This window comes from Equus quagga, chromosome 2, assembly GCF_021613505.1.
Source record: "Equus quagga isolate Etosha38 chromosome 2, UCLA_HA_Equagga_1.0, whole genome shotgun sequence".
Classification (NCBI taxonomy): domain Eukaryota; kingdom Metazoa; phylum Chordata; class Mammalia; order Perissodactyla; family Equidae; genus Equus; species Equus quagga.
The window spans coordinates 30,239,082-30,311,170 of NC_060268.1; the positions used below are offsets into that span (position 1 = coordinate 30,239,082).

Sequence of the window (72,089 nt, forward strand, 5' to 3'; positions counted from 1 at the left end):
TGAGAACAAGAATGGTTGTTGCATAGTTGCCTATTCGTCGGAGTGAAAATGTCTTTAAAATAAACAGTAGAAGGGACTTTAATTCTGTCATTGTCATTTAACTATATTTTTAAAATGACAGTGCAGGTAAAGTCAGAATAAAGCACAAAAATTATTCTTGTGAGCTAAAGAATCTCTGCCAACTAGGAAGATCACAGAAGGTATAGAATAACATTTACTACCTTTAGTCAAGAGCAGATTGGTTATACTAGGATAAATTTTGATGTTATTCTAACAGAGAGAAAACAAAATTCTAGTCTTGCTTCAATACAGTATTTGGTGGTAAAGCATTCCTAAATTTTCAAAAGTAAATCCATCAACGTTGAGTTGTACAAACATTGCTAAAATATTAACATATATCATTGCTTCTTTTCAGGGTCATTATTTGATGGTATGTATACAACTAGCACTGGGGCAAATAAAATTCATTTCTTGAAACTTCTGCGGTTTTCTATCTACATCGAGTTTTGTCTTTTGCTATCCTCTTTCAGCTGCTGGAATAACTAGACATTTTATCTTAGGATAAATCTATCCTTTTTTCCCCATTGTTAAAAAAATCCTAATACCTTGCATAGTCAATCATTTTTTTTACTATAATTGATCAGATATTTTATGACTTTAAGAAAGTAACTAGCTTTTATTTTATAGGCAGTACTCTGTTAAAAGAAAAAAGTCTGACAGCAGTTTAAGTGGTAGAAACTGATTTTAATAAGGAACTATTGAAATAGCAGAAAAGAAACCTCAGTATAGAAGGCAGCTCAATTCCCAATATAATTAGAACAAGTGGGAATTTATAGCCAAAGAGCAGATGGTGGGGAGGAGTCAGTGGATGAAAATTACGAAGGGAGACACCTAGGGTAGGGAGAATTCTTCCAAACTGACCTAACAGGATTCTGTCTGAAGACGGGCCATGGTGATCAGATATCAAGAATAGGGACTGAGTTAGGAATTTTATCAGATTTCAAAGGTGAGGGTTTCTCTCTAAACTGACTGGGCAGGGCTGTTGGTAAAACTGGACGATGCAAGCCCCGCAAGGCTGGGCCCAAGGTTGACCTCTAGTGGAGAAGAGGCCTCAGAGGAGGCTGACTAGCATCTGGTCAAGGAGAGTCTTTGTCAACATAATGGTGGGTAACTGAAAATTGTTTGTCGTATAATTACTTTAGTAGACTGACAAAGCTCAGGAATACTCAAAACATAACCCCCTATTGGCACAAACATCATAATCATATTTACACCTTCTTAAAGGTAGTGAATGTTATTCTTAAAGTAGCAAAGTTGAACATATTTGCTAACAAGATCCAAAGATATGGACACTCTATAAAGGGATAAGTAAAGTGATACCCACACACACACACCATGACTAATGTTTCAGTACTCAGTCTTATTTAAAAATTATCTAATGAATATCCACGAATTACTTTATTAACACTAACCAAATCCTCAAAACAACTAAGGATCTTAGAAGTTATATTTCAGTAGACTCACTATAAAACTATCAGAATTATAGTTCCATTTGATTGAAAACATCATTTTACATTTCCATAATTTTAAATGCTTGCTGCAGACTCCATTCTGATAAGATCAGGGAGAAGACTTAGAGCTATTTTATTTAAAAAAAAGTTATCAAACATGTCTCTTGTCCAAGAATTTATTTTGAGTATTTGAATTTGGAATCTTATATAAAAATGCTCTGATGGGTCAGGGCCCATGGATGAGTGGTTTGAGTTTTACGGGCTCTGCTGTGGTCAACTGGGTTTGCGGTTTCAGATATCAGGCATGGACCTACTCCACTCACCAGCCATGCTGTGGCAGAGTCCCACATACAAAGTAGAGAGAGATTGGCACAGATGCTAGCTCAGGGCTAATCTTCCTCAAGGAAAAAAAAGAAAGAAAGAAAGAACAGAAAAGTTACTCTGAGTTGTAATTTCTGTGAGAATTTTCTTTTGAAAAAGACGTAATCTATAAGACAGTAGAAATTCAGTTTTCTTTAGTTTTTAGGAATTTGAGGAATATTGGATTCTAGTCAGCCTTTACTAATCTCCATAAAGAAATCCTAACAGAACTCCTTTAAGAATCTTTAGATTTTATTTAATATATCCTTGAAGTAGGAAAATATTTCACACTCATACAGTGAGAAGAAAAGGCTCCTTAATTACAGAAACATAGTCACATATAAAACTAGTAGGTTCAGTTATAGAATTTCAGTCACAGATCAAGACCTATATTTACCAAGAAATTAAAAGTATAGACTGTACACAAAATCTCACACTGGCTCTCTAATGCAATTTTTATTATACTTTCAATTATAACAAGACAAATTCTATTTCCAATGGAAATTAGACAAGCAGATTGAAAAAAATGGAGAAAAGACGGTTGAAAAAAAGCCAATTATCAAATAAAATTCTCTATCATCTCTCATCTGACAGAGAATAGGTCCCCACCATCCCAAGAGAGATCACTAAATGATAAGATCCTGAAACCATGGCTACAATCTCCATTGCCACCAATGAGGAAGAACCTATCATCACTGTGCAAACCAGGATTGGAACCAAACTTCGCCGAGAACCAGAAACAAACAACTAAACATACAAAACCACCAAAGCAGAAAAACAAAACAAAACAAAGATCAGAGTGTCAGTGAAGATAAATGCTTGGGATTCCAAGAATAGTCCATATTCCAAGAATATGGGAACCAAGAATAGCCATGCCTGGGCTTAAACATCCCATGAGGTGCTTTCCTTGGGGAATACAGTTTATTGGCTCCAGGAAGTGAGTCCGCTTGGATATCTTGATGAGACCTTCAGATAATTTTCAAAAATTTAGAAACTTAACTCATATAATATGATCATGTGTCAATTATTTATTTAACACACTAATCAGGGAACCAACAGGTGGGTAACCTGGTTCCAATCAATCACTGATGATACCAGTTTCTAAAACAGACTGGATACTCCTGTAAATGTTCTGCAGGACCTCTCGATTTCATCAATTCCATATTTCTGACTTGGCCCAGTGTTTTATAAATGTGCTGAGGCACAGTGACCCCTTCAGATCTTTTCAGACAAAACCCAAGGAAAAACTACAGTCAGATTACATTTTATTTATAAAAATGCACTATACCTTCATAAATTAGATTTTCCCCATTTACTTCATTTTAACAGGGTATTTTCTCCTGGTAGGACCCTAACTGATAAAAGTATTTGATATATAAGACATAGAGGCAGTCTGTATTTTAAGACACTTAAGAAGTTTAAAATAAAAAATGAGTATGAATAAAGCTGAACTTCACTATTAATCAGGGAAATTCAGATTAAATAAATTATTTGGGTTGAAAGCCCATATGCTGTGTGAGACATTATATGTATTTTACAAGATCTAGGCTAGAAAGTTCCTTGGCTTTGTGGGATGGGGAGAGATTCCAGTCTTGGAACCCCAAACAAAGTCCAAATGACGTGGCATTTAAAGTGTAGGTTTATTGACTAAGATGTTGATGAGGTATTCCTGGGTTCATATGGGATACATGCCCTAGAATGATGACACCCAGTGCTCCTCCCATCTGATAATTACACTCCTTGCTACTCATAGATCCACTAACCCAGAAGAAAGGATGGCACCAATAAGTTATTTCCATTTGGTAATGCAATTTATCCTTCACTCTAATTGGTAAGTATCTCCTAAGACTAGATATCTGAAGATATTCTTTCTGTTTACCAATTAAATGATTGTGGTCATGAACTCCCATGTCATCAAGGGACTATTTAATGGTATATATTAAAAATGAAACTGTGCATACAGTATTGCCCAGAAACACCACTTCTCATTATACACCCTTGGAAGGACTTACACAGGTGTATAAGAAGACATGTAAAAAATATTTATTATTTCCCTTTAAAGGCAAATATTTGGAAAAACCCAAATGTCCACTAATGGGAGAGAGTTAACTGTTTTGATGGCTATTCTCCACTTGCCTTTCCTTATCTAATTTTCATCATGTCCACTCTGCTCTGTGCCCTGTAAAACGGAACATTACAGACTGAATCAACCAGTGGCTCTTTCCCTCTGGCTTCTCCTTGGGCATAGCTAATGGATGCTATTCAGGGATTTGAAGGTCAGGAAGAAATTGAAATCAGGATATTTATTCCCTCAGCTTCCTCCATTTGAGCTTTGTGTTGATGATTAAAACACACAGTTCCTCCACCAAAGCCCTCAGCTCTTGTTGGTGGTCTTTTTCTACTGCTACAGCTCTTTGTGTTGGTTTATGGCCATATTCCCTCCAATTGTACTTCAGCTTTAAAGATAGTAATGGCTCCTTGTTGTTGCTAGTCCTGGATACCTTACTATTCCTTGTTGGTTTCCTCTAATACTGCCAACAGCTTTTTACATTAGATTTCACTCATTTACTTCATTTGAATTTCACACTTTTTCTTGGTGGAACTCTAACATAAGTATTTGTATAAAGAGATGTCTCAAGAAACAGCCCCTCAAAATGGGACTCTGGGAACAGTCAGTTCACATTTTGAGGAATACTTGTATATCTTCCTTACTTGGAAGATATTGGACTTTGATCATATGTGGCACACAGTTATACTATGGTTACTCAGATCAGCACTTGGGTTACACAGAATGAAGTTCAAGTGAAAGACAAGGCCCTATAATCTACCTACAACTAAAGGTCAATTACTTGATCTTCTAACACTTTATAGTTTTGCTGGAGGAGGAGCACCTCCATTCAAGTTTGGATGAACCAGCCTTTCCTTGCATAAAAACATATTCTTGGTTTTACCTGAGTGGATGTCTCTAGGATCATAACAATAGTTAGGCCCAACATAATCTGAACAAAGAAGTACAAGGACTGATCTGATAATATGTGGTTTTGCACTAAATGGATTTTAGGATCTGGCTAATATTGATTAGAGGCTGGAGAACATGTATGTGCATGGATTATAAGATTATTAGTCTGAAAAAGACAAAATATGAGACTAAATTGGGCAGAATTTATTGGCATGCATGTACTCACCTGAGATTCAGGTATTAATGTATTGACATGAGTACTTAGAGTGATGTTAATATCCTGCTAGATTGGTTAATTAAATGAAATTCAGGGCCATCTAAAGGCATCCATTTTAGAGAATGCTGTTAATTATCAGGTGGTTTGGATACTTAAATGAAATTCAGGGCCATCTGAAGGCATTCATTTTAGAGACTGGTGTTAATTGTCAGGTGGTTTGGATACCCATCCAGGGGATTTCAATCAGCCTCTTCACCTAACAACTCCTTGCTCAATGGGCTCATGTTCCAAGTGGCCATGGTAGCAGGGATGGAAGCTACGCAAGGACTCAATAACGTAGACTTACTTTAAAGAACACTGATCCCTCTACCATTGCTGCATCCCAAACTGCCAATGGCTGAAACCATTGTGGCACCATTCCTTGGGGGGATTAGCAAACTACCTGGTGGCATGTTGATTACATTGGACCTCTTTTATCATGGAAGAGGCAATGATTTATCCTACCAGGGATAGGTACATATTTCACAATGGATTTACCTTACTAATCTGCTGTCATGGCTTCACATATTGTCAACTTAGCTATACCGGAACTATGTTTTCAGAATTTCCTTCCACGTATATTTCTATGTTAAGGTTCACCACAAGAAAAGTTTGTGTGAGATTTGGAAGATGGAAGTGAAGTAGTAGCCATTTTTGGTCTGGAGGCCAGTGTAGGGCAAATAGTGTTACAGCTCATAGATGTTGCTGGCTCACTTTGTTGGTTTGAGACAATAATTTGGTCCTGCAGCTCCTCCAACTCCTACTCTATCTTCATTTTCAGTTCCTCCAAGTCCAGGACCAGGTGAAGGGCATCAGCTTATTCAGCCGGTAAACTGCATAACCAAAACTGGAAGCAGTGAGAAAGAGACACAGTTCTAGTTTGTCCTTGGTCTCCTCCACTTTCTGTCTATTTTCCTTTCCAGATGGCTGGTTCTTCAGGCTTCAGGCCCGGCAGGAGTTTCAGTCGTAACAGTTGTACATGGACTACTTAATGGTTTCCACCATTGCATAAAGTCTAATCTCTATAAGAAATCCCTTATTCTAAATCATTCGTGGGGATTCTACTTGTCTGACCAAACTCTGAGTGACACACCTTCAACATGTTTGCCAGCCTTGTCATTTTCAGATTTATATAATGCCTTATCAATCACCATGATGTCTAAACAACACTGCATCTGATCCAGGGACACCTTTTACAGCAAATGAAGTATAATAGTGAGCTTAACACACAAATGGAACTCATTAGTCTACCCACATTATCCATCACTTGCAAGTGACTGACTTGATAGATTAGTGGGATTGCCTGCTAGGGTGCAGTTACAATGCTTGTTGGGGCATCACACCTTGGGATGACAACCTGCTATACTATAGGATGCATTATAAGCTGGTGATAAGCTGCAGAAGTAGGCTGTGTTATTTCCCTGTGCACAGCTCCCATTGGGCCACCCTCTTCCGCAACTACCCCCTTTACTTGTGGTCCTAAAAACCATTCCTTTGCCAGCTCTCTGTAGCCTCAGGGATGATAAGAGCTTACTGATCTTGCCAGTCTTAGGTCCCTTTAGTCCTTTGTTGGTTCTCATAGCTCTGATGAATCTCTTGTATATACTTCTTTCTACAAACTCTCTTCAATCACTTATTTGAATGTGACATGTCTTCCTGCCTGGACTTTGATTAGTATGTGAAATATCTGTAAAAACATGAAAAGATTTAAACTAGAGCCATATACATTTACATAGGCAAATAGATACAAATGTATACTACAAAAAAGGTCTGAAAAAATACATCCAACATGACAAATATCCCTAGAAAAGAGGGTAGGGGCCCTGGGTTAAGAGTCATCATGAAAGAGTCTTTGGCTTTATTTGTGATGTTCTAATTTTTAAAATGAGAATAGATTCAGGTGCTTTCTGTGCAATTATAATTTATTTTTTAATTTTTTTAAAATTTTTTTTATTGCTTTTTCTCCCCAAATCCCCCCAGTACATAGTAGTGTATTTGAGTTGTGGGTTCTAGTTGTGGCATGTGGGACGCTACCTCAACGTGGCCTGGCAAGCGGTGCCATGTCGGAGCCCAGGATCCGAACCAGCGAAATCCTGGGGCCTGGCACTGGAGTGAGGGAACTTAGCCACTCGGCCACAAGCCCAGCCCCAATTATAATTTTTTTTTAAGAATCAAAAATATCAGTTGATGATTTTTGCTCCTATCAAGTCATTCTGTGAGATTTTGATTTTTCAAAGTATCACTTGTTCATATTAAAAATTAAGATTTTATTGACTCTAATATATTGTACATTTATTTCATATAAAAAGAAACAGATGATTACACTGTTTGAGATTTCTCTGTTTCAGACCACTCTGGGGGTGAAGTATAATGTACCCCTGAGCTGACTGATTATAGGTCTTTTTCATAACGCATATATTTTATCTTCATAGGTACTTGAAAGAGAGTTTGTGGGTCATGGACATAAATGACCTTTGGTATGACACTGGGAGAGGTCAATATTTTAGCTTTGATCTAATTTTGTCCTTCATATTTCAGTTTTCTCAGTTCAATGGAAATTTATAGAGACTACTTTGTGCCAGAAAATTTACAAGGCACTGGAGATATGGAGAAAAATAAGAGAACATCCCTGCCATTGGGGAGCTTCTACTCTGTAAGACATGGAGAAACAGTTTCAATATCGTGAGGTAAGTGTAGTGATAAAGTTATGATAGATGCTGTGGGAGTACAAAGAAGAGCAGAGAGTAGAACAGAGGTTTTCAAAAGTAGCTGTACATCAGAATTACCTGAGGTGCCTTCAAAAAATACTGAGACTTTTGGCTCAGCTATCAGAGATTTTAACTCATTTGGTCTGGAGTGAGTACAGTATTTTTGAAACCCCTCCATCTCTTCTCCTACAACTCTTTACACTGCACTTAAACTTCCATTAGTACTAAATGACCACAGTTTCTTAAACATGCCAAACATGCCATGTTGCTTGCTGTTAATTCTTCCTGAAATTTCTTCCCAGGCACCCTCACCCCCAACTCTCAAACTCTTAAGTCTCTACTCAAATGCTACTTCTCCTGGAAAGTCTGTCCAGATATTTCCAGGTAGATTTAGGGGTTCTTTCTTCTATGTTCCTACCCACTTGCATTGAATATGTATTAGTACAGCTATTATCTAGATTCTACCAAAATGCTTTGTTTGCATGCACATGCCTCCTCACTGGAGCTCCAAGCTCCTTGTCTAATGACTGGCACCTGGGTAATGGTAAAAAATGGGTTGAATGAATAAACTCCATGTCTCAATCCTAGCTTCCAAGGGATGTATAATCCAATGGGCATTTTTTTCAAGTGGTTTTAAGTCTCATTTTGGAGATTGTACATTATGTGTCATTTTTTGGTTGAATGTCATCATTTTATTAGACATGTTCCTTCCTTCTTCCTGCAACACTTTATTTTGGGAGCATTTCAAGCAGACTGCAAATTTTAAAGAATTTTATAGAGAATATGTGCATATCTACCACTTAGCTTATACCATTAAGTCACTGGAGAGATTCTGCCATTCTGAAGATAGACTCTTCAATAAATTGTCCCAGGAAAATTGGATATTCACATGTAAAAGAATGAAACTAGGACCCTATCTTACACCACTCACAGAAATTAACTTGAAATAGATTAAAGACTAAAATGTATGATCTGAAACTATATCTTCTTGAAGAAAACACCGAGAAAAAGCTTTTTGACATGGGTTTTGGAAATGATGTTTTGGATATGACACCTAAAGCACAAGCAACAAAAGCAAAAACAAACGAGTAGAACTACATCAAACTACATCAAATAGAAGCATCAAAATGCTTCTGAACAGCAAAGAAAACCATCAACAAAATTAAATGGCAACCAACAGAATGAGAGAAAATATTTGCAAACCACATATCTGATAAGGAGTTAGTATCCAAAATATATAAGGAATTCATACAATTCAATAGCAAAAAAATAAATAGTCCAATTGAACAATGGGCAAAGGACCTGAATAAACATTTTTCCAAAAAAGATATTCAAATTGCAAAAAGGTACATGAAAATGTGCTCAACATCACGAAGCACCAGGGAAATGCAAATCAAAACCTCAATGAGATAACATTTCATACCTGTTTGGATGGCTGTTATCAAAAAGACAAGACAACACCTTCTTGTGCACTGTTAGTGGGAATGTAAATTAGTATAGCCACTATGAAAACTGGTATGAAGTTTCCTCAAAAATGCCATATGATCTAGCAATTCCCCTTTGGGTATATATCTGAAGGAAATGAAGTCACTATCTCAAAGAGATAGTGTTCATTGCAGCATTATTTACAATAGCCAAGACAGGGAAACAATCTAGGAGTGCACTGACAGATGAATGGAGGAAGAAGATGTGATATATATAAACGATGGACATATTGAGCCATAAGAATGAAGGGAATCCAGCCATTTGCGACAATATAAGTGAAAACTGAGGGTCTTAGTCTAAGTGAAATAAGTCAGAGAAAGGGCAAATAGTGTATTATCTCACTTATATGTGGAATCTAGAAACACCTCTAAACTCATAGAAACAGAGAACAGCTTGGTAGTTATCAGAAGTGGGGGGGTAGGAGGTGGGTGAAATGGATGAAGGTGGTAAAAAAGAACAAATTTCCAGTTATAAGATAAATAAGTTCTGGAAATTTAATACACAGGCATGGTTACTGTATATAACAATACTGTGTTGTATATTTGAAAGTTACAAGAGAGTAGATCTTTAAGATTCTCATCGCAAGAAAAAAAATTGCATGTGAAGTGATGGCTGTTAATTAAACTCCTGTGGTAATCATTTTGCAATATATACATATATCAACTCATTTTGTTGTATCTTAAACTTATACAATGTTATGTCAATTAGCACTCCATACAACTGGGAAAAGAAAATTTACTATACTCTCTTTATCACACATATAACCATCTAGCTATGCGTCAACAGGCTTTTGATGAATTTCAAAGTTAATTGTGGACATCTGTTTCATGCATTTTACTAAATATAATCATCCATTCTTATCAAACATTTATTGCGGGTCAACTCTGTGCTAGACATTATTTCATGTGTATGGAAGGAATTCCTTTTGAAAAGAGAATATTCAATAGAATCATTCTTTTAAAAAATAAATCTTCCATTGATTTTATTTTTATGCACATTTTCTTGCTGAATTTGCTTGGGCAGAGTTCCTGAAAGTGCTAAAAAGGTATGGAATAATCAATATGCACTGGGGGGCAATCCTTAGAGGCTTCTGAAAAAGGACAGATTTATGTAGGTTTTGAAGGGTAAAAGAGGTGTGGCTCTCTCCTGCCTCCAGACTTTATCTCCATGACCCTCTGTACCACGTGCCGGCTCCTTCTAAGCCTTCAGGTCTCAGCTACCTTGACCACGCAACATGAACAACAGCCCACCCTATTAATCTCTCCCATGCCATTTTTTATAACGTGAAAGAGGTTCAAGCAATTTCTCCTGCCTATTCAGCATTATGTGTGCTGAAATATCTTTACACCACGCAGGTATTCTGCCTAATTTAAAACTAACAGCAAGCGAGTCAGAATTGGCTGGTGAAATTCCCAAAGGCAATGCTCTTGAAACATCCGTTCAGTTTTGTTTCCTCTCCGGGGAGTCATTACAAGATTTTCATTTGGTTGTTCTTACCAAACCAATTGGTTTCCAGGGACAATTTTCCTAACCCCACGAAGTAAATTAGCGATCCAGGCCTCTGCAATAGCATCTGATCACTATTTTCCAGTGCTGTTAATTAATTATGTTTTTTAATTCTTTCAGCGTTTTATATAATAGTAGTGACACAAGAGGAGCTCAATCACCAAGGAATTCTACTTCCCTGACCATGCTGTTGTCTGGGATCAGATAGGGGAACGATGGAAAGTCAAGCAACAGTAGGAAAAAAAAAAAATAGACTTCATCTATTAAGTTCATTTTCAGAAAAATAATCTTACTAGTAGAATCTCCTTTTGTAAGTATCAAAGAAAATTGTGTTTAGGTAGGTTATAATGTAGGGAAGAAGGAAAAGATCACATTAGGGAGTACATAAGGGGCTATAGATTGTGGAGAAAGGCATACAACAGACCTTGACTTATACTGGTGCTAAACATGCGTCTTAGGTTTCCAGGGTGAAACTAAAGCTATGGCAAAAAGTCAGGGTTAGCACCATGCAATGTCTTCAGCAGAGGCAAGGGATTTGGGGATTCAATTGATGACATAGATAATAATTGATTTACTTTTTATCTTATTAACCTTTTTGATGGAAGGGAACGGAAATTAATAACCGAAAGCAGTTAGAAGTCAAGACCATTTACTCTGTTTTATTTCTGTATTTACAGAAAAGTTAAAAAAGGAAGAAATTCACTAGAGAATAGTTTTCCATGGTATTATGTGAGTCTAAAATAAAATAACGCACACAGAATTCAGAGAAGGGTTGACTAGTAAACTGCCTTTCTGAGAATGCACCTGACTTCACCTGCATGTCTAATTACACACCTGCCATTATTTTCGACTGTGATGTAGAAAAACTGCTGTAATGGCATTAAAGGGGAATTGATCCTTTTACTATGATCTATATTTGTTGGGAATTTAGTTGTTATTCTCTTCTCCCTCTCTAATTTTCACCACTACAATGTCAAATTACGGTCGATAAGGTTCAGAGAAAATAACAATTTAGGAATCCAGGGATATGGAAATTGATCTTAAGAGGAAAGGTGAAAGGAAGGGACAACTTAATTTGGTTTCTTAATTCAACTGCAGTAAGAATGTATGCATTAATATTATCTTTATTTTATTTTTTTTTGCAGAAGATTAGCCCTGAGCTAACATCTACTGCCAATCCTCCTCTTTTTGCTGAGGAAGACTGGCCCGGTTCTAACATACATGCCCATCTTCCTCTACTTTATATGTGGGACGCCTACCACAGCATGGCTTGCCAAGCGGTGCCATGTCCGCAGCTGGGATCCAAACCATTGAACCCCAGGTCAACGAAGCGGAATGTGTGAACTTAACTGCTGCCCCACTGGGCCGGCCCCCAGTAAGAATGTATTTTTAAAAGTTCTCCATAACATCTTTGTTTCACTTTCACAGAGCAACAGACAAGCAGATACAGGCTTAAAATAAAGAACTAGAAAGTTCAATTGGAAGCACGGAAGAAGTTTTGGACTATCGAATTGATAAAACACAGGAATGGCTGAACAATAGACATTCTGAATTCTCAAACAGTATGTCTTAGGTGATTTAGATACGCCACCAAGGTATTGCGTGTGCTGGACCAGAAATTCACTTTGCATACTCACTGGCTTATTTCCATGTGTTTATTAGTAGGACACTCATTCTATTTTCTTCCACTATAAGCTTTAAAATGGATGAGAATCTCTTCTGAGAGACTAACCAAATCCGGATAAATCTACAAAACAAATGATGGTGTTCAGAGAGCAAATGTTCAAGGGTCATTGTAAGTTTAACAGCCTTTAACTAGGAAAGTATGGCGGTAGATGAAAGACCTGGAGAACAAAAGATACAAAGTATTACCTGGAGAACAAAAGATACAAAGTATTCTTTTAGAGCAAGCTCAGTTTACTCAGAGAAAAAACGGCTCAGAATCACTCTTTCAGGGGCAGTTGAAGGCCTCTCTCTGGTTCGTGTACTCAACCAGGAGCAGTCCTTGTCTTTGAAAGTCTGAAGATACAAACCAGATATATGTTAGTGTCTTATACAGTTATTGCTTTGCTTCCTTTTCCTTTTTAGATTATCAGAACCCTATCCAGACTCCCTATTCTTCCTGTTTCCTAGTCCAATTCTCTCTTCTAATGTATCTCATTTAGTCTCGTTATACTTGGCCAGTACCAGATACTACAATTTTATTTGGCTTTTTACACTATCAAAGCTCATAGTTCTTAAATACCTACATTTTAGTTAGCTGAAGCTCCCTAAAAGTGACCAGAAAAAATAATTTACATAAGGATGTGAAAGACTTGTCATTTCTTATTGTCTAACCCTGGGGGACATTAGTGTACTATTTCCCAGATTTATTGCTTGTATGCCTAGGAAAATTCTGTCTACCAAATTAGGGAATGCATATACGGCCAAGTTTTTTGTGTACAGAAAATGAATTCTTTCATGAAGTTTACATTTTTACGGAGTGTGGTCATTATTGGCTCCTAGTGTTTCTAAAAATGGCTAGTTAGCAGTTGTTTGGAGATCTTTTCTTCCTTTGCCCCTCTTGCATCCATCTATTTCTCTGTCCATTTATTCATCATTCTTCCCTCCTTCCATCTGTCCATCCAGTAATCCACTTACTCATTCACCCCTTTAACAAACACTAATTTGAAGTACTCCATGTGATGGGAATGCTGCTGGAGGACCTGGGGGAATAGAATAGTATAGAAGACTCTGACTTTTCCCTGGAGAAACTTATAGTTTAGGAAAGGGATTCTCAACTTTGGCACTGTTGACATTTGGGGCTGGGTAATTCTTTATTGTCAGGGGCTCTACTGCTATCCTGTGCATTGTGGGATGTTTAATGACATCCCTGGTCTGTATTCACTGGATGCCAGTAACAACTCTGCTTTCCCTCCCCCCACCCCCAGCTATAACAATGAAAAATGTTTCCAGATATAGCCAAATATCCCCTGTGGTGAAGTAAAGGCATCCTCAGCAAGAACACTGGTTTAACTAAAGAGACTTAAAAGGGCATAATTTCCCTGCAGTTTATAAGTCCTACAAAATAATATAATATGGCAGATGTAGTGTATTTGATCTGTGTGCTTCCTGATGATAACTGATTGTCCAGTGTATGACAGGAGTCTTACAACAGTTATGGATAGATGGTAAATAAATATTATAAACTTCCCTTGACTTTGGAGGTTTGGAGGCCAAGAGAATTGGGTCTCTGAAGAAAGAAAAAGATTCTACTTTCATCACAAGTTAGTGGAATGGAGACAAAGAATGAAATGAGTTGAAGTCTTGCTTTATGTGGATTTAGCAAGAGTGGGGGAAAGGGCAAATTGGCCTTATGCTTGTTGATCAATCTATATGGTGTTAATTGATTAAATTATTATGTTCAAAATCAGAGATATAGCCAAGGGGAAGAACTCACTAATGAGGAGAATTCACAGAAGAAATTCCTTGGATCTGCATGTGGCCTACACACTTATATTTTCATCTCTTAGTAGTCATTTAATTAAAATGACTATTTACAACCTGGAAGCTAGTTTCTGACTTATGACATTTATTATTCTTATGCTTTAAGCTAGTACAAGCTAACATTTTTAGAGCCGTATCTCATCCATTCTGATCAAGGATTTGCAAATTTCTTTCTTAATTGTCTCCACACAAAGAAATATTTAAAGGAGCATATTACATTAAAAAGCACTGCAATTACTTATCTTATAAGGAGAGAGACTCTGAACCAAACAGGCTCAAATGTTTCTGAAAGTTTGACTAATTTTGAAGAATTTTGAGAATTATGTTTGTCTTTTTTGCTACCCCGGAATATTGGAGATGCTATGGATAATGGAGTTTTGGTGTAAATGAGAATGCCCCATTGCAGGAACTGATAGTATAAAGCCCTTACAAAGATTCTTGCTCCTGTAATACTTCTCCCAAATAGGACTTTGGAAGAGTTCAAAGAAGCCATTATAGAATTGTCAAATTAGTTTCCATCATCAAAAAGATAATATTGAAAGTGCTATGGATGGAAATTACATGAAGATAATCTCTGGTATTTCCAGGGTACCAGTCTTGTAGCTTCAGATGATCTCAAGTAGAATTTTGTTATGGTTCTATGTGAGTTCATCCACCACAGTAAGAAAAAAGTGGCCATCATTCTAAATCAATACTGCCAGGAAAATTTTAGAAAAATCATTTAGAATACCACCAAAGTGCAGTTATGGTAGACTGAGAACTAGAACAACAATCTCTATCAATTGTGTAACTACAACCAAGGGCTGTCTTGGCATTCACATAACACTTCCTTCTTCCCCCCAAACCTAGTCTGGCCTACATGACCTCTTGCCTTAAGACATCAATCAGGCCAAAATTTACCTGGTTTCTGACAGCCTGCTCTAAAAATCTGTGAGGTGAACCCATAAGCCATAAAATCCAGGTTCTCTTGGGGCTGGCTCAGTGGCGCAGCAGTTAAGTGTGCACGTTCTGCTTCGGCAACCCGGGGTTTGCCGATTCGGATCCCAGCTGCAGACATGGCATGGCTTGGCATGCCATGCTGTGGCAGGCATCCCACATATAAAGTAGAGGAAGATGGGCGTGGATGTTAGCTCAGAGCCAGTCTTCCTCAGAAAAAAGAAGAGGATTGGCAGCAGTTAGCTCAGGGCTAATGTTCCTTAATAAATGAATAAATAAATAAAATCCAGGTTCTCTCTTCCCCTAATTAAATACTTTTTTGGAATTGTTTGTGTTCACCTTTGCTGCAGTAAGTCAATAATATCATAGACTAATAGAATTTTTTTTTCAGCTTGATTGAGATATTATTGCTATATAACATAGGTAAGTTTAAGGTGTACAATATGATGATTTGATGCCTGTATGAAAATCAGTAAGTGTGATGCATCACATTAATGGGATAAAAGAAGAGAATCACATGATCATCTCAATAGATACAGAAAAAACATTTTACACAGCTCTACATTTTTTCATGATAAAAATTTTCACCAAATTGGGTATAGAAGGAATGTACCTGAACATAATAAAGGCCATATATGGCAAACACACAGCAAACATCACAGTCAATGTTGAAAGGTTGACAGCTTTCCTAGTAAGATCAGCAACAAGACAAGGATTCCCACTCTTACCACTCCAACTCAACATAGTACTGGAAGTCCTAGCCAGAGCAATTAGACAAGAAAAATCTCCAAAGACCCCCCCCCACACACACACAAAATGTTAGAAATTAATAAGCAAATTCAGTAAAGTTGCAGGATACAAAATCAGCATACAAAAATTGCTTGTATTTTTATACACAAGCAACAAACTATCTGAAAAGAAAGAAATAATACAATCTCATTTACCATAACATCAAAAAGAATAAAATACTTAGGAACAAACAATAACCATGGAGGTGAAAGATTTGTACATCGAAAATTACAGGATATTGATGAAAGAAATTGAAGAAGATGCAAATAAGTGAAAAGATATCAGGTGTTCATGTAATGGAAGAATTAATATTTGAAAATGTCCATACTACCCAAAACCATCTATAGACTCAAGGCAATCCCTATCAAAGTTCCAATGGCATTTTTTGCAGAAATAAAAAAAAATCCTAAAATTCATGTGGAACCACAAAATACTCCAAATAGCCAATGCAATCCTGAGAAAGATGAGCAAAGCTGGAGACATCACACTTCCTTTTTTCAAACTTTATTACAAAGCTATAAGAATCAAAATAGAGTGGCACTGACATAAAAACAGACCCACAGACCAATAGAACAGATTCAAGAGCCCAGACATAAATCCTTAAATATACAGTCACTTAATACTTGACAAGGGAGCCAACAATACTTTATAGGGAAAGAAGAGTCTCTTCAATAAATGATGTTGGGAAAACTGGATATTCACATGCAAAAGGATGAAATTGGACCCCTATCTTACACCATCACAAAAATTAACTTGAAATAGCTTAAAACTTAAATGTAAGACCAAAAACTGTAAAACTACTAGAAGAAAATATAAGGGAAAAAACTGCTTGATATTAGCCTTAGCAAAAATATTTTGTATATGATGCCAAAGTGCAAGCAACCTAAGCAAAAATAAGTAGTAAGACTACACCAAAGTAAAAAGCTTTTTCACAGCAAAAGAAATAATCAACAAGATTAAAACACAACCTAACAGAGTGAAAGAAAATATTTGCAAACCCTCTATCTGATAAAGGGTTAATATCCAAAATATAAAGAACTCATACAACTCAATAGTAAAACAAACCATCCAATCAAAAAGTGGGAAAACAACTTGAATAGACATTTCCTCAAAGAAGATATACAAATGGCCAACCAGTACATGTAAAGATTCTCAACATCACTAATAATCATGGAAATACATATCAAAACCACAATAAGATATCAACTCATATGTATTAGAATGACTACTATCAAAAAGACAGGAGGTAACAAGTGTTGGTGTGGATGTGGAGAAAAGAGAACCCTTTGTTTGGTGGGAATGTAAATTTGTGATGCCACTAAGGAAAACAACATGGAGAATCCTCTAAATATTAAAAATAGAACAACCATATGACCCAGAAATTCCACTTCTGGGTATTTATCCAAAGAAACACTAATTTGACAAGATACACACACTCTTATATTCATTGCAGCATTATCAAGACATGGAAACAGCAGAAGTTTCCGTTGATGGATTAATGGATAAAGAAGATGTGGGATACACACACACACACACACACAAACACACACACACACACACACACACACTCCACAATGGAATACTACTCAGCCATAAAAAAGACAAAATTGTCCTACTTGCAACAACATGGATGGACCTTGGTGACATTATACTTAGCAAAATAAGTCAGATGGAGAAAGACAAGTATCATATGATTTCACCCATATGTGGAAGATAAAAAAATCACACACAGTGATAGAGAACAGATTGATGGTTGCCAGAGATGAAGTGCGGTGAGGAGAGGGCATAAAGGGTAAAAGGGCACAGTTATATGGAGATGGATGGCAACTAGACTTTTGGTGGTGAACACAATGTAGTCTATACGAAAGCAAAATATAATAATGCACACTTGATATTTGTATATGTTATAAACCAATACTACCTCAATAAAAAAGATGAATAAGTTCTGGAGATGTAGTGTACAGCATGGTGACAATGTTAACAATACTGTACTATATATTTGAAATTTATTAAGGGAGTAGATGTTAAAAGTTATCACCACACATGCAAAAATAGTAATTATTCAAGTGATGGAGGTGTTAACTAACTTTATTGTAGTAATCATTTCACAATATATAATCAAATCATAGCATTGTACAGTTTAAGCTTACACTGTATTCTATGGCAATTACATATCACAAAAACTGGAAAAAAAGAGTTATAGTGTTTATAGGCAATTTTGCAAAGAAATTTCAGCAGAATTGCTGAATTAGCTATTAAAGTGGTTAATGTTGAACAGGCCGTCAATATCTAGGTTATTTATTTCACTGAAGAGAAATTATGCACATCTGTACTGGGAAAAAATATATGAGTTAAAAAGAAAACTTCAGAGGCTGACCCAGTGTTGCAGTCGTTAAGTTCGCACATTCTGCTTTGGCAGCCCGGGGTTTGCCAGTTCAGATCCCAGGTGTGGACCTACGCACTGCTTGTCCAGCCATGCTGTGGTAGAGAGCTCACATATAAAGTAGAGGAAGATGGGCACAGATGTTAGCTCAGGGCCAGTCTTCCTCAGCAAAAAGAGGAGCATTGGCAGCAGATGTTAGCTCAGGGCTTATCTTCCTCAAAAAAAGAGAGAAAACTTCAGTATATTATTTAATCAATGCTTAACAGTGAGATGAATTAAGTACATTCTCCTAGATAATCCTTGGGTGGCCTTTGTACTTACATAATGCTGAAAGGATGTACCCAAAACTTTTGCCTCCAAGTTTTCTACTTTTTGTATATTTATTTCTCCTCCTTTATGAATTGTCAATTAATTCTAATTTTTACTTTCTTCTGGTTCTACTATATTTGAATTGCTAGAGTAGAAGAAGGTGTATGTCAGTAATTATTAAATTATACTCTTATTTAAAATGTATTTTATTTTAATGTTTTTCATCTTTAGTATATTTGAAATCCAAAGGCCTTATTTTAAATTAAATAATCTTATTGTACTTCGCCTGTGTCCTTGTGTTAACAGTTTTACAGTGAGTTATATTTTTTTAAATTTCCTGCACCCTAACAATTCTTTCGGTTGGTTTCCTATGTTTCTCCAGGAAGTAAAGGGTTTGTGCACACATCTCTCCATCTCTGTCTGTGTTTCCACCCTGTCTCTGTTCTCCTAATCTGTTTCTACTACAGGTATTCACATCCTTCTCCATTACTCTAAATCTTTCATATATATTCCTGCTTGCTAAACTTAATTGTTGTTTGTAACTTTGAAAACAAAATGAGACAGTTGAAAAATTATGTCAAGATATCTAATTTTTACAACAGTTTTTTTAGAAAAGTTTTGAACTTTCCTCCATTTAAAATTAGAAAATTTTGTACATGAAATATTTTCCTGGGTCATATCAAAAAATAAAGATTAAAATAAATAATATACTAAGAAATAAATAAAATAAAATAATAATAAAATTACACAATTCTTTTCTCCCTCCCACACAATCCTCTGAGGCAATTCCCTTGGCCTGATGATCTCAGTCTGAGAATCCCACAACTCTACTGCATTACTGGGTCACCACCTTCCACTGCATTTAATTAGTCTCCTCTCTCAAAGCAGCAGTGTTTTATATAGCTTCTTGTCCCAGGGAGGGTGGGTGGAAGGACGTGGGCAATGCTTACGCCCAGGAGAAAGTTTAGTTTGTGGAACTTCTCTGACTCTCTGACCATGCTGCCTTCTTGGCCTTTTGATAGATAAGGTAGGAGGTGGTGCTAAAACAGAGTGGGGGTGTTTGTGGACTATCCTCCAACACAAGAAGACTCTCCTCAGGTTGCCATGATTCCAGAGAGGAAGGATGTAACAGAATGTGGAGCAGAAATTGTACTGGAAGAAGGAGTTGGGGCAATTGTATAGAGAAAGGCACATCAAAGAAAGTGAAGTTGATTTTTAATGGGAATTCATATTAGAGAGTCAAGATATGAGAGAAAAATAGAGTAGTTACCATAAGCTTAGAATTACTTTCTCTGATTTTCAGCCCTCTGATCCATGTTCTATTTTCTTCTTATGTAAGCTTATCTTTGGCTTTACCTGTTGTACTGGCCAGTATGTAATTTGGTCAGATAATTTCAATGTGGCCTTTAGTGCCACAGATTTTTGTCTCTTAACAATCCATCCTATTTATTATGCCAAACAAATGTATTATTCTAAAGTTCTAAGTATTAAGTTCCTGAACATTCCCAAATGGTGTCGCAAAAATATTTCAGCTAGCTTTTGTCCAAGTTCATGATTCCCGTCTTCCACAAGATTCTCCTAGTTGCTTGGAAACTGTTTACAGATTTCTGCCCCACTACAAATTTTCTACACATAGCATATTGCCTTATTTTGCCAACTTTACCCCAAAAAACCTCTTGCCCTATGTTACTGAAATTATTTGTCATTTCTAATTTTGCTTTCTCCACTTTATCACCATTTGCTACCTCCCTGGTCTTGGTTCTCTCTACTGTTTGATTTCGCCTTCTCAATTTAATGGCACCAATGATATCTCAGCCCTAAATCCATGCCTTTTTCTTAGTCTTTCCCTATTTATTACTCTGTAACATAAGAAAATGACAGCTATCACTTAACTTCTTTAATATTTGTGCACAGAAGCAGAGGGACTTTTAAAGGCAGATAATATGTATAATATTAGCAACAGTAATATAACAAGGATGATCACAAATGCTATGTATTTGTTCTCTTTTGGCTGTGTATGCTTCATCTATTAACTTTATTTTATTTCTGTATATATTATTCTTTAAGCAAATCTTTCTATCTCACGACTTCAAATTTTGGGTGACTTCAAAATTTTTGTCTCTCGCTGTCATCTTTCTTGCCTGTCAATTCTTAAAGCTTTTATTGAATAAATGGCCCCTTGATTTTGCTGAACCTTTTACTAGCATGAAAACCTTGATGTATTTTGGTTCTTTTCCATTCCAGTCAGCAACTCTCTCTCCCTCTTTTCCTTAACTTGTAGTAAGAATATGTAGGGTTAAGTCTTTGCTCTGCGACTAGTAGCTGTGAAATCTTGGGTAGGTTAATTTATGTATGTGTTAAACGTTTATGAGTAGGATGAAATATTCTTCTGAGTGAAGTGGAATTACTATTTTTCCAGCTTTGAAATATAACTGACAGATAACGTTGTGTAATTTTAAGGTGTACAGTGTTTAGAAATCTTTTTATAAGTCTATAGCAGGAATGATTATTTTAAATCATGAAAAAATAATCATATATGCATATGTATTCAAAATAGCACTGGATTTGGAATCAGAAGCCTTGATTTTTTATTTCAAAATAAGTAACTCTGTGTATTTGGGTAAGTTACTAACTTCTCTGAACTTGAGATTTCTCACAATAAATGAAAATAATTCTGCTATTGGACATATCCACCCAACAGGTAATTATAGAAATCAAATATGTGAAAATACTTAGTAAATGTGTTACATACAAATAGTGTATTTTCCAGTTCTAAAATTCCATCATTAGTTCAGAAACATTTACTATATGGTGAAAAATATCTATATTTCATTCTTTGCCTGTACGAATGGTATGGAAGATGACTATGAATTACATCATGAAGCCTAGAAGATAAAAACTGTGTAAGTTCCCTGCTCTGCTGGCTGCTGTTGGAATTATTGCTCCTCTCTCTCTCTTAGTCTTTTCCTTTTACATGCTTCTTCTTGTTTCATAAAAGTTTATGAAGTTAAACCATGGACCATTATAAGCCTTGAGGTGAAGTTTCCCTACTTCCCAACTGGAAATTCATAGCAAGAATATCGGGCGTGATTGGGAAATGTGTTACTGCTCAGTTTTAAATTTGGAAACTTCCTATGATACTAGACTTAACGCAAAAAGATGGTAGACTGGAAAGACATGAGCTGTGGAAAATTATGGACCTGAAGAAATGATTTTATTTCAGAGAAGTGTTATTAACTAAACAATCAAGAAATCTTTGCTGGGCCAGCCCAGTGGCACAGTGGTTTAGTTCACACGTTCTGTTTTGGAGGCCCAGGTTTCGCCGACCTGGATCCTGGGTGCAGACCTATGCACCACTTGTCAGGTGTGTAGGATTGGCTGCAGATATTAGCTCAGGGCTAATCTTCTTCAAAAAAAAAGGAAAAAAAAGAAATCTTTGCTACTTATTTCATTTTGTATTTTAGGAAACACAAGAGCCAGAAGAAATAGTTTTATCCTCTTTAAATTTACAACGTATTTGGAGAGAGGGAAGCTATAAAATGAAAAGCATTGGAGAATTATCATTAGTAGCAAAGATTTGTTCTAAATAAGGGATCAGTTATTATCTCATCTCAGAATACCTTCCCCTCTTCTTTCAGTTTATTAAACTACTAATTTTCAAAAACTCATCACAAGTCCTTTCTCTTTTGTGAAGCTGTCTCTGAAGTTCCCAGTGGACTCTCGCGTGTCCTTTTTGGCCAACAGCAAACATTTAGATCCTCTCCTATGGCGCTATATATTGTAGGTTATTTTTATGTGGGGAATTATTATTTTTCTGTTAAAATTTAAATTTCTTGACTTCTGGGAATAAGAGAGAGGAGGGATTAATGTAAAGTGCAGTTACTAGGGAAATTTTCATGGAGCAAAGGGGATTTTGAATTACGTTTCAAGAATTAGCAGTGATTGGAAATGTTCTGTGTTGCACCATCCAATGCATGAGCAATAGCTACATGTGGTTACTAAGGAATCAAAATGTGGCTAGTGCAACTGAGAAAACAGATTTTTAATTTTGTTTAACAACCACATGTAACTAGTGGATAATGTTTTGGACTGAGCATATGCAGAATTTGACTTCTCTCTTCTCACTTTATTATTTTTCTAGTATGTAGAATCCAAAGCCATAGGTGGATTAGGAACCTAGATTCTCTGTCTATGACTGGTTGTTTGTCCATCACTGAACCACTATTTTTGGATTTGTAAATAATTAACTTAGACTACACAAACACTAACGAGATTTGTGGGATGAGAGTTTTATGACCAGGTTCACTCATCATGTACAACTGAGACGTGTGTATGTGTGCATATATAAACACACATATTAAAAGGCAAAGCTTTGGATTTCATTTTTTTGTATTAGTGAGTCTTTCTCTTTCAATTCCAGGTCTGAGGCTTTTTGTGCGTTCATGTACCCTTATTTTACAAGCCCGTTACTGTTTATGCTCCAACCTTTCTCTTTTCTCAACTCCAACTTTTAGTAGCATATCTAAGTATTATGAGAGCAGGAAGGTTTGAGACACAGAATTATTTGACCCACAGGCAACAGAATATAACTTCCATGTGGTAATAGTATTTCAGTGTTACCTGCAAAAACGAATAAGAACTAGAGAGATTCATGTGGTAACCCGGAATTAAGTTCAGGAAACAGATTTAGCATTGGATCTTAGACACTTGGGAGGTTTTAAACAGAGAGATGAGCAAAGAGGGATAAAAGTTGCTAAAGGAGATGAGGGGACTGGAGAGGCTCAATGGTTATATAACATCTCTGACATTAATGTGCATTTCTTCATCCCCAGCGAACTCTAAAAGCTTAGGAAGCCAATAGCTATAAACAACATTCACAAACCTCAGAGATTGTGAAGAATCTGGACAGATAAATCAAATTTGCTTCCTTGACTTCCTTGACTTCCTATAACTCCCCTCACCCCCATGCCAGCACTTCTGGGCCTTGTCCTGGCTACTGACTATGCTACTAGATAGTTCTCACTGATACTTCTGCGGGACGAGGCCAATATTTTGTCCCATTAATATCTATTCTACCCTTGCCTTGGTCCTTTCCTACTCTTGAGTCACCTCTATGCCCTATACCTGGTTCTCTTATTTTCACCTCTACTCTGTGAGATTTGTGTGAATTGCTAATGTGAAGGTAGGTAATGGTGAATGAATAACTACAAAAGATATATTGTGTGCCAGAGACGAGGTCAGGTTATGAAATGAGACAGCTTGAATGCCTGAAGAACTGCTCCATGAACAACGTAGAAACAGAACCAGTGAGTTCTGGCAAATGTCATTTCCACTTTGTCTTTCTTTTTCTCTTTGTGTTGCACTGTAGCACCTTCTCTGCCCCTACTAATCCTTGCTATGCATAATTACTATGTTTTCATATTTTCTCCATTCTTTTGTTTATAGATGACTAGTCCTGGAGGCCATGGTGATAGGAATATTGCATGCGGCAGTGACTCCACTAATTTAGATACCACAGATAAAATGCTTATGTAGCGATGATATGAATTGAGACGATATATAATCTTCACAGTGTGAATGTCCTTGAATAACTAATCAACATAATATAAAACATTATTAACCTTCTTTTTTTAATTTATTTTTTTGTTTTCCTTTATCTACAACCATTCCAGCTGATACATCAATGGACGGCGCAAATCACTCTGTGGTGGCAGAGTTTGTGTTCCTGGGACTCACCAATTCCTGGGAGATCCAACTTCTCCTCTTCGTGTTCTCCTCCACATTTTATGTGGCAAGCATGATGGGAAACTCCCTCATTATGCTCACTGTGATTTCTGACTCTCACTTACACTCCCCCATGTACTTTCTGTTGGCCAACCTCTCCTTCATTGACCTGGCTGTTTCTTCTGTCGTTTCTCCCAAGATGATTTATGACATTTTCAGGAAGCGTAAGGTCATCTCCTTTGGAGGTTGCATTGCTCAGATCTTCTTCCTCCATGCCATTGGTGGTGTGGAGATGGTGCTGCTCACAGCCATGGCCTTTGACAGATATGTTGCCATATGTAAACCCCTCCACTATTTGACTATTATGAGCCGAAAAATGTGCATTTTGCTTCTGGTTGCTGCATGGATAATTGGCTTGACCCACTCTGTGATTCAACTGTTTTTTGTTATAAAATTGCCATTTTGTGGCCCTAATGTGTTAGACAGCTTTTACTGTGACTTTCCTCGGTTCATAAAACTTGCCTGCACAGATACCTACAGGTTAGAGTTCATGGTCACAGCCAACAGTGGATTTATATCTCTGGGATCATTCTTCACATTGATTGTCTCCTATATTTTTATCCTGATCAGTATTCGAAAACTGTCTTCAAGTGCATCATCCAAGGCCCTCTCCACTTTGTCGACTCATGTCATGGTGGTGATTTTGTTCTTCGGTCCTTGCATCTTTGTTTATATCTGGCCTCACCCCACATCACATCTAGACAAATTCTTTGCTGTTTTTGATGCGATTTTCACTCCTTTTTTAAATTCAGTCATCTACACATTCAGGAACAAAGAAATGAAAGTGGCAATGAGGAAAATATGCCATCAATTTATTATTTTTAGCAGGATTTCGTAAAGGACAAAAGTAGTATGAAGTTTCATTACTGACTTGGAATAGCGTTAAATTTCTGTTATTTCAGTATCAGGAGTTTCCAAGTGCCTTACTAATATTTAGGTGTCCCACATTAAAACAGCGTAGTTCTTTTTAAAATCTTAACTGAGAAATTGTGTTACTGTGTATGGTTGGAGGAAGCCTGTGATGTGGTAAAGTGTCTCCTGGGGAAGCCCATTTGTTTGTCTCTCAGGAGTTATTACCTTGATGAATTTACTGTAGTCTAGACTTCAAATTTGAGTCTCTTTCAGTGTCAGAGTGGGTTATATAAGGGAATGCTGACTAACACTAAATAAATTGCGTATCAATTTAGAAAATGCCTGCTCCTCTCAATCTTTTCTTTCTGCCTTTCTGTCAGGTCTATATCTATGAAAAGACGGATTCCCCTACTGCGTAGTGACTGAAAATTTTCTGTACCATTGATGTAAATCTTTGTTAAAGGTCATTCTTTTTACTCTAAAGAAATAATTGCTTTTAGTGGACATCTAATCATTTGTTGGCCCCAATCATCAACCTCCTTCTTCTGGTAAATGTATCTTTCTCTTCAAGTAAACATGTGTTATGATTAGAAGATGACATGTAGGTCCCATCTCTCTTACCACCATTATTTATTCAAAGGTTGGGCTTCTGAACCAGGGTGCAGTAACATATCTCCTAGCCACAGTTGATCAGTACAGGTATGAACCTCTGACCAAGATGGGCCAAATCTGAGATTTTCCCCAAAAGATTGGATTTGAGAATAGAGAGAAAACAAACCTCAGCCTTGCTTTATGTAGATATGTAGAAACTTCTGGCAATAATATTTCCTGCTGTCAAAAATCAAATCTTGGATAATGAAAAAGGTATGTGAGAGAAGAAGATATAGGGTTTAAAGAGAGAAGTTTGGCAGTATTCATGTTCTTGGTCCAGCTGTCTGGGCATTCAGCTTCATTCTTGGCCTCAACTCAATATGCTTACTAGCTGAGCTAATAAATGAGCCAATACATTCACTCTCTTGCCTAAGTTTGTTAAAGTTGTTTAAGGAGTAATAATTACCTCTCCACTTTTAAGGAGACTATATTTTCAATTACTTCTGATGTAAAAATCCTTCATTATTTTCTTATTTCTTTAAGGAAATATTATTTTTTCTTAAAAAGAAAATATGCTTACTATGTAAAATTTATTGTAAACTTAGAGATTAAAAATAGAAATCACTCATAAAGTCACCATATGGAGATAATTATTAGTAATATCATGGTCTATTTATTTTTAGTGTTTTTCTATGCCTAAATATAAATATATATTTACAAAATCAGGATTTATGACGTCTACATTTTATTGTGTATTTTTGATAAATATTGTATTCTGAGAATTCTCTCACATTATAAAATTTTGTAGTACACAGCAATTAGATTGTCTTCAATTTTTTGCTCTGTCTTGAAAATTCTTGCATATACCTCTGTCTACCTTTCAGATTACTTCTTTTATAGATTGATATATTTAGAATTAATAATTAAAATACTATTATTTTAAGCTCTTTATTTTCATTATCCTTATTCTTCAGAACTTTTTACCTGCTTAAAAATATTCCATTACAGTACCTGTCACAAAGCACTGAATATGAGCATATTAAATACCTTTGTCCCTTTAAAAGACAAAAAAAGATAAAATCTTGCTTTAACTTTCTTCAATTTTTGTATGCTTGTGCTTTTTCACATGTTGTTATTAATCTGAATTCTTTGAATACGTGTGAGAAGAATCCAATGAAAACAAGCTGAAAATAACTAAAACAGAAAAGAAATATATAGTTTTCGTTTTGCAAGAGGAAAACATCTAGAGAGCTGTTGTATAACGATGTGAATATACTGAACACTACTGAACTGTGTGCTTAAAAAGGGAAGATGGTAAATTTTATGTTATGTGTGTTTTTTTTTACTACAATTAAAAATAAAAAAAATATTTTTAAAAAAGGAAGTACTGACTCAGGTTATTGGGATATCCAGTATTGTAGTCAGCCTCGAAGACTCAGGGATTCACTCAATTACACATTCTTAGATTTTACTCTCTCATTCACCTGCTTTCTCTTGCTCTTTTCTCTCTTTCTCTTTCTCCTCCCTTTCTATCTTTTGACTCTGTTTATCTCTGTACATTGGTCTTATTTTCTTTTTCTGCACCTGAATTTCTTTATGTATAGTTTGGGGAGAGGAGAGAGACTGCAAATAGCTCCAACTTTAAATCATCCCAGCAGAGCAATCTCATAGAAAATGGGAAAGTTTTCTTTCCCAGAATCCTTGTTAAAATACAATGAAAGGATCCTGACTGGCATTGTTTTTGTTTCATGCCAGGTCTGTATCACATACCCACCCCAGTGGACAGGGAACAAGATCCATCTGGTTGACAGCCTCCAAAGAACTACATGAATTTGAGGAAGAGCATTTTCCAAATAGGGTAGGTAGGGTACAGCCCTCAGTGAGAGGGGAAAAGTAATTCAGGGCAGACAAAAAAATTGTCACATCCTGTAGGTAGAATATTAATTTTGCCATATTGATTTACCAGTCCCAAATATATGTTAATGACACTAACTCCTTTATTATCATATTTGTGTCCAAAATGTTTTCCCCAATTTGTTTTCTTTTTAATTTTAGCTATCATATTCTTCAATTTTAAAGTTGTAGTTTTTGTGACTCAAACTCCATGAGGCTTTTAAATTGTGACTCCATAGTTTTATTCTTAGGAAGTACTTTTCCATTGCAATACCTAATAAATATTCACAAACATGTATTTCTAAAATAGATTATCCACCTGAAAATTATTTTAGGTGTAAAAAATAAGAGAGAATCTAAATTTTTCAAATTTTCTTAAATTTCCTCAGCACCAGTGAATACTCATTTCTGTTCTGATTTGTAACCTTTTTTTACTACGTTATTACATAAAATATGGTCCTTGTCTCTTCTGAGATCCAGACCCATATATAATACATCTTCTGACATCTCCTCTCAAACGTCTCATATGTCCTTTGACTGAATACATTCAAAACAGTCCTCATGATCATTGTTGAAAACTGTGTCTTCCTCCAATGTCATATTTTCCATCATCAAAACAACTAACCCAAGAGTAATCCTCTCCCTTATCACCCCCCGCTTCTATCTCTCTCTCAATTTTTTATTCATGCAGCAAATATCAAGTGCCAACTAAGTGCTAGACATTATTGTAGCTTTTGGAATACATCAGTAAATAAAACATAAAAAAAAAATTTCTACCATCGTAGAGTTTATATTCTAGTAGAGCTATCCAGAGAATAAATAATAAGCAAAGTAAATAAGCAAGTTTTAAAGTAAATTAAAAAGAAATGAGTGCAATAGCAATATAATAGAGTAGGCTAAGATGAATCAGAAACTCTAGAGTTGGGGGAGTAGCTTGCACTTCCAAGTAGGGTAGTCAGGATAGGTATCATCGGAAAGGTGTCATTGAGCAAAGGTTTGATATAGGTAAGTGAGTTAGCAACGCAGATATGCAGTGTGTTCAGGAAACAGAAAGAAGGCCAATGTGACTTTGTCAGTGTAAAAAGTTGGAGCGTAGTGGCAATGTGATTTTGTCAGTGTAAAAATGTTGAATAGTAGGAGAACATTCAAGGAAGTAAAGAGATGCCAAATAATGTAAGATTCTGTAGACCATTGTAAAGAATTTGGATTTTACTCTGAGGAAGTGGGGACCATTGATGGATTCAGAGCACAGAGGTGGCATGATATTACTTACACTTAAAATTATTCTTATATCTCATTGTCCTGCTAAGAATAGTCTGAGGGAGGTGGGGCAATGGTCCACACGATGATGTTAGTAATGTTTTTCAGAAATTAAGGAAGTGAGAGATGGTGATTTGGATAGCAATGCAGATGGTAAGATGTGGTGAGATTTTGAAGAGTTAGCTAACAGGATCTGCCAATTGGTAGGATATTGCATATGAGAGAAATGACTCCAAGTTTTTTGACTCAAGCTACTGGAAGGATGGATTTGTCATCACTTAAGATGGAAGAGCAGGTAAGAGCAGGAGTTCGATTTTGTGTAATTACATTTAAGATGCTTATTGGATAGCCAAATGAAAATGTAAAGTAGACATCTGGATAAGCAAGTCTGATATAAAAGGTAGAAATCTGAACAGCAGATTGACATGTAGATGTTACTTGAAGGGACAGTACTAGATGTGATATCCTAGAGATGAATACAGAGAGGAAAGACATGAGGTTTAAGACCTGAACCTTGGTATTCTCAAACATTAAGAGATCAGAAAGAGAGTGAATAATAATGAATGAAGACTAAGAAGGAACTGTCAGTGATACAGAAGAAAAAAGGATTGTGTGCTGCCTGGGAAGCCAAGTGCAGAAAATGTGTGTGAAGACCGGAGGAAATAACTGTGATTAAAAGATGAGAACTGAGGATAGATCATTGGATTTAGATACGAAGGTCATGGGAGAACTAAAAGACAAGTGTTAGTGCAGGTACTAGGGCCACATTTTGATTGGAGTGGATTTCAGAGAAAACAAGAGAGGAATTAGAAAAAGAGAGCAGAGACAACTCTTTTGAGGAATTTTCCTGCAATTGTCTTTAGAGAAGTAGCCAGAAAGGAAAGCTGGATTAAGAGATTTAAAGATGGGAGCTATAACACATGGTGAAAGCTGAGGAGAATGACACAATAGAGAGGGAAACATGGATGATATAGAAGAGAGAGGGGGAAAGCTGGAGTGGTTCTTGAGTGCACAGGAGTGGAGTGTGGGAGGGGGGTGGTGGTTATAATGAATGAGGTAAGGGTTTAGTTAGATCCTAGTTAGTTTGGTTTAGAAGGAAGAGAAGAGGACATATTTTTTCTTCTGCCATCTCAAGCTATAATTCTGTATCTATCTTCAAATTGATGTGGCATCTACTTTTCTTTGTTATGGTAGTTGTTCTTGCCTGATATTTTGATTTTGCCCTATGAAATAAAAGGGCAACATTGCACCTTTATTTTGTACTTTGACACAATTTGTGTCAAAGAGGTATGCCATAGAGAAGAACAGGAAAGAGTTTTTCACTTCTGACTTTAAAGTGAGACTGAGTTTTATTAGCCATATAATTTGATTTAATTCATAGATTGCAATTAGCCAGTGGTAACAATGCTTGTTCTGCAACGCTGTTCTGAGGATTCAGCAAAATAATATGCAAAAGGATTAATTTCCAAAATCACTTTATTTTCACATGTTAAAATGTTCTTTCTTCTGAAATAAAGCTCAAAAAATTATTTCCTCAAGGTTTTAAAAATACATTTCTACATTTTAAGTTGAATATGTTCTATTCAAATTATCATAAAATAACTAAAAATAGAAAGGTCATTTTAACTTTTCTGTGGAATGCATTTTCAATCACCACATATAGAGATTTAAAATAGTTCTATAATATGGCAATAATTCTCTTTGCCAAAATAAAATTACAAACATATTATTTGCTTTCATTAACAGTTTCTCTGTTGGCTATACTGGGATAACAGAAAAGATCATATGCAATAACTCCCCAGGCCAAGTGCTCAGTCTAGCAATCCCACATGTCTGCAGCATCAATTGATCACTCCCCTCTGGGGCTATAATTAGCTTCCACTCTTCACAACGGCACCATTTTATACAGTTATTTGTATGTGTCTGTAATGATCCTGAATAGGATCTGGTTGATTTTTTTGGAGAGCGTAACAGAATCTTTAGTGATGCTGATCTCTTATTTCCTTTTGGAAAACAGGTGGGTGAGGGGGATACAAATAGAAAGAAATCAGACATCAAAGTTTCTCTGTTCTAAGGATAGAGAAGATTTTTGTGATGTGATGAATTTTCTCAAGTCAGATCCACTTTATTACAGTAGTTTCTTAATTAAGTTTCTTCTCTCTTTTGTTCCTCCCTTCTAGGTTATCTATCACACTGACAGGTAAATCATCTTCCTTGAGCACTGGTCTTATCATTAACAGCTTGCTCCTAATTCTTTGCTCACCTTTATTTATTAACAACGCTTAGTCATCTTAAGGTAGAACCTTAGGTCAGATAAAACTTGTCTCAACTTTCTTTCTTATCTTACATTCCAGTACTCTCAAACAATTTCTATTCTCCAGGCAACCTGAACTATTCACCATTGTCCTCGAGAACCTTGAATTTACCTGTCATTTCTCCTGTTGTACCACCATGTTTGAAATAATCCTTCAAACTCTGTCTTTATATATTGTAACATTTACTATTTATAAAAGCTCAATGCCACATTTTCCACTTTGTATTCTCTGATCACCACAGCCGCAATTTTCTCCTTCCACTTGGCTCAGGCATTACTCAGTCTGTGATGTTCATCTCACTATGCCTGTTGGGTATTTACTTAAACTATTAGATAGGCATTGTCTTTCTAAGCCACGAACACAGAATAGATCCTGAGTAAATGCATTTTAATTAATAGAAAATTAAATAAGAAGGTATTGTAGAATAGAAATAAAGAGAGGTAGGACTACGTTGGCCTGAGTTGCCATCTTCATCCATAACTGATTGTTTGATGTGCATAAACTATATTTCTGTTTTCTATTTACACAGGGATAGCAACAGCTGTGGCTGAAGAATGCTAAGTAGATCTTGAAAAAATAGTAGTTTGGGAGCAAATGTCTTATTTCCTGAGAAGCAGGTATTTGTGGGTTTTCCTCCGCTTCCCAGGCAACTTTATGCAAATTTTTATCTGGATGAGCACAATCTTTGTAAATCCCAAGAAGCACCCCCTCTCTCATGCAGATGTCAATGACCAGTGTTATCTAAGGTGGTCAAGAAGGGCTTCTAAACAGTTTTTGTGAGAACTTATCCATGGCTTTGGCTGTTGGTAGAGCAGTGGTTGGGGTAAATGGCACAGTCTGACTTCTTATTTGTCAGAATGCAAACTTCTCACAAAACAAGCCCTGAGCAGTATCTCTACTTCAGGGCAAAAACATTCTATGGAAATGTTCCCAATGAAGCCTTTCAAGCTACTGGACATCAGCATAGACATGAAAACCTAATTTGAAATCAGCCCTACTTGATTATCTCAGAATAATGAAGTAAGAATTAAAGATTTTTTAACACTTGGAACTAAGAACTGGGACGTATAGCTTACTGGTCCTTACTTTGTGTTAGGTACCACTTATTGTGCCCCCACAATGTAGTAGATACTGTCTTAAGCATATATTACATGTATATCACCCAGTTCCCACCACAACCTACCAGGGAGGCATTGTTATCTCCTTTAACAAAGGAGGAAACTGAGGCTCTGAGAGCTTAAGTAACTTTCCCATACTCACATAGCAAGTGAGTAGTGGAGTCTGGATTCGAAAATAGGCCTAATAGACGTCAAAGCCTAAGCTACTCACAGCTCTATGTAAGCTTCTCAAATCAGAGGAGCAGATATAATTTATGGATGATTTACATTGGCATTGCATTATAAAAAAGCAATCTGTCTATTAATTATCATGTGTGAAATTCACAGAAATTGTGTGAGCTTGGCTGGGCAGCTACTGAAGGAGTTTCCATTTTGATCTGAGTCACTTGATTAGAGGTGGGAGTTGGATCTTCCTATTTACTTTTACCTGGTCTCTTCTGAACTTCTTCCCTCTGTCCTTGTATACTTTCATTGTTTTCTTTCTCTTCCTTTTATTTTCATAGTACCTTTATCTTCTAATTTCTCCTTTATGTGTGTCTTTCTCTCTGTTTTTGTTTTTTGTTTCTACTTCCTCTATTCCTTTTTCCTTTCTGTGTCTCAGATTATTTCCAAGATTCATGAGATTAAGTTGAATGTTGGATGTAGATTTGCAGAGGAGCGTTTCCTCCTATCCCCAAGCCAAACATATGTTGTAAAGGGTGGGATGCCTCTGGATAGAGACTATTACTTATGGTTACTATCAATTTGAGATGAGAAATATTCTTTTTATGCAGAATCTATTGGAAAAGATGGTGGAGAGAGGAGAGCATTGGAGTCCTGGCTCCTGGAGTGTGGAAGGGTTATTAACTAACCTCTCATTATGGAAATATTTACTGACTTTCATACCTAGTTATGAACTTTGGGTGATATACAAATGAAAATTTTAAAGCATTATGATTAATAGTCAAAAACTCTACAAATTACAGATCAAGGTATTTACTAACTCATATTAAAATGAGAGATCGCATTCCATCCTCTTCTTGAAATCCTTGACCTCATTAGATAACACTGGTCTTTCCTTTGAATTTGTATTCTTTTTCTTTCTCACATATTCAACGAATAATTTTCTCTACTCTTCATATGGCATATATTGTATACTATATAATATTGTAGCTATTTGATGTGCAATTTATGTCTTTCCCATAAGTTTATTAAGTTTGTGACTTAGAAAAGTTAGAAAGAAATAAAACCCTGACCATTATGGACTAGAACTCTCAAGAAAATCTTACTAAAATAATTGAGAACTAATATTGCCTTTTGAGGGGAGTAAAATATAGAGAGACAGAAACAATGGTGGGATAACAAGTATTCCATCAAATAGTTTACCATTGTTGTATCCTTCCAAATGAGCACCAAAATAAGAAGATTGATCAAAGTACAGCAGCAATGAATAATCTCATTTCTGTGTGCAGTTTACTTCTAAAATTTAATTGATCACTTTTTTTTGTATTGAGTTATGATTGTCATGCAAAATAATTTAGTGCAAATAATAAGTAGTTTGTCTCAATGCTGGTGTTTAGTGTCGGTTTTAACTCAGAAAATGATATTTTTAATTTCAATTTTTACTCTTCTTTCTTAGGTTATTTTCTACAGGATATGTACTTTCTGGATGAGGAATTCAGAGACTTGGGTTCTAGTCCTCAGTTCTGGCACTAGTGTGACCATGGGAAATTCAGTATACATTTTTTGAATCCCAAGTTTTTCATCTAAATAATGGTCAATCTGGACCAGGACATCCCTTAGATCAAATTGTCGGTATAATTTCACTGGCTACTTATGCTTCTCTTCACAAAACTTTTCATGTTTCTTCTTCAGTTGCAGTTGCTGAGTATTTCTCACCGTTTTCCCAGTCCCTCAGTCATTCACTCATGCATTTCATGCCACCAGTCTTCTTCATTCCATCTGTCCCTCCCGCAATCAGCAGCACACATAGTTCCCTCTTCTCCAGCCCAGGCTCACATGTCTGATGACTGAAGAACTTGAGGTTATAGAAAAGTGTGTATCTTGAGACTATGGACTGTAGGCTCAGGAGGTGACAGCAAAATAAATTGAATTAGTTGAGTATGGAGTCACTCAGCTAAGAAGTGGTGAGACAGAATTACGGTCAGATGACAGTGAAAGTTTCTGGAAGTTTTGGACCAGAGGGATGTGTTAGGATAGATAAGAGCATCATCTGAACATGTGTTTTTGTGAGAAGATTCTTCAGATTTCTGAAGTTGTGTCTACAAAAGGAGAAGAGTGTCAGTAACTTGTTCTTCTGCATCCTAGCACCTTCTAAGGGAATAGAAGTTTAGGAGCTGATTTCAGGTTCACTCCCTTATTGGAATTGACTCTGGTGGATATTTGGACACACAGAAATGGAATCCTCTCCATCCCCTCCATCCCTTGTCTACCTAAACAGACTGATATACTCAAAACTTAAAAGGCACCAACCCTCTAGTATCAGCTTTAGGTGCACATGATCAAGCCAACGTGAAAGCTCTCGTGCCCTCCTATAAAGTTACCAAAGTTTGATAGTCTTCTCATTTTATAAGGGGCTAAAAGCTTAAAAATATAAATGATTTTGGAGATACAACACACCTGAATCGATTTCAGACTCAGTAATTATATGATATCAAATTCAGAGCAAGTTACAATCAAGGAAAGCACTTCATACTGTAAAAGAATGGACATACCACAGGGCAGAAAAAAGGAATGTGTGAGTGAGGCTGAGGCAATGAAGAAGAAAAACAGCATTTCAAGGTTTCCAAGTGCTGATAAGCACCTTAATATGTTCAGACAAACAGAAGCTATTTGCAGGTTTATGTCACATCCTTTGTAGTGATAAAGGCATATAATTTAACAGAAATTAGGGTGGAATCCCAAATATTTATACATATAATAGGCCTGGATAAATCTTGCAGGGCCAACTGTGGGCTCCAGAGGGAACTTTATTGAGTACTGTGACCAGTAGAAAGATTTGTATGACTTTGTAGAACTTTTCAAATACAGGAAGATTCAGTGGATGAACCTGGAGGATATTATGGTAAGTGGAATAAGCCAGTCACAAAAAGACAAATACTGTATAATTCCACTTATATGAAGTATCTCAAGTAGTCAAACTCATAGAAACAGAAAGTAGAATGGTGGTTACCAGGGACTGGGGGGTGGAGGGGAAGGGAGTTGTTATTTAATGGGTGTAGAGTTTCAGCTCTGCAAGATGAAAAAGTTCTGGAGGTCTGTTTCACAGTGTGTACTGTGAATATTACTTACTAGCACTACTGAACTGTACACTTAGAAAGGATTAATATCATAAACTTTACATCGTGTGTTTTTTGCCTCAATAAACAAGTGGGCAGATTTAGAAGAGCAGTGAACCTCACGTAATATGATAAAAAGGACTAAAATTCTATCTTGATAAAGCGCATATATTCCCTCTTTTACTAGTCTTGTCTGGTTCTCATGTTTCATATTCTCCAGTTTCATTTATTTTATTCTCACTCTATATCCTATTCTACAGTTTGTTTCTTCATAATTCAGCCCCATCTGATGTTTCAGAAAACTCTCACTCCTAGATGGTGATCCATTTATTAATCTTAGTTTGCCCCTAACCCTACTATCTGAGTGTAAATTGTACTGAGAGAAGAATAAGAAAATGACCATAAAAGGGAGATGAAATGTGTTGACATGTGAAAGTAGGGTAAGATATAATATGCATTCATACCTAGTTTCCCTTTGGAAAACTTTGGGGGTAATTAAATAAATATATTTCCACATACTGTCTCTCTCCATTTAGGAGTGAGGATACTTTCTTAATTGTATGTTCTGTTTCTTGCTGCAGGCACCTGTGAAACTTCTGTTCTTGCCTATATTTCCTAACAATTTAACCAATTTTAGAATATGAGAGCTTTTGCTGAGAGTTCCAATCATGATATGATCCCTTGAGTTGTGCTTATATCACCATCATCATCATCATTATCATGATTTCGCAAATGTGAAGAGTTGAATAACCAGGTAGTTCTGGTTTGTAATGTGAACAGTGCAACATAAATAATTAATACACTATCATCCCTAATAATCACAATTTATTTTTCATTTTCTTAGTTCTCATGATTTCAGCCACAGCTAAGTTGGATTAATGGATGGAAGGAATTATTCCGTTGTGTCTGAGTTTGTGTTTCTGGGACTCACACATTCATGGGAGATCCAACTTCTCCTCCTGGTATTCTCTTCTGTGCTCTATGTGGCAAGCATGACTGGGAATATCCTCATTGTGTTTTCTGTGACCACTGATCCTCATTTACATTCCCCCATGTACTTCCTACTGGCCAGTCTCTCCTTCATTGACTTGGGAGCCTGCTCCACGACTTCCCCCAAGATGATTTACGACCTTTTCAGAAAGCACAAAGTCATCTCCTTTGGAGGTTGCATTGCTCAGATCTTCTTCATCCATGTCATTGGTGGTGTGGAGATGGTGCTGCTCACAGCCATGGCCTTTGACAGATATGTTGCCATATGTAAGCCTCTCCACTACCTGACCATTATGAGCCCACAAATGTGCATTTTTGTTTCTGGCTGCTGCCTGGGCCCTTGGCATTATTCATTCACTTTTTCAACTAGCATTTATTGTTAATTTACCCTTCTGTGGTCCTAATGTATTGGACAGCTTTTACTGTGACCTTCCTCGGCTCCTCAGACTGGCCTGTACAGATACCTACAGATTGCAGTTCATGGTCACTGTCAACAGTGGGTTCCTTTGTGTTGGCTCCTTCCTCATACTCCTCATCTCCTATGTCTTTATCCTGTTTACCGTTTGGAAGCATTCCTCAGGTGGTTCATCCAAAGCCCTCTCCACTTTGTCAGCTCACATCACTGTGGTAATTTTTTTCTTTGGTCCAACCATGTTTGTCTATACATGGCCACACCCCAATTCACAGATGGACAAATTTCTTGCTATTTTTGATGCTGTTCTCACTCCTTTTCTGAATCCAGTCATCTACACACTCAGGAATAAAGAGATGAAGGTAGCAATGAAGAGGTTTTTCACACCGTTAGTGAGTTTTAGAAAGATTTCATAAATGATGTTATAAGATCTTTACCCTGACCATTATGTAGCCTGTATCTGGAATTTTAGAATCATCTTCTTTAGTGTATCAGCTATTGATCTGGGTGTTACCACACTCCTAAAGAGTGTTCCACTTCCCTAAGAAGAATGAAGATTTGGACAAAATCTTAATTCGAAACTTACGTTAATTCATATAAATTTGAATATATATGTGTTAATTATAGTTCTTTCTTTGTAGTTGGTTTCTTTATCTTCTTTTTCTCTCAAGATTATCAGTTTATCATTGGCTTGCAATTTGTCCATATATGTTCTTATAATCTGCCTCTTGAGGTAACCAAGATGCTAATTATTCACTTTGTCATTGATAATCTTCACTTTTATTGATAATGGCTAATTTTCTTATTCCTTTTATGAGTTGGAAAACATCCATGCCTCATCCAAGTTCTTCAGGCATATTTTAAGCCATAAACTCTCATTTCATGATGAGGATAACATCATCAGCAGGAAAATTTTATGTTTAGATTCTTTTTCCAATAGTTAAAAACAATGTGATTTCAGAGCAGAGGAGTATGAATCTCTCCCTCTTCATTGTGTTCTGCCTTCTTGCCCCTATTTTTGCTATTCTTTCTCTTAGATAATTGTCTCATGATCACTCAGTATTTTTTCTTTTCATAATAAGAACCTCTCTTGGAAGAATTTTGAAAACCTTAATCTAACAACATCCACTGGTGTCCTTTTGTTCACATACATATGTATGTTCATGAAGCAGTGATTTATTCTTCCATTTATCTGTCGCCTAAAACTAATTTTTGCTTACTATATACATAGAATATTGCTTACTCTTTATCTGGAATTGTTTCTAGGAATACATGGAAGCACCCCACAATGTGTGGCCTGAAAGAGTTATAATTGGAGAGAGATATGAATCAAATATTTGCAACACAACTTGTATAAGTTTTTGTAGTGATTTGTAAAAATATAGACTAAGATTTCCAGTTCTAGCTAAATGTCATAAACCCAGCACAGCCTATTTTTCCCATTAATTACACCTAACCAATCTTGAAAATTTAGAGGAAAACTACCTGAGGCAAGAAAAACAAAGTAAGGAAAAGTTGGCATATTGCAGAGGGGAAGCAAAACTTGAAGAAGCAACCCATAAGCGAGTGAGTTTCTTAGTTTGTTTGTTTTTCTCTCATGGCTTTTACTTGTGAGCAGACTCCAGATGCAGGGCTATTGTTGCCATGATACAGGCTGAAAAAACTCTAAGAGAAAACCAAGCCTTCTGGCCAGGGAAGCGGGAAAAGTGGTCCTTTCAAGCTGGAAAGTGTGGGGGAATTACTTTTTATCCCCTCCTTTCTGTCTTTGCATCATCCTACAGCAGCCCTATTGCAGAACTATAGCAGTGGAGCAGGAAGCTAAAACACTAGGAGATACTCCATCTTTTTGGACAAAGGAACTGAGAGAGGACCCCTGTGTTCTGAAGAATGTAGAGGAAATTCCCATAACTTTTTTCTGCCTCTTTTTTCTTGCCACATTAGCCCAAGAACAAAACCTAGTTATGGAACTGCAGCTCAGAAGAATTCAGGCAGCTAAAACTCCAAGAGAAATTCCATATTTCTGGTCAGATGATGATAAAAAGGAGTCTTGCAAGTCAAAGAGTGTGTGAAGATTCTTGGAGATGAGAGTCCTGGAGGAAGAGACCCCCCTAAATCAGCATAGGCACCAGCACACATGCAGGGCTGGGTCCTGAGCTGTGCATGCTTGGGACAGATCCAAAGCAGCATAACAATCCCTTTGAATACTTATCTATGTTGTAAACTTCTACCAAAATCCCAGGCTAACCATGAGTGTGACATGAGGAGGGCAAGCTCAAAGCAGCAAAGTAAAGGCTTTGAAAGCAGAACTGACATTGGAACTACTGCCAGCAGAAGGTACAACCAAACTTATGGTCTGAACCTAACTTATTGCCTACTAAAAGAAGCAATCAGAAACAAAAAATTCTCCAGAGGATTTTAGTATTACCCAGAGTCTCAAAACATAATATTCAAAATGTCCAAGATAAAATCTAAAATAACCTGACATGCAAGAATCAGGAAAATGTGATCAATTCCCAAGGGAATGTTTTCAACCATTATTTCTTCAAATATTTTTTTCCATACTCATCTCTGTCTCCTCTTCTTCTGGGACTTCATGAAAGGAATGATAGGCTTTTTCAAAATGGTCCCCAGGTCACTAAAAATCTGTTCATTCCTTTTAAATCTTTTAAATCTCTGTTCTTCAGAGTGGGTATGTTTAACCTATGTTCTTCAGACTGGAGCATTTTTATTGATTTATCTTCAAGTTTGATGTCTCTTTCTTTTGTCATTTCTATCTGCTGTTGATCCCATCCTGTAAATTTTCATTTCAAATAATGAATTTTAAAATTCTAAAATTTCCATATCACTTTTTTTTAAAGATTGGCACCTGAACTATATGGTAGGTCCTTTACATTTTGCTTGAACTGGTAAAATATTAAATCTAAGTAGACTATGAAAGGTTAGGTATGTGTATTGTAACCTCTAGAGAACCACTAAACAGCTACAACAACAACAAAAAATAGATAAAGCCAAAAAGTCAATATAAAAATTTAAGTCAAATCGTAAAATATATTTAAATAATCCAGAAAGAGACAGGATCAGATAAAGTGAAGAACAAAAACAAAGGGACAAACAGAAAAAAGAAGAAAAGAAGATAAAATGGTATACCTAAGTGACCATGCTAATAATTTTGCTAAATGTAGAGCCCTACATACTAAGTAAAGACAAATATTATCAGATTAGGAAAAAAAAAATCTAAATATATTATAAGAAACCCACTTTATATATAAAGGCATGCATACATTAAAAGTAAAAGGATGGGGGCCAGCCTTAGTGGTTTAGCGGTTAAGTTTGGTGCACTCTGCTTCATCATTCTGGGTTCAGTTCATGGACCCAGTCCTATACCACTCAGCTATCAGTGGCCATGATGTGATGGTGGCTCACATACAAAAAAATAAAGGAAGATTGGCAACAGATGTTATACCAGGGCGAATCTTCCTCAGCCAAAAAAAAAAAAAAAGAATTAACAAAATATAGAAGGATGGAAAATATACCATGCAAATACTAATCAAAAGAAAATGGGAGTGATTATATTAATAACTAACAAAGTAGACTTCAGAATAAAGAAAGTTACTAAGGATTAAGATTGACATTGTGTAATTGGTAAATGGTCAATTCCTCAAGAAGGCATAAAAATCATAAATGTATATGCATTCAATCATAGAGGTGCAAAATACATGAGATAAAATATAAAAACTTATAGAATTGAAAAGAGAGGTAAACTTATCCACACTCACACTTGGAGACTTAGACAACTCTCAGTAACTGATAGAAAAAGGATACAGAAAAATCAGGAAACAGAGCCCTATATAACACCACAAGCTAGTTTGATCCAATAATCATTTATAGAATAGTCTACCCAATGACAGCAGAATATACTCTTTTTTTTACAAGTGTGCACAGAGTATTCATAAAGACAGATCACATTCTGGAGCGTAAGGCAAACTTTACAAAAGTTAAAAAAATTGAAATAATACAAAATAATTCTCCGACAATAACATAATTAATATGATTTATTTATTTATTTTTGGTGAAGAAGATTGGCCCTGGGCTAACACCTGTTGCCAATCTTCCTCTTTTTGCTTGAGGAAGACTGCCACTGAGCTAATATCTGTGCCAATCTTCCTCTATTTTGTATGTGGGATGCCACCACAGAACGGCTTGATGAGCACTGTGTAGGTTCACGCCTGGGATCTGAACCCATGAACTTCTGGCTGCTGAAGCAGAGCATGCGAACTCAATCACTGTAACACCAGGCTGGCGACAATGTAATTTATTTTTATATATTGAAAGCAAATAAAATGAAATCTGGAGAATCTCCAAGTATTTGAAATTAAACAACATACTTAAATAATACAAGGGTCAAAAAAAGAAGTCATAAGGGAGATTAGAGACTATATGTGCTGAATGAAAAAGAAAATACACATCGAAATTAGTGTAATTCAACTAGAGGAAGGATTAGAGAAAAGTTCACATTATTAGCTGCCAATATTGGAAAATAAGGAAGTTATTAAACCAATACTCTAATATTTCACCTTAAGAAATTAAAAAAAGAAGAGCAAATTAAATACAGATAAGCAGAAGAAAGGAAACAATAATAATAATAATTGAAAAAATCTTGAAAACAGAATAATCTATAAAATAATAATATTGAAACCAAAAGGAGATTTTTTTGGAACACATCAATAAATTGAAAATCCTCTGACCAGACTAACCACAGAAAAAAAAGAGAGAGAAGACTAAATAATCATTATCAGAAATGAAAGATGTGACTTCAGTATGTACTCTAGACACTTCAACAAGATAATAATGAGATTCTATAAGTAACTTATACCCCTAAATTTAACAAGTTAAATGAAATGTTCAATTCTTGAAAGATAGAAAACACCCAAGTTGACTCAAGAAAAAATAAATAACTCGAATGATTTTATATTAGTTAAAGAAATTGAACTCAGTTAAAAACCTTCCAACAAAAAACTCTCTTTAGGTGATTTCACCAGCAAATTCTATCAAACATTTAGGGAAAAAATTCTATCAATTTTACACAATCTTTCTTGGAAAATAGTAAAGGAGGGAGCACTTTCCAACACAATATATGAGATCATCATCCCTCTGATATCAAAACTGTACAAAGACCTTACAAGAAAAGAAACTACAGACCGGGATCTACCATGAACATAGGCACAAAAATGCTCAACAAAATATAAGAAAATCAAAATCTGACACTTACAAACACAATAAAAGCATCATAACCTAGTGGGTTTATACTAGGAATAAGAGGCTGGGCCAACATTTAAGTATCAATTTGACAAACTAAAGAAGTAACTACAAGTTTGTCTTAATAGATGCAGAAAAAACATTTGACAAAATTAAATTTGATTCATGACAAAAATTCTCAGCAAACAAGGAATAGTAGGGAATTTTCTTAGTCTGATTAAGGACATCAACAAAAACCTACAGCTAACATCATACTCAATGGTGAAAGACTGAATGCTTTCATTCTAAGATTGAGAATAAAGCAAAGATGTGTATCCTTACCACTCCTATTATAATCACCAAGTCCTGCCAGTGAAATAATTCAAGAGAAAGAAGAGCATACAGTTTTGAAAGGAAGAAATAAAATTGTCTCCATGTGCCAAAGACATGATTTTATATAGAGTAAATTCTAAGGAATCTGTAAGACAAGCTCCAAAAACTTATAAGTGAGTTCAGCAAGGCCGCAGGCTTCGAGTCAACATATAAAATTCAATTGTATTTCTATATACTGGAAATGCACAGTTGGAAACCAAAAATAAATTTTTAAAGATGCTAGTTATGATAGCACTTATAAACATGAAACCTAAGTATAAATATGACAAAATTTGTATGCTACTAATTACAAAACATTGATGCAATAAATCAAAGACAATGTAAATAAATCATAAATTGGAGGACTCAGTATTGTTAATAAGGCAATTCTTGACAAATCGACCCACAGATTCCACAAAATCACGTTAGATACATCATCATATTTTTAAAGATGTCAACAAATTGATTCCAAAATTTGTATGGAAATGCAAAAGAACTAGAATAGTCAAAAACAATTTGAAAAATGAGAACAAAGTTGAACCGCAAGACATACACGTAGATCAGTGTAACAGAAAAAATGAATCAAGAAATAGACAACCCAAATATGTGCAAACACAACTCAATGTAGTCTTTTCAACAGATTGTGCTGAAACAATTAAACATTTATATGCGTAAGTTGAACTTAAACCTGTATCTCACATCTTACACAAAAATGAACTCAAAATGGATCATAAACCTACATATAAAATCTAAAATTATGAGATTTCTAGAATAAAATATTGGAGACCATTTTGTGAACCTAGTTTAGTAAAGATTTCTAAGATATGACATGAAAAACACAAAACATAAAAAAATTGATAAATTGTACTCCAACAAAATTAAACATTTCTGCACTGTTAATAAAGTGACAAGCCACATAGTGGCAGAAAAATATTTGCCTGTGATATATCTGAGAAATGACTTTATTTTGAATCCTATAAAGAACTCTCACTAGTAAGGAAAAAATGACCGAATTTAAATCAGCAAAAGATTTGAACAGATACTTTACCAAAGAAGATAAGTGGATAGCAAACACATGACAAGCCACTCAACACTGTTAGTTCTTAGTGACAATAAATAAATAAATAAATAAATAAGAAAAAAAGAAAACCTGGTAATTTCAGGGGTTCTTGATGTCGTGGAGCATCTGGAACTGTCATACATTACAGGTGGTGATGCAAAATGGTACAGCCACTTTGGAAAACCATTTGGAAGTTTCTTTTTTTATTATTATTATTTTATTTTATTTTTGTGAAGAAGATTTGCCCTGAGCTAACATCCATTGCCAATCCTCCACTTTTTTTGCTAGAGGAGGATTAGCCCTGAGCTAACACTTGAGGAAGATTAGCCCTGAGGGCGTGGTGGAATGCATATTCAGAGTGAATGGGAAGGAATTGATGGTGCGCCTGTCATAAAAAATGTTCCCACAATCTGCTCCCTGGTTCCAAAAATTTAAGCTCCTCCCATGTACAAAATACATTCATCTCTTCCCAAAAGGCCTCAAATCTCATGCATACTATCAACTCAAGGTTCAACATGTTGCCATTTAAACTGAGTTCAGATGATGTTTCCCAGGTATGGCTCATTACACATAACTGCTTAAATATGAATCTTCTTGATTTGAAGATGTTATTAGCTCCTTGTCACCACATGCTACATACAGTTTCAAGATATGCATAGGGTAGTGACAATAGACACTTTTATCCAGAAAAGAGGAAATTGTAGAAACACAGCAGTCATTGCTATGTGTTACAAGGTTTGTTGTTTGGCTGAGTACAGCAAAATAACAAGGGCAAAGGAATTAACATGGAATTAAGGCTGGAAAAGGAGGAAGAGGGGAGGAACATCAGGGGAGCGAGGGACGGTAAACATTTGGTGGGATCATTGGTTTGAGGGTCTTGGTGGAGTTGAATCATTCTTAGACTTGAAGCATTAGATGGAATGAGCGCATCTGCAACTAAATCCATCAAGTGCTACTAATTCTCTCTTAAATATATTGAAAATCGATTTACTCCTCAAACCCCCATACCTAGTCTAAGCAACTATATTTCTTGCTTTGACAAATATGTTGCTTCCTATTTGGCTCACCTGCATCCAGTCTAGACCCCTTCAAATCCATTCTGCACACTGTAGCCAGACTGATATTCATAAATGTCGTCTGGTTAATTTTTTCTACTTAAAATTCTTCCTTGACTTATCATTCTCTTAGAAACTGTCTCCCACTGCTTATTTCAGCCTTCTCCTGTGTAATGTTCCCTTCATTTTCTCACAATGTGTTTTCAGGCACAATTCCCATGCCCGCTCTGACCTCAAGAGCACAAATTGTTCCCTCTGCAGGGAATGGTTTGTGCGCCACTCATAGTTAACTTTTATCTATCCTTTAGACCCTTGCTCCAGTGTAACTTCCTCAGGAAAGACTTCCCTGATCTTCTTTCTTACATCAAATCTTTCTATCACAGTAATTTTCACTTTATTGCAGAATAAGTTTATGGTTGCAATTTTACATTTGTTTGTGCAATGGTTTGATTAATATCTGCATCTCCCACTAGTCTGTAAAAGTCCAAGATGCGGGACATAGCACTGGCACGCAGCACAATCCTGGTGTAGGGAGGGGTGCTCAGTAAATATTAGTAGAACAAATGAATCGATTAATTTTATTCATCCATTTTAATCCTTTTATTGTTAAGGTTTCTCTCTGTATGATATTTTATTTCTTTTGTGTATGTTTTCTTTCAATAATTTTAAAAGTTTATAGTCTATTTTAGTTATTAACTGTATACAACATAGTTAATTCTTTAATTTTCTTTTACCTCCAAAGACACTATTCATTGACTCCTCACTATGAAATAGAAAGAAATTAGCGTACCTTCCTTTTACCTTTTAATTCACTTCCCTTTTCCCTTTGACCACTCAATTTTATTTGAATTTATTATGCCTAGTTCTTCTAATGATTACTTTTATACTTTAAAACACTACTTAGTTAATCACTCTTAAAATGATCTGTTGCTTCTTTCCCACTGTAAAAGATGAGGAAACCAGAATTTCTTATAGAAATATTTATTTTCCTTTTTATTTTTGTTACTAAGGTAATTATTCTTTATACTGACATGGTTTGTAACATTTGTATTCTGTTCTATAACTACAAACCCAGAACTGTTTAATATTAGGTTTCATAATTCACTATTACCATATTATCTCTATTCACTTTTTGATTAGTTTGTTCTGTAATAGTTTTCTTCAGAAAGGCCTCATGGGAACTCTGCTAATTTTTTTTGGTACGTGGTTATGTTGTGCCCGTGGAGTCTGGTACTATGTACCTTATGTCATTTCCCCTTTTTTCTTCTTGAAGTATTTTCCCATAAGTGATCACACCTGCTTTATTTTATAATAAAAGTTATTACAATATATTAAATATATAATGTTATTATTATTCTTTGAATGTACTAAATATTTAAAAGGATGTCATGGAGGAGGAGCCAAGGGTGATAGCGAATATAATAGAAGGCAGCTGAGTTTTGGAATGCTGTCTCCAAAACACCTCTCATCTGTGGGTGTGACTCCTGGGCTGCTGGGCTAACCACTGGCTTGGAGTTGAGTCATATTTGCTAACTTCTGTCATGTGTCTTGTGATTTATCCTTTTCTTCTCATTGTATAATGGGAACTGTGAGCTGTCTGGCTGCTTCCCACCTCCTCTTGCCTTGCCTTTTGCCTAACCACCTCTTGTTGAGACAGCTGAACTTCCTGACTTGCTTGACTTCTGTATAGGCATGCATTTTATTTTGATGTTCACTCTTCTCCTGTTTCAATTTTTATTGCATATATGTTTTTCTTCATGTGTTGTGGTTTGGAAGTATAGATATATTTCCTAGGCTTTCTAAGGATGGAGCTTACATTTATCTTGCTTTTCCTGGTTTAAAGGGACAGAGAGGTAGAACCATCTAAGTTTGAAATCTTAGACTGGACGTCTGAATTTATTGATATAATTGAGGTTAACATACACTTTTATTTTTGTTTGTAAACTAGCCTGAAATTTGGATTCAATATGTGCTTCATGAGTATTTTGGTTAATACTGACTTTTCTGTAACTTACAAAGTTAACTGTAGGAGAAAGAAAAACTTTTTGAGAAAGTCCTAAATTCGTATATAGTCTAAGCTTTTAATATCTGTGCAATTTTAGATGAAGAATAATTTGCCTTAGATTATGTGGCAATAGCAAGATCTGCTTCACAGTGTAGTTGTGAAGATTATAGAATATGTAAAATAGGATATTATAAATATGCATTTAATCTATTATTCTGTATAATAGAATATGTATAAAGTGTTAACTTTAAAGTCAATTTAAATCTCAATTCCTTATACATTCTCTCTACTTTTTTTCATGGAATATTTTATGTTTTTACCTCCATGTATTATTATTCATATTTTTAATATATTCTGTGTTGAATATTTTGTGGTAATCAGCATAAATGATGTTTAAATGATTAAAAAAGATAAAGGACAATTTTTTAATATTGCTCTAGAGTTCACCTTTAGTCATCATAAAGTAAAGATTCAAAATAGCTATGTAGCAAAAACCTCTTTACCATAAGAAAACTAAATGCTTCTCCTTTCTCCTTATTAAGAGCTTCTCTGCTTGGCTACACTAGGAAGACTGAAGACTGAAACAACCATAGCTGATAATTCCCCAGACCATGTGATCTCAGTTTGGCGATCCCACATCTCTGCAGCATTACTTGGTCACTACCCACTGGGGCTGTAATTACCTGCCGCTCTGAGTGTTTTAACCAGCTATTTGTGTTTGTCTGTAATGATCCCGCATAGGACCCAGCTTATTTTGGGAGAACTATATCTATCTGAACCTTTAATGATGCTGTTCTCTTAGTTTTCTTGGCAAAACAGGTAGGTGGGAGGGACAGAAATAAAATCTCTAGTGGGTAAATCAGCGAACCAAGGTTTCCATGTTCCAGGAATGCAAACATTAAGTTTTCCATAACACCTTGTGATGTCAGCCTTCCACATGGCAGGTTGTGCTTGCACTAGAGAAGGAGGATGGAGCAGAAGTCAGGCCCCTGAAGGAGAGTCACTGTGTATGGGCCATTGACGGTATGAGTAGGGGAAAGTGCACATCTAGGACTAAAACAATGAGACTAAAGCTTCAGAAGAAGAATATCAGGGAAGACTCAAAGTTTCTTATGGCTACTTGTCTTGCTTCACAAGTTTCCCAACTGTTTCGCTTCATTTTTTTATTTTCACTTTTTTGATTTCACATGCTTTTCCTTCTGGCCTGTTATTTACAGTCAGCCTGGCCACCTGGTTGATCTCTCTAATGACTAGAAAACTTTCATCCTTTTGTAATCTTCTGACTCACCTGTATTCCACTTCTCAGCCCTTGTCGTCCTAACGGTTACAGCTCTTTTCAATTGATTTCAAGCTGCTGAGCGTTGCTGGTGTGTGTCACAAGAGAGTGACACGTAGGTTCTATGAAAACTTAGTCATCTAGCCCCTCATGGAGATTTTTCCTTAATTCATTCTTTGACAACTCTATCACATTCATTATTTTATTCATTCATTAATGAATCTACTTGATGTTTATAATGTGTGTCTATGATACACTAGGCCGAAACTGCCCATTTACAAAGTAGAAAATTTATGTAAACTGGTACCTCAATTTTCTTTTATTCTTTCTTCTTTACTCTGTCATCCCACTTTCCTCACTGTCACAAAATTTCTCTATGCCTCTTTTTCTTCTTTGTTTTCCTCTTTCACTCTTGAAACACTCTTCTCTACTGGCTTCTCTGGCCCACTGCTGGCTGTCCTCCTACCTCTGTGGTTGTTCTTCCTTATTCATTCACTCCTTTGCGTCTTTCTCATTATCACTATAACAGTCTGTATTCTTGGCTCTTTCCTTTCTTTTTCTTTTTCTTTTTTTTTCTCTATACTCTTTCCCTCAGGGACCTTATTATACATTTAATTATTACTTTTATATGGATTACTATGCTATTATATCTTGAATCTGTACTTCTTTCCATACATTCTGTCTCATATTTCCACTTGGACATCTCACTAGGTGAAAACTCCAGTTGCTTAATCTGAAACTCCAGTTGCTTAATGTAAATGTGATCATCTATTAGGTTCACCATCACAAATTTGATGTCCAACTTTCTTATTTTTAAAAAGGGACTCCACGGCTGTCCTATATATTCTTGCTCAGATTGTGGTGTCATCTTTGACTGCACGGTCCTTCATGTTCACTCCAGTTTTAATCAGTCACCATTCGTTTGGGTTTTATTTCTCGATATTTCTGTTTTCTGCATTTACAGTCTTACACCTAAATCTGTGTAGTCCTAGAAGATTTGTGTAGCCCCAAGATCTGCTTTAATTCAGCATTCTGTTGAGGACTCCCTACCTCCATTGTTTCTTTCCTCTTAATGACCCTTCACAGTTATAGATGGAGCATCTTCCCTAATGACTGGCCTCATCATCAATTCCTTGCACCCACTCCTTTGTTGATGCCCTACATTTGTTTAATAATTCTTAAATATCTAAATTAGTTTCTAATGTTAGGGACAAACTCATGTCTACCATCTTTCTCATCTTATTTTCTTCTGTTCTCAAAAACGATATTTATGCTGTAGACAATCTACATGTGTTGCCATTAACCCAGTGACCACCAAACTTAACCATTTTTCATATTTTACAATCTACTTGAAATGACATTTTTAGACCCTGTGTTTGTGTGTTGCAATATTTATCATACCTTAAAGTTATACACAAATGCCACCTCTGCTATACTGCTTTTTCTCATCACTATAATTATCTCTTCCTACTCTTCTCATATCTTAGAGGGTCTATTCCACTTCTCTGACAGGCATCACACATTGCCAGATGTATCTTTCTATACGTGTTGATGAAGTTTGACTTTGTGCAACATCATTCTATCTTGAGATCTGTCACATAGTAAGCAAATCCATTTTAAATTAACAAAATGAATAAATGAGAAAGTAAGAATGAGAATACACATAACTAAGACTTTGGTCTTGGATAACTGTCTGACTTTATAATGTGCCTAAACTACCTCTGCTTTCTCCACTTGTACAATTAAAGTGGAGGTAAAAATTGAAGAATTCTATATGCCTCATGAAAAAGGCAGTTTGGGAGGAAAGTATGCTTTCCTGAGCAGCTGGTGTCGTGTGGTTTGGCTTCCTTGCTTTGGCAGATCAACATAAATTTGTGTCTGGATGGGCACAGCCTTCAGAAATCCCTTGAAGCACCTGCCTTGCCCCTTTCTCCCTTTTCTCCTCTTTCTTATCGCTAGAGACAAGGGAAAAGTCCAGTGTTATCTCAGGTGCCCCCCTCAAAATTAATTTTTCTATGTGGGGAATTGAAATGTATGGCTTTGGATTGTGGAGATAGCAGTAGTGGAGGGCCACAGCCTGATCAGAGCACAAAGTTTCTTCCTGCCTCCCTAAAGCAGTCTTTGATTAGTTAGGAGCACTTAGGAGAAAAATTAATTATTTGGGAAACATACCTAAGTGATTAAATTCAAGAGCAGACATGAAAGCTTTACCTAAAACCAGGTCTACTTACAATACTTTAGAAAAATGGTGGATTCAGAGACTTAAGTAATAATTTTCTATACTTGGAAGTCACCCACGTATATGGTTTTCAATATATAATAGATACCATTTATTGTGCCCAAACTATGTGCTAGGTACAGAGTCAGGAATGTTTACAAATATTGTATCATTTCTTTCTCACAACACCCTGCAAGGAAGGCATTATTATCTCCATTTTAGTAATGAGAAAACTGAAGCTCAGAGAGGTGAAGTAAGTTTGTCAGGCTTACATAGCAAGTGAGTGGTGGAGCCTAAACTTAAAAGTAAGCCTGATAGGGGCTGGCCTGGTGGCGCAGAGGTTAAGTTCGCACGTTTCGCTTCGACAGCCTGAGGTTCGCCAGTTCGGATCCCCGGTGCGGACATGGCACTGCTTGGCACACCATGCTGTGGTAGGCGTCCCACATATAAAGTAGAGGAAGATGGGCACAGGTGTTAGCTCAGGGCCAGCCTTCGTCAGCAAAAAGAGGAGAATTGGCAGCAGATGTTAGCTCAGGGCTAATCTTCCTCAAAAGAAAGAAAAAGAAAAAAAGAATTTCTGATATAGTTTTCAAAATTGTATGACCCCAAATGTAAATCGTATGTCACTAGGAATAATATTTATTTGTGGCGGGACTTTAGTTTTTTTTTTTTTTTTGCTTAAGTTACCCTCAAGCAAACCTAAATAACCATGACTGGGAAACCTTAGGTGTAGCATGCCCCCTGGTGGCAATTTATGAGTTCTTGACTATTTTAACACTAAAGAATCTGGTAGGATACTGCCAATGTCATGATTAAGTGGTGTGTAAAGAATGTTTTGTGAAAGAGTGAACATAACATGTATGCAGCTTTCCCTGATGGGGAAGAAAAAATTGGTGGGACACTAACAATAATAATTAGTGAAAGAGCTATTAGTAATTTATCAGCTTCTTATCTTTCTTAAACTGGGAAGAAGATGTTTTCAGTTGTGAGGACATCAACCAAAGCTACTAGTATTTGCGCCTGGCATCCAGAGATGTTAGATGTTTTGATGTAAGATATTAGATGTAAGGGACAGTTCCAATCTTGTATGTACCACTTCCATATGATTCTGGAGACCTGCTGTGCTCATCCAGTTTTGTAGCTTGGTAGGTCACAGTGCCAAGTTCATGATGGGAAGCTCAGGTTGCACAAATCTTGGTGACACTTGTTCAAGTTTTCAGTATCTACTGAGGCCCAGAAGGCAAGTCAAAAGTTCTTGCTCAAAAGTAGATTAGTATCTAAAGGTAGGTTTAGTATCTATAGAAGATGGCATATGTGTGCTCCCAAAATCTAAACGTCTCGGGCTGTGATTCACCCACAGACACCTTCCGAAGGCAGCATTCGGGGGCCCTCTATGTTGTAGAGGGTTTATAGTATTTGTTGGATCATATGGACCAAGTGTCAGAACAGCTTTCAAGGCAGTCTGCGGCTGCTGTAGAGCCTTCTCTGATTCTAGGCCTTATTAAAAACTGAAGATCTTTTGGGTTACTTGGTTTTTACATCGGAATATCACGCCAAAATGAGGCATGTGTTACCTCCAAAATATTAAATGACAGAGAATTATGCCTATTTCTTAGTGGTGGATACAGTGGTATAAGATGTAGCAAGTTGTCCACTTTTTAAAAGATATCTTGGCCATCCTCCAACCACTAGACCTTAGAAATTTCACTGAGGTGACAGCCCCTTGAATATTTTTCAGATTTATTTTCCACCCTATGACATACATATATGTCTTACCAAAGTATCTAGATTATTTGCTACTTCCTGCTTAGTAGGTCTAATTGACATATTTACAATATAATGAGCCATCATGATGCTCTTGGAGTAGAGAAGCACTGGAGTTCCCTGAAAAATAGATTATTACGTAGGAATTGGAATGCTGGTGTACTCTGAGATAGGACAGTGAAGGCTTATTTTTCACTCTGGCTGCTAAAGGCAAACTGCTTATGATGATCCTTACTAACAGGTATAGAGAAAAAAAACATTTGCCAGACTAATATCTGATACCTAGTATCAGGCAATTAATTTCATCTGGAACAGAAGCTGTACTGTCACCACTTGATTAACCGTCTTTCTCCAAGATCTGTCTTCTGCCCAGGATAATAGGAGAAAAATCATAAGATGGGAATCACCATGCCTGCAATTTTCAATTCTATGATAGTGTCACTAATCTCCAAAATTGCTCCAGGAATTTGATATTGTTTCTAATTTACTCTTTTGATATGTAAAGGCAGTTCTAGTGGTTTATACTAGGCTACTGATGCTATAATAGCTCATATCACATGTATCAGAGAACCAATACAGAGATTCTTCCATTTGCTGAGTATGTCTATTCCAACTGTGAATTCAAGGACTCCTGTAACTACCACAGAGTGGCTTGGGACCCACTGGGCCTGCTCTGAGACACAAGCAGGCAAATTTCATTCACCTCTTGAACTCTGTCAGGCGCTCCTCCGACTGGCGGACCACAGTAGCAATTTAAGTCTCTAGGAATTGGCATAAATTCAGAGCTGGTGTCCAGTAATTCTCCAAAACTCTGCTTATTTCTCCTTCCTCGATATCCAATAACTCTAACAAAGCTTTCAGGAAAGCTTTGAGAAATATTTACAGGACACATTGTTTTGCATGCACTATGGTCCTTCTTCAAGGATACTTAGTCTCCTTTTTTTTTTTCAAAGAGCTCTGCATTTGTTAACTGGGTCAAGTCTGGACATTGTTGAGATGTTGTGAATCTCTGTTGCTCTTATTTAAGTCACATTTCTGATCACCAGACATAGATATTTTCTGCTCATACTAATCAAGTAAGACCTTAATAGGCTACCTACTTATTTCAGTTCTAGAGACATCATGATTAATTATCCAATACTAAAGCTGCTGTCAGGTCAAACTATTTTTAATTACTGCTTTGGTTCTGTTGCCTATTATAATAACCACGCACACTTTATGTCTGGCAATTTAGTGCTGCCACATGGCCTCTACCACTCCAGCGTCTCACCATCCCCATTGAATTCAAGGAGCCAGGTACAAAGGCAGCACTGTCATTCCTGGTCTACAGCAAATAGTAATCGCAGAACTTTTCCAACATGCTAGAATTCCCTTCATGAATTTATTTCTTAAAGCCTTGATGAAGGGTGAATCCTCTGAATTTTCATGGGGAACATGGAAGGAAATGAGTGAGCAGTGTTGCGATCTCCCTCAGCCTTTGAATACCTTCTAATACAGTAAACTAAGGAGTTTCTGACAGATCAACGTCATTCTATGTATGCTAGTGTTGGGTCTAAGTTTTGAGTAAGTCAAATAAAGCAAATTTTCACAATCTCTTCAACACACGGTTCTGGGAAACCTGGAGAACCCCAGGCAGAAAGATGATATTGGAATCCCAGCTTATACCACATAGAAAAATTAGCTCAAATTAAATTACAGACTTAAATGTAAGACTGAAGCTATAAAAGTCCTAAAAGAAAACACAGGAAAAAAGCTCCTTGACGCTGGTCTTGGCAGAAATTTCCTGGATATGATTCCAAAATGACAAGCAAAAAAAGAACAATTAAATAAGTGGGACTGCATCCAACTAAAAATCTTCTTTACAGCAAAAGAAAAAATCAATAAAATGAAAAGATAACCTACAGAGTGGGTGAAAAGATTTGCAAGTCATATATCTGACATAGCGTTGATATCTATAATTTAAAAATAACTCATAGAACTCAATGGCAAAAAAAAAAAAAGAAAGAAACCCACACAATCTGATTAAAAAATAAACACAGGATGTGAAAAGACATTTTACCAAAGAAGGCACACAGATGGCCAACAAGTACATGAAAAGATGTTTAACATCACTAATCATCAGTGAAATGCAAATCAAAACCACAATGAGATATCACCTTGTACTTGGTAGAATGGTTATCATCAAGAAAACAAGAGATAATAAGAGCTAGTGTGAATGTGGAGGAGAGTGAACCTTTGTGCATTGTTGATGGGAATGTAAATTGTGCTGTCACTATGGAAAGCGGTATGCAAGTTCCACAAAAATTTAAAAATAAAACTACGATTTGATCCAGCAGTTCCACTTCTGGATATTTATCTTAAGGAAATGAAAACACTAGCTCAGAAAAAATATACACACCCCCATGTTCACTGCAGTATTATTCACAATACCCAAGACATAAAAGCAACAAGAGTGTTGGTGTCCATCAACGAATGATGTCATCAATGCTTAAATGAATAAAGGAAATGTGGCATATTTGTACAATGGAATGTTATTCAGCCATGAAATACAAGGAAATCTTGCCATTTGTTACAACGTGGATGGACCTTGAGGGCATTATACTAAGTGAAATAAGTCAGGCGGAGAAGGACAAATACTGTACTACCTCACTTACATGTGGAATCTAACAAATAAACAAACATGAACTCATAGACACAGAGAACAAATTAGTGGTTGCTGGAGGCAGGAGGTGGGAGGGTGGGTGGTGGACAAAATGTTAAAAATACTGTATTGTATATTTGAAAGTTGCCTAGAGAGTAGATCTTAAATGTTCTCATCACAAGAAAAAAAATTGTAACTATGTGTGGTGATAGATGTTAACTAGACTTATTGTGGTGATCATTTTGCAATATATACAAATATTGAATCATCAAATTGTACACCCAAAAGTAGTATAATATATGTTAATTATATCTCGACAAAAAAAATGAATTCTCTAAAATGATATTATATAATCTGGAATTAGTTTTCTGATCAAGTTAGATTAAAAAGTATTAATGACTGTGTCATCAGCAATAAAAGGGATACTGATAGTCCTTAGCATGCAGTAGCAAACCAGCTACATCAATTATCACCTATACACACTGGCAATTGAGTATCTATAGAAGGTAAAGCTTTGGATGATCAAGTAATTGCTGTCAGAACATTTTAGTAAAAATAAAGAGTACGAGTTTGGTTGCTTGTTTATAGGTGCACTGGAGATCTGGGGGAAAGAATATGATGAGTTCAAAGCTTTAGGTTCCCATATCAAGACTAAGTAAGGGACCAGAAAGCCTCTATGACTGCCCTGAAAGAAACTTTTACCTTTTGTAACTGCTGGGTCATTCCTTCTGGCGGGGGGGACAAAAATTCTAATATGTGGATGGCTAAGTTACAAGGCAAATTAAGTTCAAAACCTCATGCTGTCCCTTAAATTAAAGTTATACAACTGACTGGGAAAGAGTCAAACCTTGAAAATCAAGATGGAGAATATTGCTGTTTCAATAAAACTAGGAAACTTGAATCAATCCCTAAGTGTTTTCAGTCCTCCTTTGTTGGTGGAATCTTCCTCTGTCTAAAGAGATTATGTCTCTGCTTATCTGAAGTAACTGTTATGGTCTCTCCTGAGTTGGTTGCCATAGAGGGGACTACTGATAATCCTCAATTCTGGCCTCCAGCCCTCCGTATTGCTCCTAGTCTTAAAACTAGGCTCAAGACCCAGAAAGTTCCAATGAGTCAGGGACAAAGTGGGATTCATGAGAAGATATAAAACACACCAAAATAACTGCAAGATTTTACATATTCATATCAACAGAAATCTGGAATATATGTATGGGAATGGATCCTAAGTGTGACAGATCAGGACGGAAGGAATATAATGTTGATTTAGGTCACATTTAATGATATTATTGTGCTAAGCAGTGATTCTGTATTCAATATGTTAGCTCAGATGGTTAGAGTGACTGTAACAGTTGGCTTTATTTGGTTGACTACAAACGTAAACCCCGAAGCTAGAATACATAGAATGAGTTGATCCTCCTTAGTTTCCTGTTAGAGGAAGGTATTCAAAGACTAAGGGAGATTGCAGTGCTGCAATCATTGATGCAATTTTCCCCTCCCTGTTATTTTTATTCAATTGTTATTTGTTTTCCTTGTTATTCAACAGCTTTCTTTTGGCATTATGGCCAAAAACACAAAATCTGAAAGGAAGTGGTAATTTGCGGAAAAAGATGTCACCCCAAAGTGACCCATTAACCACTCTTCCCCTTAGTTACCCAGGGAAAACCAACATGATTCTAGGAGACAATTCCCATAAGAGATTGATTTCTGGCTGGCAACACCAAGTCTCTGAAGTTCCACTTGGTCACTACCCAAAGACAATTAGCGCTGTTAATTAACTGCCTTTACAGTGGCAGCATTTTGTGTAACTCTTTGCCCAGGGGAGAATAAGCAACAGACAGAAACTTTCTGAGTTGTTCTAAATCCCTGTGGATGCAGTTGCTTTTTGCCCTGAGGCAGAGGAGCAAAATTCCCCCTGCTCAATGTGCTTCAGTATTAAAAATATGCACATACTGACCGAAGTTAGCCTCTATCAATGGTAGTTGAATATAGGACCCTAGATGAGGGTTGTTACATGGTGGAGGTTTTGTTCTGCCATTCGTTCACCATTCTTTGACTTTGATTTTATTTATCATTTTTTAAGTGAAAACTAAAACATGATACAAAAAGTGGCACAACAATTTATTCCTTGATCTATTTTTATAGAGCAATTATCACTCAGGTGAAGATGTAGAACTATATCAGCTGTGCCATCCCAGAGGTCTTCTCTGAGACTTATGCCAATAACAACCACATTCCCCCTCAAAAACAGCCATAACTTTGTTATAGTAAGGATTCCTTGCAGTTTTTTTGTAGCGTTATCTTCCAAATGTGCATACCAAGACAAAATAGTTTATTTTGCCCATTTTTTTCATTTGATGTGTCTTTCATGTCTCTTCTAATATGGGGATTTCCATTCAACCTTTTGCATTTCCTTATAAATTTTTGTTGAAAAACTTGGGCCTTTGACACTTGATTTCCCACACTCTGAATTTTGCAGGTTGCAGATTCTCAGTGCAGTTCAGCATTTTCACTGACGTTTGAATTTTATCCAAATGGCAGCTGCATCCAAAAGTTTGACCAAACAGGTTCATTCCCATTTTTTGTGATATTACAGGTGATTAGGAAGCATAATTTTGACTTTCTTTCCTGTTATTAGCAGTAATTAATGTTCCATATGCATAAATATATTTATCTGTGTGTTGTTGCCATGTGCTATCAAGTTGGCTCTAACTCCTGGTGACCCTATGAAGTGATGTCTACAATGTCTTGTCCTCAAACCTCCTACTAAGCTCCTATAGACTCATGTCTATGCCTTTGTAGAGGAGGAAGACATATCCTCTACCTGCTCTGGCTTCTTCTGCCTAGACAATGAATTAAATTTACATGTGACAGAATAACAGGAGAAAATTAAACAAAGCTTTATAACCTGTATACATGGGAGAAGCTCAGGCAAACTGAGCAACTCACCAAAATGTTGGAAGTTCTCCCCTTAAATATCACCCTCAGGGGGCTGGCCCCGTGGCCGAGTGGTTAAGTTCGCGCGCTCTGCTGCAGGCGGCCCAGTGTTTCGTTGGTTCGAATCCTGGGTGCGGACATGGCACTGCTCATTAAACCACGCTGAGGCAGCGTCCCACATGCCACAACTAGAAAGACCCACAACAAAGAATATACAACTATGTACTGGGGGGCTTTGGGGAGAAAAAGGAAAAGAAAATAAAATCTTTAAAAAAAAAAAATATCACCCTCAGGTAAAGACAAAGGAGGATGTTGAGGGTGGAGGGAGTGGATCATGGGAGGTTACCAAAAGTACAGTGAAGAAGGGTAAGGTTATTATGCAGATTTAAGTCCTTGCCTTCCGCATTGATAAGAGTTTCTAGAGATAAGGCATTCCCCCTTCTTCCTGGTACAGAGAGGGAGACACTTTTACAGATGGAGATTTCCCTTACAAATGTAAATGTCTCTTAACAAAGGGTAAGTAAATTCTTCTTTTCAGAGTTTCTTTCCTGTCTGTAATTATTAAAAGTAACAGCTCCAAATAATCCTCATGCCAAAGAGACATATCTTGGGGTGACAAATTCCAGTCCCCCACACCTTCCTTTATGGAGTCAATCCATCTCATATTTCGTCTTCCTCTTTTCATTCTGCCTTCCTTTCCCAGCATTTTTGTCCTTTCCAAAGAATCCTGCCTTCTAGTGATGTACCCAAAGTGGGACAACCTCAGTTTTATCATTTTTGCCTCCAGTAATAGGTCAGGCTTAATTTGCTCTGGGATTCACTTGTTCATCTTTCTGGCAGCCCATGATATCCCTAGAGCTCTCCTCCAACACCACATTTCAAATGAATCATTTTTTTTTTCCTGTCAGCCTTCATCGTCCAGCTTTCTCACCAATACAGAGTAACTGGGAATATAAGGGTGTAGATAATCTTGGCCTTAGTCTTTAATGAAGCTTTCTTGCACTTGTTAATTATTCCTAATTCTTTCATCACTCCCCTACCAAGTCTCAGTCTTCTCTTCATTTCTTGGTTGAAGTCTCCATTTAAATTGATGACTGAATCAATATAAACAAAGTCTTTACCAATTTCAATATCTTCATTGTCTATGTTCAAGTTGTGTGGCTCTTCTGTAGTCATAATTTTTGTCTCCTTGATGTTCAAATGTAGTCCGACCCCTGGTCCAGATTTTCTGATGATGTTTGATTCCACTTTATTTCCTAATTTTCTATTCCAGTCACCTATAATTATCAGCATGTCTTGTTTTGATGTATGATCAATGTCTTCTTGGATACTTTTGTAAAAACATTCAATTTCATCTTCTTCAGCATCTGTAGTTGGATTATAGACTTGGATGATGGCTATGTTAGTAGGTTTTCTCGGAAGTCTAACTGATATTATTCGGTCAGACTTTATATTAAAGCCCCTAACTACCTGTGCTAGAACTTGCCTCAGTTTTAGAGCCACTGCATTTCTTCTGCGTATAGTTTCAGAGTAGAACACTTAGTAGTTGTCTGGCTAAAAGTGCTCCATTCCAGTCCATTTTAGTTTGCTAACATCAAACACTTAAATATTTAAACATCCCATTTCTTGCTTTATGATTTCCAGCTTACCTTGGTTCATGCTTCTCACCTTTGTGTTCCAATTGTGTGCGTTGTACAGCATCAGACTTTCCTTTCACCTTTGTGCACTTTCAGACACTAGACATCCTTCTGGCTTTAGTCATTTATCGTTCTCTTGGGTTTCTTTAGCTCTTTGAGCTTATTTATTCTATTTGCATCATTAGCAACAGTGCTATTTGTACTTGTTCTTTGCACTTTGTATATGTGCATATGAGAGAGAAGGAGAGAGATTACATTGATAATACCAATTCTATCCAAGTCAGGGGACTTCTTTTTGCCTTTTTCTTTTCCATATTTGTATCTGTCTCCTTTCATTCTCCCAATGAGAATCCTGGGTCGTAACAGCATAAATATGTTTATTCACTTACTTCATCCTACAGTGCACACAAAATTGTTTCAATATTACTGCATCCATACCACAAAAAAAAGAAAAGCACTGTTAATTGTTAAGAAGACAACAATTTTATTTTTTAAGTGAATGGTATGTAGTTAAAGTGTTATCTTTAAAACTTAATTGGAAAAAAAAGCAAAGAACAACAATCAAAAAAATAATTTGCTGGATTAGTTCTTATTTTTCCCCTTCAGTTTGGCTATGCTATTTATTTGAAATATATTTAGGTTCATTTGTTTCTCTTTGCTTTCAGTTTTAAGGTCTTTTAACAACTTGTCTCTGTTGAATTAATTTTAATTTTTGTATATGTGAAAGATTAACAATAGTAAATTCAAAATTATGCGTTCTCAGAGGAATGTCTCATTGTCTTATATCCATTCCACCACATTTCCTCCCACTTCTCATAGATAACATAAATCATCAGATTCTGGTACGTGTTTGCTACATTTTCTCTTTTTTTATTTCAAAGATTGGCACCTGAGCTAACAACTGTTACCAATCTTTTTTTTGTTTTTCTGATTTTTCTCCCCCAAATCCTTCCAGTACACAGTTGTATATATATATTTTTTTAGTTGTAGGTCCTTCCAGTTGTGGCATGTGGGACACTGCCACAGCATGGCCTGATGAGTGGTGCCATGTCTGCTCCCAGGATCCGAACCAGTAAAACCCTGGGCTGCCAAAGCAGAGCACGCAAACCCAATCACTCGGCCATGGGGCTGGCACCACTACATTTCTTTTTTGAACAAATTAATATGACTTTCTTATTTCTTACACAAAATTTGAGTACTATGTATACACTTTTTCAGTCTGTATTTTTCACTTACAAAACCTTCCCCTATTGGTTCATAGAACTTTTCTCAATTTTTTATAGTTGCTTAGTACTCCATTGTGTGTATGTTTCATAGTTCATTAAATCTCTATCTCCAATATTTGCACATTATGTAGTTTCCAATATTTTGCTATCAGAATAATACTGCATATGTATTTTTGTGTCTTTGGTAGTGTATCTCCAGGGTAAATTCCTCACAGTGGCATTGTAGAGTTGAAGACTAATGGATATGTAGCTTTGTTGTATATTGCCAAATTCCCTTCCATTGTCGTTGAACTATTTTGCATTCCCACATGAACTATACAGTTTCTACTCAATTTTTCTTTTTTTTAAAGATTTTATTTTTTTCCCTTTTCTCGCCAAAGCCCCCCGGTACATAGTAGTATATTCTTTGTTGTGACTCCTTCTAGTTGTGGCATGTGGGCCGCTGCCTCAGCGTGGTTTGATGAGTAGTGCCATGTCCGTGCCCAAGATTCGAACCAATGAAACACTGGGCTGCCTGCAGCGGAGCGCATGAACTTAACTGCTCGGCCACAGGGCCAGCCCCTCTACTCAATCTTGACAAGAGCTTTAGCATTTTAGCCAACCTGGTGTGTCTCATTGTGGTTTTAATTTGCCATTATCTTATTATTGGTGAAGTTGAATATTTTAAATATGTTTAAGGGATATATTTTTACCTTTTTTCACAGTGTTTTTATCTTTTGCCACTTTAAAATTGAGGTTAAATTTACATAATGTAAAATTCATCATTTTAAAGTGAACAATTCAGTGGCACTTAGTACATTCACAATGTTGTACAACCACCCTTTCTCTAGTTCTGAAACATTTCAATAACCCAGAACGGAAACCACATAACATTAAGCAATGTACTGTCTATTCTCTTTTTTCCTCCAGGCCCTGGCAACCATCAATCTGTTTTCTGTGTCTATGGAGTTACCTATTTTGGATATTTCATATAAATGGAAACATGCAATGTGTAACTTTTTGAATCTGTCTTTTTTCACTCAGTATATTTTTGAAGTTCATCTACATCATGGCATGTAGCAGTATTTTATTCCTTTTTATGACTGAATAATATTCAATTGTATGGATATACCACATTTTGCTTATCCATTCATTTATTGATGGATATTTGGATAATTATCACATTTGGCTATTGTGAATAGTGCTGGTATGAACATGTGTGCTTAAATTTTTGCTTGAGTAGCTATTTTCTGTTCTTTTGAATATGTATCTAGGAGTTAAATTGCTGAGTCATATGCAACTCTATGTTTTTATTATTTTGAGATTGTAAAATTGTTTCCAAAGTGACTGCACCACTTTACATTCCCACAAGCAGTTTATGAGGATTACAATTTCTCTACATGTTTACCAACATAGATGATTTTTCTTTTTCTTTTTCTTTTTTGATTATGGCCTTATGGTGGATATAAAGTAGTATCCTGTGGTTTTGAGGTGCATTTCCCTAATAACTAACGACATTGAGAATCTTTTAATGTGCTTCTAGACTATTTGCATATCTTCTTTGAAAAAATGTGTATTCAAGTCCTTTGTCCATTTTCTAATAGGATTGTTTGTCATTTTTATTGCTGCATTGTAATCGTTCTTTATATATTCTGGATGCTAGAGCCTTATTAGATATGTGATTTATAAATATTTCTCCTATTCTTTGGGTTCTCTTTTCACTTAGTTGGTAATATCCTTTGTTATCTAAAAATTTATAATTTTGATGTAGTCGTATTTATTTCTTGTTTAGTTGTTTGTGCTTTTGGTGTCATATCTAAAGACTCATCACCAGTAAAAGGCCATGATTTATTCCTATATTTTCTCCTAAGAGTTTTTGATTTCAGCTCTTACTTTTAAATCACTAGTGCAATTTGAATTAAATTTTTGCAAATGATGTGAGGTAAGGGGTTCACTTCTTTTGCATTTGGATATCCAGTTGTCCTAGCACTTTTGATTCAGTTATTGTGCTTTTCAGCTCCAGTTTGGTTCCTTTTTATAATTTCTATATCTTTATTGATAGTCTTGATTTGTTCATCAGTTGTTCTCTTCATTTTCTTTAGTGCTTTGAGCTTACTTAAAAAAGTTTATTTAAAATTGTTGTCTGGTTAGTCCATTGTCTATGCTTTCTCTGGGATAGTTTCTGTTTATTTCTTCTGTGCATAAGCTATATCTCCCTTTTTATTCGCATGCTTGTTATTTTCTTCTTGAACTAAACACTATGAAAGCTATAATGTGGTGACTTTGGAAATCAGATTCTTCTCCCACTTCAAGGTTTATTTTTGTTAGTTGCTATGTGATGTTGCTGGATTTTTTTTTTTTTTGGTTATTTAGCTACTTCTAAACTATTGTTGTAATTTATGTGTTTTCCTTATATTTGGTTTCTGAAGTTTCTGTTCCTTTAGAATGTGTTCAGCTGGTGATTTAAAAGAGATTTTCTCAAACACTAAGAGCCAAAAAATGAAAAAAATGTAAGAAGACAGAGGAAAAATTTTAAAAGTAACAAAAAATGAAAACCTCTTCACATCTTTGCTGGTTGGTTATATGCTTTTGCACTCCTTCAACACTTCAGCCATATAAAACCTTGCATCACCTATTATTTTCTGCTTGCATGAGCCTAGCGATTAACCAGAGGTGAAAACTGATGGTCTTCTCAGGTATTTTCTGAGCATGCATCCTGCCCTGGGTATGGGTATGGCTTAATTGATTCCCCAGTATAAATAGATGATTTTGAATCCTTTCATTTCCCAAAATAACTGTCTCCCATTTTTCCTCTCAGTCTTTCAAGGATGTACAGTTTGCCTCAATTGCAATATTTTGTCCCAGATGGCTGTGGGTTATTCACTTGCCTTACAATGTTTTTGAGGAATGCCTTCTCCTCTTTCACCCTGTTTGAGTTCTTAATTAGGCAAAACAAACCCCCCAAAAAACAACAAAGAGACTTGCATTAAACCCTCAGCTCGCCCTCAGACAGTTTAGAACAAGCAAACACAATTCTTTGAGAGAAATGTCTGCTCTTCTCTCTCTGGAGCCAAGGACTAGGATCTCTCACCAGGAAAATGAGACACCATCTTCAAGACTGACGCTGAGCTGGAGTGACAGTATAAGGGAAAGACAAAAATAGTACAAAGCTATCTCACCATTTTTAAGTTATTTTGTTTTCTTTATTGAGCATTCATTGGATGTTATAAGCCTTTCATCATTATTTAGAATTCTAACAAAGTTGATTCTGATAGATTTTGCTTGAATTTTCCAGTCTTTCTGAGGAGTAAAAAGCCCTTGAAGCTACCCATTCTGACATTTATATTAATGGCAACTCCTGGTCAATTTTAATCAGGTATCTGGTCTTTCTCTTTCAACCTTAGAGTTCCGTATGTATTAATAGTATTGTAACTGAAAGTTTGGCCTCTGAACTCGATGCCAATCCAAATAATGAGAACACATTCTTCAGTGGAAAAGGAAAGTCTTTACTCTGCCAGGCAAAGCATGCAAAGGAAGGGCTCATGCCTCAAAAATTGCTAGCTCCCTCTAAGAAAGGGCTAAGGGTTTTTATTCAAGGTTTTGGGTAGGGGAGATGGTGCATGTAGCTTTGCTGGCTGGTGTTTCTCTACTAGCCTGGGTTTGGCCTTGAGAAGCTGCTCATGGTCGGGGGATGGTGAGATAGGGGGATTGCTGGTGGGCTTCCTTGGCTGTCATATCTTCAACATGGATGGTAAATTTGGGCATCTGGGAGCTGAGGAGTTGAGGTTTGGGAAGCCCCAGCTTTCCAATATTCTGGAGACAGCAGTTTCCCTGGTAGACTTCGAGGATGCATGATTATCTAAAACTTTAGTTTGCCCCCTACTCCAGGCCACCAGGGCTTTAAAAATGTGTAAATCCTATTTGGTTGTAGAGCTCAAGGAGTCAAAAGCTAAGGAAACGGGTATTTACATATGAGTGTATCTAGAGAAGCCAAAAAGGGGGAAGTGTGTTTTAGTTTTAATGCCATATATGCTGAGTTCAATGTAGGAGAACCGTTGTCTGGGTTGATGTTGAAAGCCTGTAACAGATTCCCCACTGTCATTAGCTTACTTTCCGTTTCTATGGAAGAGGGGCCTCGTGGTTGTCTAGCTGCTTCCTGCTGTATTGGGACAACGTTAGGGGATTTTTGCGGTAGAAAGCTTGAACATGTTTTTGCCAATTTTCTCTGCTGATGGTTACTGTTTCAGTTGCTGTCCTATAGATACTGGGACTACAAAAGAAAAAGAACTTAAACATAATGTATATCCCAGACAACAATAGGAGCATAGATAAACCAAAATGTAAAATGCCAGACAATGTAGACTGGATTTCTTCTGGAAAATCCAGAAGAAATTCAGGAAGTCCAGGAAAATAGAAGAAGAAATCCAGGAAAATAAACTTGAAAACCAGTTACAAATATCTGCCTTCATTCCATCTAGGATGGAAGTATGTTGATCTAACATTTGCTGTAACCAAACATTGTCTGATTTTCCAGTACTAGTCTTCACTTGTGATGAAGTGTTTATATATGTGTAAGAAGAGGTGTTAACTATAGTGCAAACTCCACCTTGTTAATCTAGAATATAGTCCTAGGCCATATGATTATCCAATATGGCTTTTGCTAAAGAGTTGAGAGAGGTTTGTATGTTAAGAAGGGACTTGGCAGTTTCATTTGTGATGATATTCAGAGTGTGAGACAGATTGCGGAGTACGTGTTGGTGGGCCACGACTCTGCACCAGGGCAATAGAGTATACCCAAAGAAATATCCATCTCCATCAGGAAGGAAACAAGCAAGATGTTTTCTGGCCTGTTCAGTTAAAGAATGTGCATCGTTAGGAGACAAGAAATTCAGAGAACTTAGTCTTCATTTTTGTAAAGAATCACCCCCCACCAAAGACAAAGCTGTATATAAGATTCTTCACAATGGGACCAAAGCTAATTAGCTGTGTGGGAGAGTGAGCTACTGCTGCCACAGAGATGACCAAAACTTAGCCCATTTTTAGTTTCTCTTGGGGAATAGATTTTTGGGTCACACTGGTTTCCCTGAGAGACATATTAAAAGAATTGCCTGGTGATGAAACAGAGGGGAAGAGGGAGGATTTTGTGTTAATAAATACTAATCTCTTTATAGGGTAGATGATCTGGGGAGTATGAGTTGCTTGGAATAACTGACATAAGAGTGTGAAAATGTATCCTGAGTGGACAGACACACCTTCATGCAAAGGACTGTGAATGAAGCTTGAAGAAATAAACCTAAAACCCATGATATGTAAAGGACACTCATAATTTATAGAAGGGGAATGAATTGATTATTTTCCTATTATCAATTATAGCAATGTTTATCTGTGAATGTCTACCTGTGCGCCCTAACTTTGGAGTGCTGAAGATGAAGGTATTCTTGAATGTTTTTTATCTTTATCCTTCCTGAGTTGACTGGATACAATAATATTTGTATTTTATGGGATCAATTTCTTAAGAGATCATGGGAAAACATATACAAACCTAAAAAAAAAATAAGGAGTTGCTTCGAGTTGTCTGTAATAGGAGCATGTTTGCCTTAGAGAAAGATAATAGTTCAAGGGGCCTATGATAAGCCATCAAGACAAGTCTAGTGTATCTCTCTGAAGAAGCCTGGCTTTATCTGTGATGTGTAGATGCAAAGAATCTGATCTCCAGGTTATCATGGGTGTTTCAAAATGTCAAAGCCTTATCTTTGTTTATATTATCAATGTTTAGAGCTGTATTCCATTTCCTCTTGTTCAGAATTAAGAGAAAATTATATTCTCTAGAATAGCTGCAGAATGATGTATGGTGTTAAATTAATTTTTGAAAAATATTGATATTCCAAAGATTTATAAGTAAGGATAAAAACTGGAGGACAATGTAGGCAGATTTTTTTTAAAAAAATGAATGTGGATGCATGATAAGTTACATAAATCATACTATATATAAAATGAAGTAAAACAATTTAGTTGTTTAGAGGAAGCACAACTACTCTCAGATTAAAGGAAAATTTCTCCTGTTGCCCCACAGAGGGCTCTTCTGTAACATAGTACAGACCCCATTAATGATTCTATCATGCCAATGTGCTCATGTCCTGATATGTCTTTGTTCTAATTGGGAGACTAGGGTACCAGGCAGAACAACATATTAAAATAAATGAGGGAGAACCTAGGCAGAAATAAGTTCCTAGGGAGATGGCCAGCCAGGCACAGAGCATGCTGTGATTTGAGGGCCATCTCCTGGGGCGTGGGTCATAGATTTGCTTGGCAGGGGAGAAGGCTCCTAGGGCAGCAGAGGAGGAAGAGTTGTTAACATAGAGTTCCTGAGAAGTAGAGGTATCAGAGAGAGCTGAGACCAATGATTTGCAAGCTGCTTCAGCTGAGCTTGGCAGAGATTTGAATTGACCTAAGCCTGCAAGAGGAACTCATCAGTAGATTTCACTGCAGAGAATGGAAGAGATAGAGGCAGAGAAAATTGAGAAGAGGAGATAGAATAAGGGAGGAAGTACTTTAATCTTAGGACTTTAGATCAAATACAAAAAGAAAATCCAGACACCATTTAATAAATTATTCATATTGCAGAATTTTTACTCTTTATTGGGTTTATGTATTTATTTAATAATAAATATTTATTGATCATTTTCTAAACTGCATTACTGATGTTATTCCAGTAAACATGATTAACACAGCCCCTCCTTACATGGAACTTAAAATGTAATGAGGAAGACGTATTGAATAAGAAATTATGAGTGCAAGTAATATTACAAATGAGGTAAAAGAAAGTGCTATAATAATATGCAGTGGAAAGAAATCTCCTGGATACAAGGTAGGAGGAAAACCAGGAGACTGTAGTGTTTTGCAGTGTTTCAGAAGTCCAGTAGGGTATTTGAAGGAGAAAGTAGTTAGCGATGATTAAGCAAAGAAAAAATTCCGATCCAGATGAATAACAAAACATCTAAATGTATTATTGATTCATTTATAGAGAGGAAGTCAGAGATGTTATTGGAAAGGTTTCTGGAGAAACTCAGACAAAAAAATATGCAATATTTTCTTTTAATTGAGTAAATTTTATTTACAGAGCAGTAAAACAAATATATGAACATTTTTTACACAGAAAAAATTATGTGTATTTTCAATAAACATTTTTATTCCTAATATAAAAATCCTCAATTAAATTGAATATACCTCACTATTTTTGGTTTTACAATTATCCAAGACTATCAAACACAGGTATAGAAATTCTTGGGGGGATCTTTTGCTTGACCAGGAAACAATATTCGAGGAAACCAGGATCTCTAAACACACATCCTTGGGTGATTATTCTGTGAAACAAATATTTTGTCAATGCCCTTTTTTGAGAATAAACAGGGATGATTTAATATTGGAAGGTTTTCATTTTTAGAATAATAGAGAGGCATTAAAAAGTGCAAAAAAGCTCTAGTTTATATTTAAGTATTAATAGCATTACAGAAATTTTTTCTCTGCCTGTAATTACTCAAATCTAAATGCAAAACTGAAATAGCATCCTCAACGGAGGAAGTTCAAGATAAAGTCAGATCTGAGTTCAGGGCTTAACATAAGTAACACACCACTGATTTTTCTTCTTATTGTAAGTCAAACTAAAATTAAAATAGAAATTAAAAAAACATACTTTATTGACTTATGATTTGCCCAAACTCACATTTTATCTGTTGCATCTGTAATTTTTCTATGAGATATATTTGCCAATTTTTTTAGGTATTTGTTTAAAATTGGGAGTAAATACAATTAGCAATACTCAGAAAAATGTCACCCAGAAAATGATATTGGAATATTATTAAGTTTACTCCTGGAAATCATCTTAGTTTTTCAGTCTCATGTCTCTTCTCAAGGGAAGTACATGAATGAAGTTAATTTATTCTCTGTGGTTGGCAAAATAAACTCTAACTTGACAACCAATTTTCAGAGTTGTGCATTTGTTAAATTATCTCTCCGAATAGTAGCTCTTACCATAGTAGTGATGATAGCCACATGGCCCTATGTTCTTGGTGAGTCTGAAGCATGTTGTATCCTAGATCTGTTCTGTTCATCATGAGATCTTGCTAGAACCCACAATCCATTTGCCCAGTCTTCTCATGGCCACTCTCATGTCTTTGTTTCTTAACGCATAGATGGCAGGATTTAAGACAGGGGTGATAGCAAAGTCAACAATGAACAAATACTTATCCAGTGATGTTGTAGGGAAAGGCCACACATAGAGAAATATGCATGGCACGAAAAACAAAATCACTACAGTGATGTGAGCTGACAATGTGACAAATGCTTTGGATAAATCCCCTGAAGAACGTTTCCAGACAGTGACCAAAATGAAGACATAGGATATAATTAAGGAGAAGAACGTAGCCATAGACATAAATCCACTGTTAGCAAGCAAGCAAGTTTCATGACTCGAGGAAAATCACAGCAAAAACTATCTACTTTATTAGGGCCACAAAAGGGCAAATTTATGACAAAAACAAACTGAGATACAGCATGGATTATCCCCACTATCCAGGCAGCCACTACAAAGGAAATGCACGTTTTGGGGCTCATGATCGTCAGGTTGTGGAGTGCCTTACAGATTGCAGTGTACCTGTCATATGCCATTGCTATGAGCAGCACCATCTCAACTCTGCCCATGACATGAATAAAAAATATCTGCATCATGCATTTTGGAAAAGAAATGATGTTGCAGTCAGTGAAAAGATCAGAGATCACTTTGGGCACTGTGGTAGAGGAAAGACCTAGATCAGAAGAGAGAGGTTGGCCAATAAGAAGTACGTGGGAGAGTGTAAATGAGAGTCAAAACTTACTGTGGGCACAGTGAAGAGATTACCCTGGATAATTCCCAGGTAGAACACAGAAAAGAACCAAAAGAGAAAAAGATGCATCTCCCATGAATTTGAAAGTCCAGTCAATACAAATTCAGATACTATAGAGTCATTTGCTCCATCCATTGATTCAATCAGTAGAGAAGAAGCTGAAGTATTCTGAAGGTAGAAAATAAGGAAAAATTGAGAAGCAGGGTGCTGAACATTGATAGATTTTCTACCCATTAATGATTTTGTGCAAAATAGTTTCAAGTGTGAAAATGTGAAGTTAGAAAACATACAGAAAAAGCATGTGAAAAGATAGATGAATAGGAGAAGTGAGACAATCAAAAGTTAGATCAGAGACACAAGGAAAGAAATCATGTAGGAATCTGGCAAGTAAGGTGGAAGAATTAGTAGCTTAGTTCTGCTAAAATGCTATTTGAATGTGAGTAAAATTGCTGCCAACAACTTTTTTAGAGAGACCATCTGTTATCACTGCAAATGAGAAGAAAGTTTGAAGATGTCTATTTATAACATATATTTGGATAAATTCATTGTCTAATCTAAAGTAAAACATTAGAAGTTCATTTAAAGGAAATAATAAGATATGAGAAAATATGCAGAAAGGGGAAATTGATAAGACTCATACCAAAATGGATGCTGCCATTATCAATGATGCAAATTTAGATTTGTTGACATGTTCACTAAATTATTAAGTAAAAAAAAATTTGGTTACAAAGGAGCGTGTCTTATGTGATATGCTTTTTATACATATGCACTACAAAAATATGTAAGTATACGCATCACCATCTCAAGTAGACCACGTTGGACAATTACATTTTATGTAATTTTAATATTAATATTAACTATCTATATTTTGTATTTTTCTATATTGGCCATGTGTTTGTAATAAAAGTTATGAAAATGAAATTGACAAGACAGAAAGAGGGTCAAGGAAAGGAAAAAGAAGAATACTTTGGAATTTAGGGAGAGATTGGAGTATACATATATGTGACAGAGGTAGGTTATTATTATTATTATTATTTTGGCACTAGGTTCATAGTTTTACTAGCTCTGGTTAAACTATCTTTTATTGGTCAGTGAATGACAACTACTAGATATACAGTCAAGAAAATCTGAGTGTTTTATGCCAAATTTTAAACTGAAATGTACATGCTTCTCGTTTACAGAAAAATGAATATAGTTGAATGAGTTTTCAATCAAGGAATACAAATGATTGGTAACTGGATGGCATTTTATAGAGTCCTGATGTGACCATTACTTGAAACAGGCAACTCATACAATGAAAACAATGGAAAAGCACTAATATAAGCCACTCCTTTAGCTTGCCAGTAGAATTTTATTCTCCCTAATATTCCCTTGTATTTTTGAAAGCAGATTAAGACTGACTGAAGAAACCTGTCTAAAGTGAAAAGCTAAAAATACCTGGTGAAACCAGATTTACTAGTAACTCTGCTGCTACTACATTGTGGTCATAACCTTGTTTAAAGATCCCATCTTTTGTTCAAGACTTATTAAGAATTGGTTCTAACATTTAGTCAGTTAGTCTTGGAATACTGAGTTTATGTTTGGAGCATAAGGGAAGAGTGCATTTAAACCAGTCCAAAAATATTTAGTTCTTTTGGTTTCTTAGAAAACATTAAAGAATCAGACTTTCTCTGGAGGCAGAGTCTCATAAGAGTTGATTCATATCCCTGCTGAATATTGGTTTTAACATTCAGAACATGAGGACATTTCAGATAGGTAATGCAGGAAATCAGATAGAATTAGGGTCTCCTGATATTAGTGATTGAAATTGCCCTCTCCTCTAAGGGATCAAGAGCAATAATAACCGCACTAATATTGAAAATGCAAACAAGTAAAGCTGCTCAAAACTGACTCTGCCAATGTCCTGTTCACTGTTGTATCATATTCACTAACTATTCTTTTGATCTCTACTCTTAACCACCTGAGCTCAGTTATTAATAGAGGTCCTTTTCAGAACTGGTGGACACCAGTTCCAGTAAGTCATGTTCATTCTTATCATTCTTTCTTTAATTCTTGACCCAGTCATTGGCTTATGTCATCAAATGCTTTACCAAATATTCCAAGTTGAGGAAACTGACAGATCTCAGAATTCCCTATATGAGGACAGAAAATAATTTCCATTGGTGTAATCTGTTAGGAGCGTGGGTGGGAATGGAATAGGCAAGACATGGAATTATTTGGTGTCCACAATGGAAAATATGAAGTATCATATAAGAGGATGAAGAAAGTGATGAGACATATAAGATCCTTGAGATACAAGTTCACCAAAGAGAGATATCATAAATATCAGTTCTTTCAGAAATATCTCCTTCTTCAGGGATAATAAAATTTAGTGATTAAATTAGTAATAATAGTGTCCAAAAGATTGGAGTAACTAGACACAGAAGGAAAGTAGACAAGTGGAAAAGAAAGACAGAAGGTGGAAGGGAATATAAAAAGAGAGAGATTGCTGTGGTATTGCTCAAGATTAGGAGTATTTTTCTGACCTACCTGTTCTGTTCTAGGGTGTGCAGCAGCATTTGTAGAAACTCAATAATTTTGATTTCTGCTTTGTAGTATAATCACCTCCAAGATAAAAATATACA

The 72,089-nt window shown here is 36.2% G+C and overlaps 2 protein-coding genes and 1 pseudogene across 2 annotated transcripts; 2 read left to right on the forward strand and 1 right to left on the reverse strand.

The window, feature by feature from the left end:
- Positions 1 to 24,371: 24,371 nt before the first annotated feature.
- Positions 24,372 to 25,310, forward strand: LOC124235924 (olfactory receptor 4F3/4F16/4F29-like). The gene has a single exon (XM_046654465.1). It carries the CDS (start codon positions 24,372 to 24,374, stop codon positions 25,308 to 25,310), a length of 939 nt encoding a protein of 312 aa, XP_046510421.1.
- An 11,347-nt stretch (positions 25,311 to 36,657) lies between these two features.
- On the forward strand, positions 36,658 to 37,597 carry LOC124235921 (olfactory receptor 4F3/4F16/4F29-like). Its single transcript, XM_046654462.1, is given in 2 exon segments — positions 36,658 to 37,089; positions 37,091 to 37,597. Coding segments are annotated over 2 exon segments (939 nt in total).
- A 31,096-nt stretch (positions 37,598 to 68,693) lies between these two features.
- On the reverse strand, positions 68,694 to 69,600 carry LOC124233925 (olfactory receptor 4F6-like; annotated as a pseudogene).
- Between the last annotated feature and the right edge of the window lie 2,489 nt (positions 69,601 to 72,089).

Bases quoted from the DNA above. Each gene is read 5' to 3' on its own strand.
- LOC124235924 (XM_046654465.1), top strand. From the start codon at position 24,372: ATGGACGGCGCAAATCACTCTGTGGTGGCAGAGTTTGTGTTCCTGGGA.